Raw genomic sequence first — 53,472 nt, 5'->3', positions numbered from 1 at the left:
CATTTTCTAGAATTTTGTATAAATGGCGTAAAAACCTTGTTCTCTTCTTTGTCTTGCTTCCTTTACTCAGCATAATTATTTTGAGATTCATCAGTGTTGAAGTGTATAGTACCTTCTTTTTTTTTTTTTTCTTTTTTTTTTTTGCCAAGTAGTATTCCATTGTGTGGATACACCATAGTTCGTTTATCCATTTGTCAACTGATGGACATTTGGTTTATCTCCTGTACTTGGTGGTGGGGGGTTGGGGGGGGAGGAGGGGAGGGGGTAGTCAACAGAGTCAAGGTCACATCTGGGTAGAATGAATGAGCAGAGAGTTCTTATTTCTGCTGGTCCGAAGCACTTTGTTGGCAGTCCCCTGGTGGCACTGCCCTTCTTTCCTACAGTTGTTATTTCACCCTCGGTGTTCCTGTGCACCGTCCTAGCCCAGCCCTCGAGGACAGCATTCGCATCTTACGCAGCTTTATATCCCTTACGGCAAGGCACAGAGTGGATTCTCTTTAACATGGGGTTTGCGGCCCTTCACACTCTGCATCTCCTTGCTACCTTCTCATTCTTGTTTCCCCCAGTGTCCAGCTAAACAGGGAGATCTGCTTTTCATCCTCCCATGAGGCCTTGAACTTCCCCCTTTGCCCTGGAAGGCCTCTTTCTTTCCTGCCTGAGTCCTGGGCACCCTCCTGTTGGTCAACCCTCCACAGTCATCGCGGTGCTAGTTTAGGAAGAGGAGCCAGGTCAACGAAACCCCTGATACAGGCCCCATTAGATGTAAGAATTTAATATATGCTGAAAGAGGCATCACAGAGCAGGAGGAAGAGGATTGTAATTAAATGGCAGAGGGGCAATTGCTGAGCCCCTTGGGGAAAAATCACTTTAGATTATTATTTCTCAGGCTTCTCCAAATTAATTCCAGATTTATTTTTGAGGTAAGTTTTCTAAAAAATTCCATGAAAAATCTAAAAGAAGTTGAGAGGGAATATTTATTAAACCTTTGAGAGAGGGAAGACTATCTCCTTCAGCTTAGATTTGGATGGCACTCTCAAACAATAGTTTTCAAAATCTGTTAAACTTTTCTATGTCAAAAAAGTAACCCAAATTGAAATGTATTCTTTTAATTTTGAAAAATATTGTAGCAAATGCAGTTTGTAACAGCATAATCTATTTACTATATAAACTGTTCACATGGACCAATAAACATTCCATAGGAAAATGGGCAGAGCACAGGCATCCAAGTAAGGAAATGGAATTGGTTAACAAACATACAGACCAATGTTCATCCTTACTTGCTATACTCAAATATATGTATAATTTAAAAAAAGAATTTTGTAGGTTAAATTACTCAAGCTTAAAGGCAATTAGAATACTTAATGAATTACACTCTAGTTACCTACACATGATCATGACTTGTGTGTTTTTGGGTCTCTATGGGTGCCCTGTTCACGGCAGGAGCCCCTGGGGGTTAATAAAAGCTGTCATTTAAAAAGCTCTGCTATATGCCAGATGCTTTACACCAAGTATCCCAAACCCTTATGACAGCTCTGCAAGGTTATAGCATTGGTCCCATTTTACAGATGAGGAAAGTGAGACTAGAAGAGGCACTGCTAGGAAGCTTAGAGAGTCAGAATTTGAACTCTGGCCTAACTCTGCATCCTGTTCTCTTCCCACCAAAGCTCCCTAGAATTCTCTTAGGTGGCAAAGGCAGCCTCTGCTGTTGAAGTCGGAACCTGGCAGAATTGCCCCCTCCAATCCTGAAAAAAGATCAAATAAAGTTATAAGAAAACAGAATGACAGAGGTAAAAAACAGAATTTGAAATCAAAAGAAAAAGAGTGCTAGGGGAAAACCTAGCTACTGGGAGAGGCATATGGGCTGCAGCTCTCCTGAAGCCCCTCTCTGCCAGGTGAAAGTTCCCTTTCCCCCTCAGTTAACCCTGCCTGGGCCGGGTCCGGCTTCCACATGGCTCACGAACAAGGCATTTTATGGCTATGCATTTGAAGATCCAGGCTCTCTCCCTTTGTGGAGCAGGAGGACAGATCAACTATCCCCTGAGAACCCGTTGACCCTTCCCAATCTCACCCCTTGTGGATAGTCGATGTTATGTAATCCGAAGGATAAATTGATTTTTTTTTGAGAAGAAATAATTTCTGTTTATTGAGGTAAAATTCACTTAACAAAATTCACCATTTTAACTATTTTAATGTGTATAATTCAGTGACTTCCTGCACATTCTCAATGTTGTACAACCATCACTACCTAATTACAGAACATTTTCATCACCCCAAAAAGGAACCCCATACCCATCAAGCAGTCATGCCCCATTACCCCTTTCCGCAGCCCATGACAACTACTAATCCACTTTAAGTGACTATGGATTTGCCTATTCTGGACAGGTCACATAGATGGAATCCTACAATGTGTGGACTTTTGTAGCTGGTTTCGTTCACATAACATGATGCTTCTGAGGTACAAAGTTATAGCATGTATCAGTAAATCATTCCTATTTATGGCAGAATAATATCCCTTTGTATGTATATGCCATATTTTGTTTATCCATTCATTAGTTAATGGACATCTTGGTTATTTCCACTTTCTGGCTGTTATGGAAATTGCTGCTATAAATATTTGTGCACAGGAAGGAGAACCTAAGATGGCAGCTAGGAGATACAAGGCAAAAAAACACCTCCGTGAAAAATACTAGATAAAAGCTAGAAAGTGACTCAGAACACCAGTTCCAGTGATGCACCAGCTGGACAAGGTCTGCTGAATTCGCAGGGACTGAGCACTTGGTGAAACCGGGAGTCTGTGTTCTGAAATGAGTGAGTAAGCCTGCTGAATATCTGGCGGCCACACTGCGGTGTGGGAAAACCATGGGTTGGTGTTTGGAGGTGGACTAGTTATTTTTTTAAAAAAAAACCCAAAAGTGGCTGCAGAAATGGCAGCAAGAACCACACAGTGCGAACGCCTCAATATCTGGCGTGGAAGACAGCCTTTTGTGCACCTGCTGCTAATTGTCTTGGAGCGAGGAAGGCAGAGTTGAGCCAAAACGGGAAAAAAAACCACGCCCCTTGCAGCCATCTTCCCAGCGGGCCGGGAACGCTCCTGCCCGGCACTGGAGCCACAGCCCAGAGCCACGCCAAAAAACCCAGTGTGACAGGAAGTGCTTCTGGCAACACACGTACACGCCACAATATTGGGCGTGCACAATAGCCTTTCATGACCCACAGCTAATTGTCCTGGAGCTGAGAAGACAGAGCTGCATGAAAAGGGGGAAACTAACACCCCCCATTCAGCCATCCTGTCAGCAGGCTGGGAGTGCCCCTCACAGCCCAGCGGCCCAGAACTTCCCCTGAGGGACGGCACACACTTGTGATGTAGCACAACTTTCCCTCAGCAGAGGCCCTAGAAGGGCACAGCTTGGAAGAGGGACCCACCCAGAAATCCCAGGGACCATATGCCAATACCAAAGACTTGTGGGTCAGCAGCAGAGACTATCTATGGCGAGACTGAAATGAAGGTTTAGTCTCTTGCAACAGCCTTAAATCTCCAGGAACACCTGGGAGGTTTGATTGTTAAAGCTGCCCTCCCTCCCTAACTGCTCAGACACACGCCCCACATTCAGGGTGGACAGCACCAACAACACACCCAGACTTGGTGCACCAATTGGACCCCACAAGAATCAGACCCCCACACACCACAAAGACAAAGTTGGGGAGAACTGACTTGAGGGGAATAGGTGACTCGTGGACGCCATCTGATGGTTAGTTAGAGAAAGTGTATGACACCAACCTGGAGATCTGACAAATTAGAGATTCGTCCTTGAATCATCCTACATATCCTAAAAGAACCCTATCAAGTAAAGCAAATGCCAAGAGGCCAGAAACAACAGAAAATTTTAAAGCATATGAAAAAAACACACAATATGGATAACCCAAACCCAAACACCCAAATCAAAAGATCAGAGGAGACACAGTACTGGGAGCAATTATCAAAGAACTGAAGACAAACAACAAGAGCATGGCACAGGATATAAAGGACATGAAGAAGAGCATGGCACAGGATATAAAGGACATGAAGAGGACCCTAGAAGAGCATAAAGAAGACATTGCCAGAGTAAATAAAAAAATAGATGATCTTAGAGAAATAAAAGAAACTGTTGACCAAATTAAAAAGATTCTGGATACTCATAGTACAAGACTAGTGGAAGCTGAACAATGAATCAGTGACCTCGAGGACCACAGAATGGAAAAATGAAAGAACAAAAGAAAGAATGGGGAAAAAAATTTAAAAAAATCAAAATGGACCTCAGGGATATGATAGATAAAATAAAACATCCAAATATAAGACTCATTGGAATCTCAGAAGGGGAAGAGAAGGATAAATGTCTAGAAAGTGTATTCAAAGAAATTGTTGGGGAAAACTTCCCAAACCTTCTACACAATATAAATACACAAAGCATAAATGCCCAGCAAACTCCAGATAGAATAAATCCAAACAAGCCCACTCTGAGACATATTCTGATCAGACTATCAAATATTGAAGAGAAGGAGCAAGTTCTGAAAGCAGCAACAGAAAGCAATCCACCACATACAAAGGAAACAACATAAGACTAAGTAGGGACTACTCAGCAGCCACCATGGAGGCGAGAAGGCAGTGGCATGACATATTTAAAATTCTGAGAGAGAAAAATTTCCAACCAAGAATATTTTATCCAGCAAAGCTCTCCTTCAAATTTGAGGGAGAGCTTAACTTTTTCACAGACAAACAAATGCTGAGAGATTTTGCTGATTAAAGACCTGCCCTACTTCAGATACTAAAGGGAGCCCTATTAACAGAGAAACAAAGAAAGGAGAGAGAGATATGGAGAAAGGTTCAGTACTAAAGAGATTCAATATTGGTTCATTAAAGGACATTAAGAGAGAGAGGGGAAAAATATATCTGACAAACATAAACCAAAGGATAGGATGGCTGATTCAAGAAATGCCTTCACAGTAATAACATTGAATGTAAATGGATTAAACTCCCCAATTAAAACATATAGATTGGCAGAACAGATCAAAAAATATGAACCATCAATATGTTGCATATAGTAGAGTCATCTTAGACACAGGGACACAAAGAAATTGAAAGTGAAAGGACAGAAAAAATATTTCATGTAAGCTACAGCCAAAAGAAAGCAGGAGTAGCAATATTAATCTCAGATAAAATAGACTTTAAATGCAAGGATGTGATGAGAGACAAAGAAGGCATTACATACTAATAAAAGGGTCAATACAACAAGAAGAAATAACAATCATAAATGTTTATGCACCCAATCATGGTGCCACAAAACACAGGAGACAAACACTGGCAAAACTAAAGGATGTAATGGATGTTTCCACAATAATTGTGGGAGACTTCAACACATCACTCTCTCCTATAGATAGATCACCCAGACAGAAGACCAATAAGGAAATTGAAAACCTAAACAATCTGATAAATGAATTTGATTTAACAGACATATATAGACCATCACATCCCAAATCACCAGGATACACATTCTTCTCTAGTGATCATGAAACTTTCTCCAGAATAGACCATATGCTGGGACATAAAAAAAGCCTCAATAAATTTTAAAAAATTGAAATTATTCAAGGCACATTCTCTGACCACAATGGAATACAATTAGAAGTCAGTAACCATCAGAGACTTAGAAAATTCACAGACACCTGGATGTTAAACAACACACTCCTAAAATAAATGGTTTATAATGTAGAATGTAGGGGAATTAGTGATATAGAGAAATTAATGAAGGGGAAACAATAACCCAATAAGAACAGGTAAGCTATTGTGGGTAAATTTAACATTCTGGGAATGCCCAGGAATGACTATGGTTTGTTAATTCTGATGGGTATAGTAGGAACAAGTTCACAGAAATGTTGCTATATTAGGTTATTTTCTTGGGGTAGAGTAGGAACATGTTGGAAGTAAAGTAGTTATTTTAGGTTAGTTGTCTTTTTCTTACTTCCTTGTTATGGTTTGTTTGAAAATTTTTTTATTGTATATCTTTAAAAAAAATTTTTTTATATAGTTAATTAAAAAAAAAGTTAAGAGTTAATGACAATCAATGCAATATATGATACTGGAGTGACTAAGAATGGAGGAGAAAAGCTCAAAGGGGGCATAAGGAAAAATTGGAATATAGAATTTAAGTTTTATATCCATATTAATTTTCTTGAATTAACTGCAGTTAAGTTAATGACATAAGTGAATATCCTTGTTCGTAGGAAATGTACATGGAAGTGTTATGAGTTCAAGGAGTATGATACATGCAACCTGCTCTCAAATGTTCAGAAGATGATAAATGGGTAGATAGATAATTGATAGAAAGATAATAGATGTAGTTGAAAGAAGGGGGAAGGAGAGAGGGAGGGAAGGAGGAAGGAAGGGAAGAAGGAAGGAATGAAGGAAAGAGAAAGAAAGTACTGCAAAGGTAGCAAAATGTAAAATTGGTAGATACGGATATCTGGGGGTGGGGGAGTGTTGGAGTTCTCTGTATGGGGTTTGTATTGTATTTGCAACTGCCCTGTATGTTTGAAATTATTTCAAAATAAAAATTAAAAAAAATAAAATAAAAAAATATTTGTGCACAACTTTGTTTTCAATTCTCCTGGGTATGTATTTCAGATTGGAATTACTTAGTCATGGCGTATAATAATCTTTTTAATATGCTGCTGGATTGGGTTTGTTGGCATTTTGTTAAGGATTTTCGAATGTGTACTTGTTAGGGACACTGGTCTGTAGTTGTCCTTTCTGGTGCTGCTGTTGGTATTAGGTAAATATGGGCCTTACAGAGAGAGTTACCCTTCTCTATCTTTTAGCAGATTTTGAGAAAGCCTGATGTGTTTTTATGATAGATTCACCAGCAAAGCCATCGGGTCCTGGCTTTTTTGTTGTAGGAGGGATTTGATTTTCTGTTATAGACTATTCAAATTTTCTAGTTCTTCTTGGGTCAGTTTTAGCAGTTTGTTCCCAGGACTTTATCCATTTCATCTAGGTTATCTAATTTGATGGCAGACAATTGTTCATAGTACTCTCTAATATAAGAATATAAGGAATATACCTTTTTTATTCCTGTCAATGATGATAGTAATGTTCCTATTTTATTGCTGATTTTAGAAATTTGGGTGTTCCTTGGCTCTTGGTCAGCCTAGCTAAAAGTTTGCCAATTTTGTTGATCTTTTCAAAGAACCAATTTTTGGTTTCATTGATTCTGTTTTCCTACTTCACTTATCTCTACTCTGAACTTTGTTTCCTTCCTTCTGCTGGTTGGGTTTGCTCTTCTTTTTCTAGTTCATCAAGGTAGGAAGGTCAGGTTAAGAATAATTTAATTTAATATTATCTAGTATAAACATGTGATGGGAAGGGGGCAGTCAGCATTTGAGGAAACCTAATCAGGAATCCACACTTCAGGAATGATTAATTAGCCTCTGAAGAATGCTATTCAAGAAGATACACTCCAGAAGTACACATTTGAATATTGTGTTTCAAATCTAACAACAAAGGATTTGTTGACTAGCCTAAGGAATATTAAAATGATTTTCCATTGGTGGAATGCCGAGTTTAAATCTGTGGCTGACCAGAAAGATTTTATAAACTGACCCCACACAAACAAGTATGGGAATTTGGCAAGCTCAGCCCAAAGCCTTTGGAGCAGCACTTCAAGTCTACAAGATTGCTCAGCCCTGTGTTTCCCCCACTTCTCATGGCCGGTCTCCTGACCCAAGCAGAAAGCTGGCTAATCCTACCATCACAACATTGTTGCTTCTCCGTGGAGTGAACTTCTCAGGCTAGTTGGAAGGCTTGAAGAGAGGTGGGGCTTTTCCCAAACTTACAATAACAGACCATCGGATCATTTTAATGCCTACTTGTCAACAAACGTCAGCACATTTGGCAGAATTTGGTCTCAGCCTCACATTCATTGTAATATCCAACCTGGTAGCAAGGTGTTTGGGAAAATGATGCACAGACCCCACTGTCTCTAATGCAAGAGGCTACCAGTATTTGCAATCATAAGAAAAATAACAAGTAAAATACCCAACAATTGCTGTTGGACAAATGGACTTAGACCAGCGGACAATGTGGGCCTTTGAGCCTAAGAGCACGTTTCCATGATGTTATGAGAGCCTTTACCTACATGTCTGTGAAGCAAAGACAGAGATGCTAACCCCAGAGATGGGAAACCAAAAGGGATTCCACTTCCCCCTCAAATCCCTCTTTCTGCTCTGAGCAGATTGGCTACTCTAAATTAGTCTACTGACAGGTGGAGAGAATTGACCACAGTGAGGTGCCATCTAATTAGGAGCAATGATGGCCCAGCCAGCAGGGCCAGCTCGTTATTGCCCCAAGAATGGTGCTAGCAGGTAGGGCCATCAGCGATCTGAAGGGGTCCGGGTGAGGGGAGAATGGAGGGTGAACTTGAGGCCTTGTTGCAGAAGGGGTGGGAGAAGCTGTTCCTGTTGTCTTTATGTGGACAAAACTAACTGGTCCAAGTAAAAATTTTGCCAGCTTGCAGACAATGAGAACCAAGCCTCCAATCACAGTAAGGACATGAGCCAACATGGGCCATTTCCAATGTCACCTCTAACTTCATCTGATATTATGAAAATTGCTCCAATTGCATGCATACCCATTTGCATGTGAAATGACAACTGAGTGCTAGTTTAAGAGGCAATTTTTGTAAATGAGGCCCGGTGTTACTTAACCAGGGTGTTTGTCTTTTGTTGGGATTTTCTGTGACCCAGTGAGATGACAGCCCTCCTCAAGCATTGCCTTGTGGCCTGTCATAAATTACTTGTCCCTCAAATGCTTCCTGTGGCTTGCAGAGGAGCCTCTTGAAACAAATGGGCTTCAATCACCATTTTCAACAATTCTCCTGTCTCCAAGTAATAAAACATCTGGGAAGTTGGGCTAAATGGATAAAACAGTTCTCTGGAATAAGTATCTGGCATTCACACAACTCTGTATAATGCCTTTTTTTTTCTTTTAATGACCAGATGTGTTACAAAGAACAGAGGCATGTTTAGTTATGCTTTTTATTGCATTTAAAATGCAAGGTATATCTTCATAGTTCTCTGGAGAAATGCTATCCCATTGATTGGGAATTGTTGATGTGTTAGTTTACACACTTGAAAAGTAAGCGAACCACTTAGAAAATTGCAGATATAATTTAAACACTCGTTAAACTGAACACTTAAGGGAGCCAGCTTAAGAAAGACAATTCGGTCTATAAATTTTCCTTCTCTTCTGGTGAATTTGTTCCACAGAATCTTTGATCTTGCAGTCCTTTATGTTCTTATCTGTCTTCTGTAGTATTTATGGCTTTACGAAGAAATGATTTCATCAAACTTGTGATTCACTTCTTTCCAAATTCTCATTAAGAAAGCTTAGCTGGTAACCCACCTGTGTATTCTCAGTTTTTATAGTTCTTTGTAGGGTTCCAATAAGATGTATTTAACATGTGTGTGTATGGGGGAAGGGGAAAGGGAGATACTTACAACACTGCCCACTACTTCACAAATTTTGTTCCCCACTCCAATACAAACACCAAATATATGTTTTTAAAGAAAATTTGGGAACCAGAAAAGTGTAAAGAAGAAGAAAAAATGCATTTGTAATTCTACTATCCAGTTATTACAACTCTTTACATTTGCACTTTCCATTTTACAAAAAATCATGCTCCATCCATTGCTTTGTCACTTAGCTTTTATCCCTTCAAATACCATGACCATTTTTCCTCTTAAGATATATTCCTTTAACATATGAATCTTAATGGGTTTACCTTTTTTTATTGAACCAATTTCCTATTATGGGACATTTAAATTATTCTAAATGTTTCACTGTTATAGTCTATGATAAACCTATTAAAATAAAAATCTCAGATCTCTGATTCTTTCCTAGAAATAGAATTACTGGATCAAAGGGTATGAGCTTTAATTTTTAAGGCTTTATTCTAATACACGTTGTCCCAACTGTTCTTTGGATGCGTGTAATGATGTATGTCGTACACTCCTACTAAGCGAGTATGAGCATTACGTTCCCCGGCAGGCTGGTTCTTCTCATTAGTAACAGTTCCATAGTAAAGATATTAATCCTTTGCCGACCACGTAAGTTGCCTTTGATTAACTAGTGTGTTATTTGCCTTTTAACTTGGATGATGAGCTGGAAAAATTTATTTCCTTTGCCAAATTCTCTTCTCTCCCTCCCTCCCTGTTTAGAAATTTTAAACTGCTTTTCTGGCATACTTTTCCTTTATCATGTCTTCTTTTGCTTTTAATCTTTCCCAGTTTGAAAACAGATTCCGTATTTGGGCTTTTCTTATGTATGTTATTTTTTAGTTCTTTAATTGGTTTCATTTTTTATATTTAGCACTAATTTGCCCAAGAACTGATTTTGGCATATTGCATAAAGTAGGGAATCTAATTTATTCTTTGTCAAATAGTTAAGAGATTGTCCCAGACCATTTAGTCAATAATCCACTTTTAAATAAAGAAGTTGTGTTATTTCTCCATCTGGATCTTTCTTAAATGTTGTTCACTGTCACAGATAATTCACTGATATTTAAGTTTTTCCTTGGTCAAACTCATTTGCCTGAGAATAGGAATCACTGATTTTTATCTTGGATCTCAGCAACTGTTTGCAAACCCCACAGCTCTGCCTGACTTTGAAACCCTTGACTCCCAGCAGTTCTGTTTAGAAACAAATTCTGCTTGCCAATTATATTTCAACACAATATGTATCTCTGTGGTGTAAGTGTCTAAATTCTTAAGCCTAAAAATATCAAGCAGCACACAGGAACTGGTCTTTCTAGCTGCACAATTGACCGTGGGTCTGCAACAAGTGCCTGTGTGAGTCTCCAGGCCCGAGTTCACTCACTTGTAAACTGGCAAAGAAGAGATGTGCCTAGAAGATAGTGCTTCAATTTCTCAAAAAAAAAAAAAAAAGAAAGAAAGAAAGAAAAAAAAAGAAAAGAAAAAGTACTCTCTTTTTTTGGTTAAATTTTGCAGGTAGTGTTGAGAAGTTAAAACACTGGTGATGGTGAGGAAGGAAACCACTTAACTGGGAGTCAAAAATTCATCACTTCGCTATTTTGATCATTGTGTGGAGTTGGATAAATAGTTTAATTTCTGCGAGCTTCTGTTACCTCTGCAGTAAAGAGGGGTTAAAAATATCTGTTCTATGAACAAATCCTTCAGAAAACGTGAAATAGAACGCAGGTTCATACATTTCTGGAAAGATGCTCAACCTCTGTGGTAATCAGAGATACACACATTAATACAAATTTGAGCTCTGAGTCTTAATTTTTTTTTTAAATGAGCAAATTTTTTTAAAAAATGCTCCTAATTGCCGGTGAGGGTGTGGTCAAGTGGACACATTGGCACAACCATTTTGGGAAGCCATTTTGCAAATCAAAAGCCTTAAAACACTCATTCCTTTTGGACCAGTAGTTCCATATCTAATAATTTATCCTAAAAAATGATAATAATAAAAAAAGAATCACCTCAGTTACAGAAAGAGATTTATGCACAACGATGGTCATGAAAGAGAGATTGGTGAGAGGAAAACTTCACCATTAGGGAGAATGATTGACTAGAAAGACTTCATAACGACACAACTCACATGCTTTTTGCTTAAATGACACTGACAGGGTAACTGGAAACAAAATGGGCAAAGAAGTATTTCAATTATCGGAAATGAATAAGTAAATTATAGTGTGTAATCATGAAAAAATTACACATAGTAAGAATAATTTAATATTTTGAGAAAATATTCAGGTTATAATGTGGGTGAAAAAAAAGCAGAGGGTAAAATTGTCTGATCAGTGTCCTCGTGCCTATATAAACATAACATGCACAGAACAAAGGCTAAATGAAAGGATTAGAATCAAGGTGGTTTCCTTTGGGTAGGGAGATTTCTTTCCCTCTTCTACCTTTCTATATTTTCTGATTTCATGCAACAAACTTAATTTGATACTCAGCTAAAAGTAAACCTATTTTTAGAATATTTGTTCTTTTAACAAAAATGTGATTATGGAAGGATTATCTGCTCCTTTCATAACCATAGTGTTGTCATAAGGACACATGTGTTTTGTGAACTATGAAGCACTTCACACTTGTAAGGTGTTATTATGACTGCACAATGGACACACTGCTAAAGAATTCTGTTTAATCCAAATCTTGGAGTAAACGTACTCGGAAAGCTCATTGCATGAAAAAACCCCACAGTCTGTAAAATAACCTATTCATTCATAATGGGAATTATCTTCTTTCAATTTGTTTTGTAAGTTTGGATTTCTGGGTATTGGATTTCCTTCAACTCGGTTTCAAAACTATGTCATGCCATTCAGAACTAAAAGAGAAAAAACTTCTTGAAATAGAGGACGACATAAATCCTCAGCTGGTTTGTCTACTGCCTGCCCCTTTTCTTGTTTAAAATAAATTTGGAGATTGCTTTTCTTTTCTACCCTTAGGTGTCCTTGTTGATTTTTTCCCATTCTCCTTATCATTCAGAGGATACCTCTTGGTATCAGGTCAGGACTGGATTTCAAGATACGTTATGCTTCTAGGACGCTATGAGAATCCAAGGAATGTTTGTTACTAGTGCAACTGATCCTAAAGCTCTGGGCTTGTCATACTGGGAGCCAGAGAGAGGACTGCTCACTGCTGACCACTAACAGGTCCGGCTCCCTGGGGGCTCAGTTTGCTGTAGACTTTTTGCTCCCATTTCCCCTCTACCAGGGGTATGCCCAGCTGCCTTCTCAGTTCCCATATTCTTGCTTTTTTGAGTTTACCCTTTCTTCCAGTCAATGTCATGTCTTTATTGTCCTGGCAATAGTCACTTCTATGGCTTAGTTCCATCCTTCTCTGACCCCTGAAGGTCAGAGGTCTCTTTGATGGGATCCATGAGTTCTAAGACAATTTAAAAAAAGATTTCTGTGTGTTTTCTTCAGTGATAACCTAAAATACCACATTAGCAATTATAGGGGCAAAATCTTTTGCTGGCAATTATTTAAAATTAAAAGACGTTTTCTTGGAATAAGACTTTTGTACTGAAATTGCATTCAGCTGCTAGTAAGAGCAAACACAACCAAAGGTAGCTTCAGCAAACAAGTTCTAATTTTTCTCACCTCACACCAAACCTGGAGGGAGGCTGCTGGTGGCTTAATGCCACCAAGGCTGGCCTCCCTGAATTCTCTTTTCCCTCACAGCTATGGGTTGGTTGCTGTAGCCCCGAGCATCACGGTCTGTATTTGACACAGGAAAAAGAGGGAGAGAGGTGGCATCAAATGTATTCGTCCCTTTTAAGAAAAGCCAAGTATTTCCAGGAAATTCTTAAGAGGCTTCCTCTTATATTTCCTTGGTACAAACCAAGTCACACAGCTACCCCTAGGTAAAAGGGAGGCTGGAAATCAACTACTTGGCAAAAGGGGCCAGGATTGCCGTGACTGGCTTAGGCCAATCACCGTTCATTACTTAAGGCTGGGCACGTTGTCTGGAATAAAATCAGGTTGTGGTTATCAAGGAGGGATAGCTGTTAGGGAAAACACATGGGCCAAGTGGGGGTGAGGGCCTCTTGGAGCTTGTCTCCTTTCCCAAATGCCCCTCTTGTTTCCTTTTGCAGAGGTGTCCCCTCTCCCTTAGCTCCTTGCTCAGTAAGTGTGGCGATCTCCTCTTTGTCTTTGGGGTTCTAACCTACCACTCCATTCCATTGATTACATTGTTCATCACTTCCCCTCTCCCCTGCACCCTCAGAGTGGAAAAGAGCATTATTTCCAAGCTAAGAGCCTTCTTTAGCTTCAGATGCGTGATGCGAAGTTACAGATCTTTATCAAATTTTACAGTTTACATTTCATTTATCCTCATCAAAATTCAATTTCCTGGATTGGGGAAGAGCATTCTTGCTCAGCTGACAGTAAGACAATACTAGTTTTGCTAGAAGGGTGTTAAGTATTTAGGGCAAGATACACCTGCGCTGATTGAATAGCTAAAGGGAAAGAATTTAGCAAAATCTTTGGCTTTTCCCAGAGCAGGAACTAGCTGGGTTTGGCACCCAGCTCCGTGCTTATACCTCTTCTGTAGGATGCTCCATCCATTCTCTCTCCATGTTCTCATCTCCTAAGTGCTTTTCTATCCTTCACCCTTCCCTTTTCCTTCCTTCCTTCCTTCCTTCCTTCCTTCCTTCCTTCCTTCGTTCCTTCCCTTTTCCATGTTTCCTGTTGATGGGGATCTCATATCTCTCCTTATGATCCCTTTGAGTTCAGAATTGCCTGTAGCTCCCCCTTCATCATCTCTGTGATTTTCCCTGAGGCGCACAAGTTCCCTCGTCTCCTGCGGGCACCCCCTCCACCTGCTATGCACTGGGAATCAAGTGCTTTTCAATGTGTTCCAAGTTTAATGTGTCCTGGGCCCTGCTCATGGTCTGCTGGGCAGACAGAGAATCGGGGAGTGCACGTTCTCTTCTTGGCTTTGCTATGAGCATTGAGTGGTCTTAGGCAGGTGACTTCATCATGTTGAAAATTAATACCGCCCCGGGAAATCATTTTGAAATGATTTAAAATGTACCTGGGGATCTACAGATGAAAATATTACATAAATACCAAAGACTTGTTTTCCTCCTGTTTTACAAGTCCCTTTTCCTCAAAAGCTTTTAAATATGATATAAAGAAATATTTTTTAAAAATTAAGGTTAAATGAAAATAGGAAGCTGCATATTGTATTGAACTGAAACTCCTTAGAGCAGAAGCCCCAATCTTCTTGCTTTTTAAATCACTGTTGACATCAACGGTGTCTCTAGGAAAGTGCACAACGAGAGGCCAGCAGGGAAATTCCGCAGGCAGCAATTTGTTAGTGAGTGCCCCCATACAAACATATTGCTTCTGGGCCCATTTCCCTTCTCTCTAGAAATGCCCTAACAATGCTGGGATGCACACGGGCGAAAGCTCTCAGCACAGAGGCAGACGCAGCCTGCAGCTCACAGAGGTCAGAGATGCTGGCAAAGTGGGGCTCTGGGCCACACCCCGTACCTGGAACCTACAGGTATTTCCTGGGAGTCACAGACAGGCGAACTTTCTGGAAGCTGATGACCTGCCACCAACTAGGTCAGAGTCTGAACAACTGAGCTGGAGATTTTGGAGAACAAAGGCTTAAAGGATTCAAAAGAGACCAAGTAGCTTGAGTTGGAAACTGGACAGGAGAACCTGGATTTTACAGGACAAATGAGTGAGACAGGCTGGGGGTCCGGGGGTGGGCTGGAACAGAAGAATGCCATGGAAGTTGTGAGGTGCAGAGTCAATAATAAAAACAGCAAAAGGAGCATCTAAAACATGGACATTTATCAGAAAGCATGTGACTACACATAATTAGTGTCATTTCAAAAGGAAAATATGTTTTAAATTTAAGATTTATTAGTCCTCTGATAAGATGTTGATGGATACTTACTATCTATCCATTTGTTTAACAAACATGTACCATGCAAAGCTCTAAGGGTTGAGGATTTAGCAGAGAGCAAAATAGACAAAAGTCCTTCCTTTCATGGAGCTTAGTAGGAATTATGAATTAAAAATATACAATGTGAGGTAGTGATAAGCGCTCTGAAGAAAAGTAAAGCAGAAGGAGGGGATGGAGAATGAAGAGATTATTATCTTAGACTAGGATTCAGGGTCAGCCTTATTCATCAGGGGATATGTGAGATTTGAATAAAAACGGGAGCTGGTCATGTGGATATCTAAGGAAAGTGCTCTAGACAGGACAGTACATGCAACAGTCCTGAGGCTGGAGAGTGCTGAGTGGTTTTCAGGGAAGAACGGTGGCCACTGTGGCTGGAATGCAGATGAGGCCAGAGAAACAGGGCCCTGTGGGTAATGGAAAGGAGATGGGAGCCATTGGAGGATGTACCTTGTAAACTTACATGACAGGGACAACAAAAGTCCAGATACACACACACACACACACACACACACACACACACACACACACTCATACCCTCCCCATCCTCAGTCTGGGAGGTTCTGTGTCTACCAGCTGCCTCCTGGTCCTGCCCATGTCTTGCTGACCAGGGGTAACTCTGTGGAAGAAACTTTGAGGAGCTGAGAGGCTAAACTGATTCCTGTTAGAAAGAATACGGAGTGACTATGGAAAGAAATGAAATTCAGAAGGCACTTAGGGGTGTGAATGGCCAGTGAGGGGGCAGCGCATCGTGCAAGGGGACAGAGAAGGGGTAATGTGGGGAGTCTTTTGAGGAAGAGCAATTTTAGGGAGGAGTGGTAACTGAGATGAGGCATACTTCGGAAAAAAGACTTCAGGATGTTGGGCCATGTGTCATGCAATGTGGTTCCCCCTCAGCTGCTTCTCCAAAGCATTCATGGAGTTGGATTTGTGTTTCTTTTGGATGCAACATTCTCCTGTGTCCAGCCCCAAAGTGGCCTAGTTTTATTCAGATTTTATTTGTTCATAGAGTCCACAAAGTCATTGATGAACTAGCTTTTCCAATCAACTCTAAATATTTTCCTTTTCCTTGAATAATAAAACCCATCTATTTCACTTTAGAATGTGTATGCAATTGGCATCATGCACCAGATAATTTCAGTTTGAGTCTCACATTTGCTGTAGATAGCTATGTTATCTTAGGCAAGTCATTTGACTTTTCTAAGATGATTTTATCTGTAAAATGGAGATACTTTTTTAAAAATTAAAAAAATTTCTCCACAGAACTTGTGAGAATTTAATGATATCATGTATGTAAAAAAACAATGCAAAAATCAATGACCACTTTTTCTTTTAGTTATTAATTTAGGTAATAACAAGTGCTTACTGAATATATGCAGACAAAATGTAAGAAATAATTAAAATGAATGATTCTGTACAGTGTTAACTGGGAATAATTGTTGATAGTACGTGCATTTGACCAGAAGAGATAAAATGTGATCAGCGTGAAGTAAGTAAAAATAATTTTCCCTTATCAACAATCAAAATAAGTTATTCTAAACTATAACATATAGCCCATGTAATATAACAACTCTTAAAATTATAACTTAAAAATAAACACCAGAAAGCTATGCATATCCACTTAAAAAAAAACCTTCTCTTCTATACAAGTTCTGGAAAATAACACATAAAGCAGCAAGAATAATCACCAGTACAAAACTGATTTCCTGTGCAAAATGGAGTTGGCTCCCTTAAAAATAATAAGTGCTGATTTTTTTCATCACTTATAGTCATTTGCATTTAATAATAGAGTAGTATCTAATTGTGTGAATTAACATAAAGGCCCAACACAAAAGACTGATTGCAGACTAGTTCTGTCTTTGCTACACAACGTGGGAGCCGGGGCAGAGGCACTGGGGATACGAGATTCTCGGGGTGGGGGTGGGGGTGGTGGTGGTGGGGGAGGGTGGGGGTGAGGGGCTCCCTCCACCTGCTGCAGCACTAGCTGCCTCCCCAGGACGGGTTCTTCCTACAAGGAAGTTATTCATTATTAACAAATGCAGATTTTTATTAATTCTGAGAGGCCAGTATCAGTAGTCTAAAACTATATACAAAATTTAAACAACAAAAAACCTTTAAGGCTTTAAAGGTCAGTATCTCCATGTTTATCCAGATCTTAGTTAAAAGCTTGGCCCTCTTATCACAGTATTCTTTAGTGCCTGGCATAAACAATTATGTCATTTTATGTCCTTATCTTAACAGATACTGGTGCCCTTGCTGATAGGAGAGGCACCCAGAGGCAAAGAACCATTTGGTGTAGCTTTCCCAGGGCCCCACCGCATCTCCACGCCCACCCTGGGATAGGGAGCGTGGAAGACCCTCACACTCTCCGGGACATATTCCAGGGACACGTTGGCTCCTCACACTCAGTTCTGACCCCTAGCATGAGCTGGCCACACCTGGGTCCACAAACATGTGCCTGAGCCAAGGGAGCACAGGCAGCTCTTCCCCAGGGGCGAGCTGGGAAGACTCACTGTCTACACCCTGGAGCTTCCCGAGCTGGTGTGCAGGTGATATGCAGCTTCTGTATCTTTTGTTTCCCCAGAAAATGAGATGTTGGCACAGGGTGGCCTTGTCACTGCTTTAGAGCCCTTAGAATCCAACAGGCCCCTGCTAGCCTCTGAGGTCCTCGCAGGTGCAGCCTACTAACCTCTGTAACAAGACACAGAGGTGTTCAATAAGTGTTAATTGTTGGATTTCAGAGTAAGTGCTGTAAATCATACCTTCTTTTACTTTCTAGGTCAGCATAGGATATAATCCCACTGATTTTAAAGGAAGAAATTCAATCGTGCCAGATTTACAATTTCAGGAACTTCACTGGGGCTTTAAAGGTATCACTTTTAGCCAAAACAAACTGAAACAGAAGCAACAGCAACATAACAAAAACTACTGTGGAAGCTTCACTTAGTAAACCATATATATATGTGTATATATATATATATATATATATATATATATATATATATATGTGTATATATATATATATATATATATATATATATATACTCAAGCAAAGAGAGAGGACATATTTAATGTTTAAAATTGAGGTCCTGCAGGAATAGATCTGCAAAAGCCCTGAAGCCTTGGCCTGCAAGGCAGCTGGTAAACCTGAGAAGCAGTGTTTTGGTTTGCTAAAGCTGACAAAATGCAATATACCGAAAACGGGTTGGCTGATCCTTTTCTCCCAGGTCTCATGGCTGCCAGCTTCTAGCTTCCATGGCTTCCTCTCTGAGTTTCTGCGTGTTTCTCTCTTTTAGCTTCTGTCTCTCTTAGCTTCTGTGTGTCTTTTTCTCTGTACTTCTCTGGGGATATTTTTTTCTGTGCTTTAGCCTCTTATAAAGGACTCCAGTAAGAGGATTAAGACCCACCTTGAAAGAGGTGGGTCACATCTCGATTGAAATAACCTAATCAGAAGGTCCCAACTACAATAGGTCTACAACCACAAGAATGGATTTCTAAAAAACATAATCTTTTCTGGAGTACGTACAGCTTCAAACCGCCACAAGCAGGCAGCTGGCCACCTGAAGGGCAGGCCTTCCGTGGGCCCTTCTCGTGGCGAGGACTCCGGAATGGGCTGGGCTTGTGGTGAGGAGGGCACCAGCCAATGTTCCTGAGAGCTGAGTGGGACCTGGGCAGGTGGCAGAGCTGGGTTTCTTAAAAACCCTGCAAAATATATTTACAGCCTCCCCCTCCCCAGCCCCGAGGATCTGGGGGAAGGTGCGGATGTGTTGGACATCCTCACCTGGACTGGTGTTGATGTTGTCGCAAACATTGGGACTGGCGGTTTGATGTGCTGAGCCCTCGAGCATGGGACTTGCCCTTATGAATCTCATTACCACAAAGGAGAGTCTAAAGTTGTATGTAATGGTGCCTAAGAGTCTCCCCCTGAGTACCTCTTTGTTGCTCAGATGTGGCCCTCTCTCTCTCTAACTGAGCCATCTCTACAGGTGAACTCGCTGCCCTCCCCCCTACGTGGGACCCGACTCCCAGGGGTGTAAATCTCCCTGGCAACGCAGAGTATGACTCCCGGGGATGAATGTGGACCCGGCATCGTGGGACTGAGAGTATCTTCTTGACCAAAAGGGGGATGCAAAATGAGACGAAATAGTTTCAGTGGCTGAGAGATTCCAAATGGAGTCGAGAGGTCACTCTGGTGGACATTCTTATGCACTATATAGATAACACCTCTTAGGCTTTAATGTATTGGAATAGCTAGAAGTAAATACCTGAAACTACCAAACTCCAACCCAGCAGTCTGGACTCCTGAAGACAATTATATAATAATGTAGATTACAAGGGGTGACAGTGTGATTGTGAAGACCTTGTGGATCACACCCCCTTTATCTAGTGTATGGATGAGTAGAAAAATGGGGATAAAAACTAAAGGACAAATGAGGTGGGATGGGGGGATGATTTGGGTGTTCTTTTTTCACTTTTATTTTTTATTCTTGTTCTGGCTCTTTCTGATGTAAGGAAAATGTTCAGAGATAGATTGTGGTGATGAACGCATAACTATGTTATCATACTGTGGACAGTGGATTGTATACCATGGATGATTGCACGGTGTGTGAATGTATTTCAATAAAATTGAATTTAATTAAAAAAAAACAAAAACCCTGCAGGGGTCCTCACCCCGAGTGGGCAGTATCCACAGCAGCGGGGAGCAACCATGGAGACTTGAAGTCCATGGAAGCTCAACTTTTTCCAGAAAAGCTTGTATACAGATTAGTGGGGTACATTTCCTCTGCTGCTGTATCAAAGCATGACAAACTAACTGGCTGAAAACATCAGAAATGTGCTCTCTCACAGGTCAGGAGGCTACAAGTCCAAAATCAAGGTATTGGTGGGACTGTGCTCTGAAACCCGTAGAGGAGAATCCTTCCTTGCCTCTTACAGTTTGCTGGCTGTCCTTGGTATTCCATGGCTGATAGATGCTTCACTCCAATCTCTGCCTCCATCTTCCATGGCCTTCTTGTCCTTGTGTCTCCCTTCCTCTTATAAGGACACCAGTCTTATAGGATTAGAGCATACCCTACGTACTTCATCTTAACTTGGATATATCTTCAAAGACCCTATTTCCAAATAGGATTACATTCACGGGTACCAGGGGTTAGGGTTTCAACATATCATTTTGGGGGCACAATTCAACCCATAGTAGGTGATTTCATGGAAAAAGATGAATTTTTTAGTGAGAAGGCAGATCCAGAAGTACATTGGATGTGTGACTTTTGCACTGATGTAGAGCTAGAACATGACAAAATGACCTCAACTAATGAGTCCTTCAATGCCTCCTCTTTCTTTCAGTTGGAAAGCATTTGCTTCTCTCTTCACTGAGAATCTCCTGGCAATTTTCTGCCACGGGACAGTGATATGGAGTGGTGGCTCCTAACCTTTTCAGGTGTGGCCAGACAGGATATTTGAAGTATTAAATAATGCCTTCACCCCAACCCTTCTCTCTGTGATTTCCTTTTCCCTTTCTGCTGGCAGAATGAAGAGAACCAAGGAAGAGCCTCAAAAGCTTAGGATCAAGGGCAAGGGAAAAGTTTGAGAACACTTGACCTGTAAGTGTAGCACGTGCACATCACTCTTCCAAGATCACAAAAAGATTCCCCAGAGAGAGTGAGTTGAAGAGTGATGAGTGTACCCCTGTGGCTCTCTAAGGGACATTCTGGAAGTCTAATGAGGGCGTTTTTGATTGTCCCAGAGATTAAAGGAATACGACTGGCATCTAGTGGAAGAGAATTCAGGTATGCTAAATGTCTTGCAACATGGATTGGGACAATCCCAGAAAATAAAGTGTACCCCAAGATATGTCCCCCTAGGGATTTTTACATGCATGTCTGTGGAAATTTTGTTTATAGTTGACTGAAACTAAAACCTAACTCCACTTTACTTAGTCTTATAATAACTATTCTGACATCCCTGTCTACTAATTCTACATCTGTGTCATTTCTGGGTCAGTCTTAATTGATTAATTTTTCTCCTCATTATGGATCATATTTTCCTCCTTCTTTACATGCCCTGAAGATATAATGTTGAGTGAGATAAGCCAGGCACAAAAGGACAAATATTAGATGATTTCACTCATATGAAATAATTAGAATAAGCAAACTCATAGAGTCAGAATACAGTTTACCTAGAATATAGGAACTTAGAGTATAGGTTACCAGGGGATGTGGTAGAGGAAAGGAATAGAGAGTTAAGGCTTAAAATGTACAGGGTGTCTATTTGGGATGCTGGAAAAGATTCAGTAATGGATAGTGGTGATGGTAGTATAACATCATGAATATAATTAACAGCACTGAATTAAATATTTGATTTTGGTTAAAATGGGAAATTTTTAGGTTGTAAATATGTAAATAAAGACAAAAACAAAACAAAATATAGAACTGCACAACATAAACAGTGGACCCTAAGTTAAACCATGGACTCTAGTTAATATTACAATTATAACTTTCATCAATAACAAATGTTCCACACCAATGCAAGGTGTTAATAACAGGGTGGTATATGGGAACCCTGTATGTTATGCATGACTTTTCTGTAACCCACAATTTCTCTAATAAATAAAAAGGAAAACAAAACAAAGCAACAACAGCAACAACAAAACAGATTTGAGAAGACATCCAAGAAAAAGTAAATAAATAAAATGTTTTAAAAAATAGAGAAAAGATTGGATAACTGAGAGGGGCAAGGAAATTGCTATGACTCAGTACCCACCTCATGGAATTCAGAAGGGGTGGTGGTGCCGTAGGCAGACAGTGGGGAGGACCCGATGGGTCTCCATCCCAGACCTTTCGGCCCCTCAAAACACTTTGGAATTTGGACACAACACTGGAGAAAAGTGGGAGGTGAGAGAGGGAATCTAATACGTGGCTCAAATTGTTGCCACCAAACCAGCGGATTAGCAGCTTTTAGTAGAAATTAAGCTCTGCTACAGAAAAATAGCTGTATTTCTTGTAGGTCTAAATGTTGCCCTAAAATCCATAATTACTATGTAAGTATAAGAGCCCCTTTCGATGTAAAAAGTTTTACACAACCTCCCCTGACACGGTTGCTGTAATAATTTTAGTACCCACTGATTAGAAGGAGGAAATTCATGAAGGCCAAAAGCTACTCTGTCTGCAGGCGCCTCTTGCATGCTGCACAGGTGGATTCACTGCACAGTGGCCCACAGGTTCAGAACCAACAGTGTAATCAGAAGGACGCAGATTCTGAGTAAAAGAGCCTGGGGTCTGGAACCTGTCATTTACCAACTGTGGGCTCTTGGGCAAGTTAAAATGCCTCACAGGATTGTTGAGGGGATTGAACACACTCTGTAAAACATGGTGTGACTATAAATGGACATTAATTATTATTTATGGGTGATACACGTACATAGGAGCACCAATTTAATTTCTGGGTAGACTCCTTATGCTAGAGTTAAGTATTAGACTAAGCAAAAGAATTTAGGGTTAGAACTTTTCTGGTTATTCCTAGTTTGTCTAGCATAAGGGTAGTTTTGCAAAGAGATGGTGAATGTCTTCCCTACCAGAGCACAGGCCAGGAGGATATTTGTTAGCATGTTAGAATAATAACCCTCTTCTTAGTGTGAACCTTTCCATTCCGGGAGATATGCTCTGGCTGTCCATTACACGTGTCTTCTTCTTAGCTTGGCCTCCTTCTAGCACCAAGGAATACAGACCAATTAATCACCAAGAAGCAGAAACAAATGACCTCATCCTCTGGATGACTCACTCTTTGGGTGATTTAACACTTATCTTCAGAGGAAAAGCACAAGGATGCTAGCTAGCTCACATTTGGAATGGTCCATGCTTCAAGGGAGACCTACGTTGTTCGCAAAGTTTACTCACCATGTGCTTATGACTCTTTGTTGGGAGGTTGGGGGAGGGGGTCTTACTTCTTACTGATGCCTCTGAACATGGTCCTATTAATTGAGCATCCAATGAAACTCCAACTAAGCAAAATATTCTGGAAACGGGGTTTTTCAGACAGTGTAAGGCAAATCATTTGGGTCTACACCAAGTTGAAAACCTATTTCAAATGCATCATTAGATGTTCTTGGCTTAGCAAGTATAGAGCAATGAACATACTTTGGATATCTGCGATGTAGTGGAAAGAGCAATTCATTCATTTGTGAAATTATTCATTTATTCATCCCACAAATATTTATTGTGTTACTGCTGTGTGCTGGGCTAGGGGCTGGACACACCGTGGTGAAAAGACAGAGGTGAAAAGACTGAGGTTGTCTAATGGAGGCCAACAGAACCTGTGTTCCATTTGCAGTGCCACCAAATATGTGATCCTGGGCCAGGATCTCTCAGACTCTGTTTCCCGTCAGTAAAATGGGGCCCAATAATGCTAACATCTAGCTTGTCAGGGGTATTTGAGGATTACAAAGTATGAAAGTCATCCAGGAACTGAAGTTTTCAGTGAATGATCATGGGATCTGATGCCTAAGACACCTGCATTGCTTCATGAAACTCATGCCAAATGATCCAAGCTTTAGATTATTATGAGATGAAGCCATTGCTACAATGACTGTCATGTTAAAGATAACATCATTTTTATTTTTGTAGTTGAATTTTTAAAAATTCTTAAAATTAATCAAAGTAATAAATGCACATGGATGAACAAATGGTACAGGACGACGAGAAGAAAAGTGCTCTGCTGACCCCTCCGTCCCCATCTGCAGAAGCAGCCATGTGTGTGGTTTCTGTTTTCAGTTCTTCAGCTTTGCCCCACATCTATCGATATTGCCCTTATTCTGTTAATTCTTATTTTCAATGTGAGGCATAAATTACTGATTTGTTGCTTGGCAAGATATCATTTCCTTTAAAAAGAGATCTCTACCAGAGGCATTTTTTTATTGTGTTTAGGGCAGGAAAAAATGTTTTATTAATCATTTTGGTGAGTCAGCATCTAAGCAACTGAGATTTTACTGTGTTTGGATTCTTCAAGGAGTGAAAAGCAGCATAACAAGATCAGGGAGGTTCTGTGCCTGCTCACTGAAAACCATCTTTCCCATCTGTAAACCACTATCCAATACAGAGATTTCGAACTTTAGCACAATCTGGGTGTGCCAGTTTGGCTATATTACGGCCCCCAGAAAAGACATGTTCTTTAATGCAATCTTGTGGGGAGCAGATTTATTAGACTTTTGATTAGAGCGTGCCCTCCTGATTGACTGTTTCCATGGAGATTTGAGCCTCTCGATCTTGATTAGTTTATTGGAGTCCTTTAGAGAGAGCTCACACAGAGAGCAGAGAGATGAAAACACCATTTTGAAACACAACCTGGGAGCAAAGGACCAGCAGATGCCAGCCATGTGCCTTCCCAGCTGACAGAGGTGTTCAGATGCCATTGGCTGTTCTTCAGGGAAGGTATCATCTCGCAGATGTCTTAGTCTGGACATATCTATGACCTTAGGACTGTAACTTTGTAATCTAATGAATCCCCTTTAGAAAAGCCACTCCATTTCTGGTATTTTGCATAACAACAGCATTATCAAACCAGAACACTGGGTATATTGGATTTTTTAAAATAATGTCATAATTGCTAGATTCAGCCAAGAAATTAAATGCTTCCTTTATTTTCCATTGCATTTTTCTTTCCAGTTCCTTCCAGGGGGACACACAGACATTTGAACTGTAGATATCGAAGTGGGCAGAAGAGGTGACACTCAGCCTTTGGGGTTTGATCATAGCTGGGGAGATTGTGCTTCATTCCACAATTAAGAAGCTATGTCTGAACTAAATTTAAAAGAGCAATTTGATGAGGACATTCCTTTACTTGTAAATTGATGCACCAATCTCTAGTGGATACAGTATGCCAGAGTGAAAGAATGATCTAGTCAGACACAATCAATGCTGGTTAAAAGGGTAAAAGTGGATTAAAGAAAAAACACCCACAATTAGTCAATTGATTCCAGCTTCTCATTTGTCACACCTTTATCAGGCCTGTTAACATGAAGCAAAGTAAACCAAGCAATTCATTTCTTCAACTTCTCTTGTAAATTTACTGTGTATGTGCCAGGTAGCCAAAGCTGGCATCCTAGGGGACAGAAAAGCAGGGCCCCAGCTAATCAGGAAAGTCGAGAAGACAGTATAGTTCAGCAGTTAAGAACTCAGCTCTAGTGGGATAAATACCAGGGTTTGGGTTCTGCCTTCACTCAAGTGAGACCTTAGAACCTAATCCATGGGGTTGTTGTAGGGATAAAATGACATGGGCACAGAAAACACTTAGCACATAAGGCTAAATAAATGTTAGAGGTTCTAGTCCTCAGTAGTAGTAATAATTGCTCAGACCACACTGAGCGTATAGAAGACTCGGCTGTGCCCTCTGCTTGCCAGTCTCCATATAGCAGGAACGGTATTGCATTGCTGCAAACTGGCAAGACCTCACACTACACTTGGCATTACTCATTTGGACATATAACCTCTAGAGTACCAAGGTAAGAGTAGCTGCTCAAAAGAATCCACAGCAGTTTACACACCGTGTTCATTTTTGGGTCCCCACCACCACCACCACCACCAATTTGTTGGTTTTGAATTGTCAGAATCCCTGTAGTAACCGATTCTTAGTTGTAGCCATAAGAGGGCACTATTGCTTTACCTAAATCCTGTGCTGTGGTCTTTGCAGCCCAGCACTGCATCCTGAGCTACAGTATCTCACTCCCTGACTCTCTTTCGGGTGACAGTTTCATTTCTTACGGAAAAAACAACAAACCTTTGTTCTGTAAAAAGACGTGTGCAAAAATTATTGGACTTGAAAAATTTTTAATATATTTCTTAAACCATGGAAGATTTGGAATTTCAGAAATAGACAACTGAGGCTGACAAAATGCATTCTAATGAAATTGATCAAGATAATGCCTGGAAAACCACTGTCTGAAAAATTACAGTGTAACTTATTGTTCCCTCTCATTTTCAGCATCACAAGTGTCCCAGAAAAGGTGCAGAGGAAGTTGATGCAGTTTTCAGGAAACTTGAGATGTTTTCTCCCACTTGGGCAACAGTTAGCACCCCATGAAAACAGGGGTTTCTGATTAAGACCTGGGAGGCTGCAGTGCTAACTCTCACCCCTTACTTCTGCCTTTGAGGGCTGCTTTTCTTTTCTTGGTCGATGACATTATAAACCATTTTACCATTTCTAAATCTTGGTTTTTAGTAAGGCAACAATAGGCTTATTTGAAATCCTTGGGTGAAAAATGGCAATCGAAAGACCATCTCAAATCCCAGTAGGTCTGCCTTTTTGGGGTTCCCTTCTAGACTAGTCTAATAAGGGCAACAGAAATTGGGCTCCTTTGCTATGTTTCTATTGCCCTCCTCTTCCCCATTCCTTTCGAGGTTTCCCTATATATTCTTTCCATGGTTTCAGAATTGGAAGGAGACACATTCAAAATGCAAATGCAGGTATGCTGACAGCAAGCCACACTTCAACCCTGTATAAACACAGAAGGCTGGAAAAACCTAGGGGAACTGAGGTATGTCCCTGGCACCAAGTATTAATATAATTATTGTAAATAAATATTTGATGGATGAATGAATGAATGGCTGAATGAATGAATGAAACCACTTCTCAGATAATTGTGGGTATGAAATAGACATGGCTATTTGAATACACATAATTTTTTAAATGTTATTGTTTCCTCCAGATAGTTTTATATTGTCAAATATCCTCAGATAAAGAGATAGCAAGTCATCCAACTTTATTTGGGATTTTATAGTGAATGCTTTCTAAAATTAATCCTGAGGCGCAGGTAAATTTCTGAATGCTCGTGTATGTAAGAGCATATCCTTGCTTATGCTGTATATTCAAAATCACAAGGAGAAACAGTTTGGGGAAGTTTTCTTTGAGAAAACACACTCATTAGCATCTCTCTTCCCTTTTTCATTTTGATAATGTTAGCTCACAGCTTCCTGATTTCAGACTCCTGCCTGAGCTGCGCGTATGCAGTGAGTAGAGCCTGTGTTCTTAGAGTGCCGTAAAATCCTTTAATATTCATTCAAAGGTACAAACTCTTGGGCCACAAAGGTTCCTTCTTCTGGCCCCTTCTTCATGCCCAGACATGCTCAGAGACTTGGCATTGTGCCCTGGAAGCAGCGCATATAGGCCAAACAAAACCTTCATTTACACTGCTTCCAACAACAGTCAATTCTTTAATGTAATCACCTAGAACAAACTAAGAGTTTAGATTTGGGAGCACTCAAAAGATTACGGAAAATTGGGAAAATCTGTTTCAAGATTCCCCTGGGCTGTGAAAGGCCACTGCGGGTTACTGAGCATATACCTCGACTTACCAGGTCTGGGCTAGGGGACCTGCGCAACCCCTAGGGAGGGTAGTGGGTACGGGCGGTCAGTGTCCTCCACAGCCCCCCGGACCTAAGGAAGCGAGGTCGAAGGCAGGCCCCATTTCCTCACCCAAAATACCACCGGTGGGGGAGGCTTGCCGGAGGAAACCGCCCTTCCCCCAACCGCCCTTTCCCCCACTTCCTTATCTTGCCCGTACACTCCCCGTTGCCAATGCAACTCCCATCACCACCAGTGCGCATACATTGTTGCCAGACACCGTTGCCAGAGCAACTCCTGCACCTTTTAGAACAACCTCCGTGCCCTCTTAGAACCAATCCTAACCTCCGCACCCTCTCAGAACCAATCCTAGCCTTTATCCCCTCAGCATTGGCTTGTAACAACCCCCGCCCTCTATGCCAGCCCATATAACCTGTGCTCACCCCGGAATAAAAGTCCTTTTGTTCTACCCTTACTGGAGGAAGAGTGTCTTATCTTTCCCTTCTCGCCGCCCTCCACACCTTGCACGCCTCCCGCCGGGGACCTGGCCAAGTCCCCCGCCTCGCCCTCGCCTCCGGGAAAGAGCCCCCGCCGCCGGTACCCTCCAAGCAACGCCGATAGCTGAGGGTTCAGCAACCGGCCGCCCCCCCCCCCCTCAGACGAATCAACTGCGACCGCAACTGGCGCCCAACGTGGGGCCCCTGGAATTAAAAGTCCTCTCCACGCAGCGGTCCAGTAAAACCACCCGCTCGCCCGGACGCCTCTCCAGCTTCCCTTCTCCTCGCCTGCAAGGTAAGGGCCGCCTCTCCCTCGCCGCTCCCGGAGCCGCTCCTCCCTCGCCGCTCCGTGTCAGGGGCCGCCTCTCCCTTGCCGCTCCGGAGCCGCTCCTCCCTTCCCCAATTATCCCGGCTGCCTCTCGTCCTTTTCTTCTATGTCCCCCATTCCTCCTGACACTCTTCCTCCAGTAGCTCTCCCTCTTCCCCTCCATTACTTTGCTGTAGTCCTTTGTGTCTTTGTTTCTTTGTTTGGCACCCTGTACCTCTTTGCAACCGCCCCCCCAGACTACTCCAAGATGACGAACTTCCTCCTTCTTCTTCCATCGAGGGGAGGAAGTGCTCTAGTAATGACGTCAGCCCTAAGCCCTGCCAGAAACCGCATGCGCTTTACCCCGCCCTTTCACAGGGCGGAGCTAGTCCGCCATCTTGTGCCTTGGGCCCTGTCCTTTCGCGGGGCGGAGCTAGTCCACCATCTTGTGCCTTGGACCCCGCCCTTTCACAGGGCGGGGCTGGTCCGCCATCTTGTGTCTTGGCCACGCCTACCGCGCCGCCATCTTGCGACGCTTGGGGCCTCCCATTTCCGCCTTCCCCTTCGACAAGCTCCCCCTCGGAGCCGCTACCGGCAGCTGCCGCCGCTCCTCCCACCCTGCCGACTAACAACCCCTGGCTGCCTTCTACACCTCAAGGCAACCCTTGGGGCAACGCTCCCCCTACCCCCACTCCCGCGCCAAGCCCTCTGCAAGCGCGTCCTCCTTTCTCTCGTGCTTTTCGCTGCTTTCCTCTTAACCTTGCCCCCACCCCACAGAAACCGTATGACTGGTATCCCATTGACTCAGATACTATCAAGCAGCTTCGCAGGGCCGTCAAGGAGGACGGGTTAGGTAGCCCATACGCTTCCCAAATACTGCAGGATCTCGGCATGGACTATTGCATCCCCCAAGACTGGGCCTCGCTTGCCCGTTCCATTCTTAACCCCGGTCAGTTTGTTGACTGGCGTGCTCACTTCCAGGCGGAAGCAGCTAAGCAAAGTGAGCAAGACGCAGCCATTGGAGTCTATCATCCCCCCGAAGCCTATTTGGGCACTGGAGCATTTCTAAGTGCGTCTGCTTATATTAATGTCCCTGCTACCTTCTGGACTGTCCTCAGAGGCATCGCCTTACGCGCGTTTGCCAACTGCTCTGCCCGTCGACCTGACAAATTTACCAAGCTCCTCCAGGAGCCAAACGAACCTTTTGCCACCTTCGTTTCCAGGGTTGAAGAGGCCTGTGCTAGAAAAGTTACTGACCCCCAAGCCCAGCTAGCGCTCACCCGCGAACTCATTCTAGAAGGGACTAACCCCCCCTGTAAGCAAGCCATTCTCCCATTGCGGGAAAAAAGTCTAAACGACTGGGTTCTCGCTTGCAGCGCCTTTGACCCAGCTGCCGCGTCCCTAGCCCAGGCTGTCTCTGGCGCTGTCACTGCCGCCTTAGCCGCCACCACCGGTTGTTTTAAGTGCGGGCAGAGCGGTCATTTTGCCCGGGAGTGCCCCAATACAGAGGTCAAACGCCCGCCTCCCATGCAACGCAATGGGCGCCCCCCTCCCACTCCATGCCCGCGCTGCCAACGTGGTTATCACTGGGTGCGCGATTGCAAAAGCAGCCACAGAGACCTTAACGAGAAAGATTTAAAAAAATTCTGCTATCCCTGGTGCCCTGATGGCAGTCAACACCAGAGCACTGGGCAAGCTTTAAACTCCAAGCGGGGCAAGCCTCAGCCCCGCCCCTAAGAGGCAGCGTGCCGGCCGGTTCTAATAAAACTAATCACTTCACCGGCAGTAAAACGCTTCTCTGGACAGTCCCCATCATTCCAGAAAAACCTACTCGTAAGTTAAGAATAGAGGGGCAATGGTACACAGGCACGCTCAATTCAGGGGCAGAAGTCTCTTGCATGCCCGCTCAGTATGTCACCATGTGCATGGTTCTTGAAGGTCCCTCGGTAGTGGGAGCCACTGGTACCTCTACTTCTCTTCAGGCCATAAGACCCATTAAGTGGGAGGATGGAGAAGGCCACTCAGGTACCTTCCGCCCGTTATTTCTACACACCATAGACCAAATTTTATGAGGCCGTGACATCCTCGCCGCCTCTGGGGCAGTGCTTACCACGCAGCCCCCCCAATAATGAGCGCCACTGCTCGTTTAACACCTCCAGCACCCGTTCCTCTACAGTGGGATACTGAGAAACCTATATGGGTGGAGCAGTAGCCCCTTCCCACGCATAAATTGGTAGTACTCCAAGCCCTTGTACAAGAACAATTGGATGCTGGCCACATAGAACCTTCTACTAGTCCCAATAATTCGCCAGTATTTGTTATTCATAAAAAAACCACAGGGAAATTTAGGCTCCTCAATGATCTGCGGGAAATCAATAAGCATATTCTTCCCATGGGTTCCCCACAGCCTGGCCTCCCCCATCCGGTGGCCATCCCGGCCCATTATCATGTAGCCACCATTGACATCAAAGACTGTTTCTTTTCCATCCCGCTACATGAGCGAGATCGCCCGCGCTTTGCCTTTACAGTCCCCGTCCCAAACCACGCGGGCGCAACTAGCAGGTACCAATAGAAAGTCCTCCCTCAAGGGATGCATAACAGTCCGGCCATCTGCCAAATGTATGTTAATCACGCAGTGGCCCCCCTGCGAAAGCGGGCCATGCTCATCCATTACATGGATGACATCTTAGTGGCCTCTGAAGACGCCGAGGCTCTTCCTCTAATCCTAAAAGACCTTACTACTAATTTAGCTGACCTCGGCCTTACGATTCAACCCGATAAAGTTCAAATTGTGCCACCATTAGCCTTCTTAGGGTTTAGTATTGATAAAACCATTGCTCCGTCCGCTCCCCAGCTGGACATACCGGACCGGGTCACTATCACTGAGCTTCAACAGCTCTGCAGTCAGATCAATTGGCTCCGCTCTGCGTTGCCGATCACCACAGCACAGCTACAACCACTCTTTATGCTACTGAGTGTCCCCGAAGCCCCGCCGCTAGCAATCTCCCGGCGCATTAAGCTCACCCAGGAGGCAAAGGAAGCCATTGCCGCAATTAACAAGGCACTCGCTGCCTGCTGTCTCAACAGGTTCAGCACTAAAGAGGGCAATCTTATAGCACTCATCCTCCCTACGCCCGGCACACCTATGGGCTGCCTGTGGCAGGAAGGCCCTCTACTTTGGGCGCATCCCGCTAAAAGTCAACTTAGGAAGATTTGCCCTGCAGTGCGGCTCTGGATCAGCCTAGCTTCAGATCTAGTTACCTTGGCTGTTCATGTATTCGGAGAGCCGCCAGAAAAAATTGTTTGGCCCCTAGACACAGGCCAAACCCGCCTGCTTATACGTGACAACCCGGACATGCAAATCCTTTTAGAAGGATTTCAGGGGGAATTCAGCTGCCACTATCCCAGCCATCGGCTGTTACAGGGACTCACCAAGCTTCCCTTCCGCAGCCCCTTCCATCCTTTCCCCTCCTCTGCACCCATTCCGGGTGCCACTACCGTCTTTACTGACGCCTCCAAAACCCGTTTCGCCTTCCTCTCTTATTCGCAGGACCATCCAGAACCCCGCCTATTCAGTTATGTCAACCTTCATTCAGTCCAAGTGGGGGAAATTCTGGCAGTGTCATACGCACTAAACGCCCACTGCAACCACCCAGTGAACATTTTCACTGACAGCCTCTACACGTATCAGGTCTGCCGAGTCCTTGCATTTTCCACCTTTTTCCCCGGGAGACTCGGCCATTGATAAAGCACTTTCTGACCTCAGAAGCATCTTAGAGCATAGACAGGATCCTTGGTTCGTTAGCCACATTCGTAGTCACTCAGGCCTTCCGGGGCCCTTGGCTAATGGCAACAGTATAGTAGACCAAGCGGTCTCAGCTCAGACTACCCAAGCTATGCTAACTCACACAGCGGCCCCTCCAGGGGACGCTGTTAACCAGGCCAAGTTATTGCATTCCAGGTTTCACTTTTCGGCTACGTCGTTACATCATTTATGTGACCTTCCCCTAGACACCTGTAAACATCTTGTCCGCAATTGTACAACTTGTGCGCCCTTTGCGCCGCTTGGCCCCCTGCAACCTCAGGAAGTCAACCCACGAGGCCTAAAACCAAATTCTAGATAGCAAATGGATGTAACTCATGTTCCGTCCTTTGGGCACCTTAAGTATGTACATGTAATAATTGACACCTTTTCAGCCATGTGTTATGCGCTCCCCCTCGCCGGGGAAATGGCCAAACACTGTATCAAGGCCCTGAGACAAAGAATTCTCTTCATGGGAGTCCCCTGGGACCTAAAAACGAACAATGGGCCTGCCTATCGCGGTGCCTCCTTTCCGGCTTTTCTTCAGTTATATAACATCACCCATCATTTCAGCATCCCCTATAATCCACAGGGGCAAGCCATTGTGGAAGCAGTCCATCGCCACTTAAAAATACAAATTGAAAAAGAAAGGGCAATGCTCCCCCAGGCAACTCCAGGGGACCTTGTTATAACAGCCCTTATTCACCTTAATCTACTCACATTCAATAAGGAAGGGCTTTCGCCCCTACATAAACATTGGGGGCCCTCGTATAGGCCCACCCAGGCCCCGATGGTTTACTGGAAGGACCCGGAGAATAATACCTGGAAAGGTCCCTCCCCACTTCTCGCCCAGGGGCGCGGGTTTGCTTGTGTTTTCCCAGATGATGCAGCACAACCAATATGGATCCCAGGAAGGGCAATCCGGCCCGCCACCAGCAACCACGCGTCCAACGAGACGAGAACGCCGCCAGCTCCGCAGCGTGACGCACCAGATGACAACAGTACACCTGGGCCTAGACCCCAGTCCGAGTGAACCCTCTTTTTCCACAGCCCTCCAGCCGCACCTCAGCTCCAACCAGCCGCACCTCAGCTATATCGCAAACCCCACCACCCCAGCCTCCTCTACCCCCCTCTCGTTATTCCTCTCCCCTCCTCAGCCTCATTCAAGCAGCCTTCACCTCAGTAAACTCCTCCAACCCCAATCTTACCTCCTCCTGCTGGCTCTGCCTCTCCACCGCCTCCTCCCTGTACAAGCCCGTTGCCTCCAACCTCTCCTTTTCAGAAAACACAGAGGACAGCCCCTTGGAATGCAATTGGAATACCTCTGCCGTCCCCCTGACCTTTCATTCAGTCTCCTATACAGGAAAGTGCGTCCGCCCTCGCTCCAGTAACTCTCCCGACCTCACTGCCTGTGCTAGCTACTCATCTCCCAGCAGCTCGGCAAAATTTCTCATTCCTCATAACTCCTCCCAATGGCTCTGCTCCTCTACAAGACTTACCCCCTGTCTCAGCACGAATATCATCAGTGAATATAAAGAAACTTGCCTCCTAATTGTCCTTATCCCTAGGGTCTTATACCACAGCGAAGAAGACTTCTTCCTCCGTCTGGAAAGAACTGCAGCTCCTGCCCTTCTGCAAAAGCGAGAGCCCATCACCGCCCTCACAATTGCCTCCCTCCTAGGTCTTGCCGGCGCTGGCACCGGAATCGCTGCACTAGCCAGTCAAGGCTCCGCCCTAACTCACCTCAGGGCGGCTGTTGACGAGGACATTCGTCACCTACAAAACGCTATTTCCCATCTAAAAGATTCTGTCGATTCCCTCTCTGAGGTAATGCTCCAAAACCGCCGAGGTCTTGACCTTCTCCTCCTCAAAGAAGGAGGCCTCTGCGCTGCCCTAGGAGAAGAGTGCTGTGTATATGCCAATTCCACAGGTCTCGTCGAGGACAGCCTGAAAAGGGTCCGAGAGGGACTGGAAAAGCGTAAAAGAGATCGTGAAGCCACCAGTTATTGGTCCAGTTTTTTCACTCCCATCCTCCCATACATCCTTCCTTTTCTTGGCCCCCTATTAATAATTATTCTAGCTCTCATCTTAGAACCCTGCCTCATCCGCAAAATTGTCCAGCTTGTAAGAAAACAAACGGATGCCATTTTTTCCTCGTTCGTGCAAATCCAGTATCAGCGACTCGCCACCTCTGACGCCCCCCACTCCAAGATGACAGCCAACCCTCCGCAACCTCAACGCCACCGGTCAACCCGCCGACCGCGAGGCCCTTCTCAATCACCTGAACATCGCTCTCGCCTCGAGTTCCAGCTTCTCTGAGCCCCTGAACTTTAAACCCCTCACCTTCGCCCAGCCCGCTGCAGCGAAGCCATTGTCAAGCGCCCGGGCACCACACCAACACTGAGCTCCAGCCTCACCGAGCCACCGTCAACCCCTTTTTCCCTTCCCTGACCTCCCCCTTCCCTCACCCTTAGCGGACTTCTCCGGTAAGCCTCTTCCTTTAAATTAGAAAAGAAAGGGGAATTGCAGGTTACTGAGCATATACCTCGACTTACCAGGTCTGGGCTAGGGGACCTGCGCAACCCCTAGGGAGGGTAGTGGGTACGGGCGGTCAGTGTCCTCCACAGCCCCCCGGACCTAAGGAAGCGAGGTCGAAGGCAGGCCCCATTTCCTCACCCAAAATACCACCGGTGGGGGAGGCTTGCCGGAGGAAACCGCCCTTCCCCCAACCGCCCTTTCCCCCACTTCCTTATCTTGCCCGTACACTCCCCGTTGCCAATGCAACTCCCATCACCACCAGTGCGCATACATTGTTGCCAGACACCGTTGCCAGAGCAACTCCTGCACCTTTTAGAACAACCTCCGTGCCCTCTTAGAACCAATCCTAACCTCCGCACCCTCTCAGAACCAATCCTAGCCTTTATCCCCTCAGCATTGGCTTGTAACAACCCCCGCCCTCTATGCCAGCCCATATAACCTGTGCTCACCCCGGAATAAAAGTCCTTTTGTTCTACCCTTACTGGAGGAAGAGTGTCTTATCTTTCCCTTCTCGCCGCCCTCCACACCTTGCACGCCTCCCGCCGGGGACCTGGCCAAGTCCCCCGCCTTGCCCTCGCCTCCGGGAAAGAGCCCCCGCCGCCGGTACCCTCCAAGCAACGCCGATAGCCGAGGGTTCAGCAACCGGCCGCCCCCCCCCCCTCAGACGAATCAACTGCGACCGCAGGCCACATCCCGTAGGGGCCTGGTGTGATTCTGATAGATTGGAGTGAGCTTTTCCCAAATGCGTCCTACAAGATCTTCAGGGCAGGAAAAGTAATGGGAGACTATATTTGATGTATGCTCTGTTCGGGCTGGGCTGCCTTTTCCTGAATATAGCTAACTGCTTATTTTTTAAATGTGTGATTTCTTGAACACTTTTCCCTTGGCAGCAGCTTAGTTTTGTTTTGTTTTGTTTTTTAAGGTAATGGAGGGTGAAGAATTGTTTCACCATCATCGACTTAAGAGTGGTGGTCCCAATCCAAAACATGAAGGCCGTATCAGTTAGGGATGGGAGGAGGGAAAGGCAGACACCACGAATTTGAGCTTTTATTGCACGAGGTATCAGCTTACTAGGTGTGTAAGAAGAGCACAGAGCCCCAATAAACACTCCAAGAGAATATGGGGACTCATTTAAGACAAGCAAGCATCCCATAACTAGTGCTATTGAGCAGATGTGGAAATAGGAACTTGATAAGGATTCAAGTCCCTTTTACTTAGGAGAGCTACTCTGATCTATCTATGGGGTTGCAGGAATACTATCCTCCTTAAACAGCTTACTAATCCTAAAAGCAAACATTATACAGTACTTGCCACAAGCTAGGCACTGTTCTATGTGCCTTATATATATTAGCTTATTTGGTTCACAGAACAACCCTCTGAGACAATTACTGATATTAGATATTTCAGATTAGGAAATGAAGGCACCAAGAACATGTAAGCTTGTAAATATGGAAGAAGGGATTCAAGCCTGGTTCTAGAGTCTCCACCCTTAATCACTTAATAGCTAAAAATAAAATACTATAAGGACATAGAAAGAATGGAACGTAAATGCTAAGTGTCATTATTTCCAAGTGACGGGTTTACTTTTTGCTTTTCTGTACTTCCTGGATTTCTGCAATGCACTGCTTTTGCAATCAAAGAGAAACTAATAAATGCTGTTCAAAAATCCTGACCTTGAAAATCTGTGATCTTGGGGGAAGAATCTTGGGAATCATTGTCTTGAAGGGCCCTGGAGTAGAGATAACAAAAGCAACCTAAATTGCTTGATGTACTAATGACCAAACTTTATAGAATAATATCAGGGAAAATGACTTAATTGTGTCCCTCTACAATAGGCAATCAACTGTCTACCCCTTGAAATGTCACTTGAGACTATATCAGGTGATGGAGTCTCAAAGGAAGAATGAATTTCCCAGCTAAAACAACAGAGTTCAGTATTAACAGTGGAAATACTAACAGTGGAGCTTAGCACTTAAAAGATAAAGATACATTATTCACATCAAACTTTCCATTAAAAATCATAATACAGAAGTCAGTTGTGTTCAATACACATCAGCAAGGAACAACTGGAATTTGAAATTTAAAAAAAATCATACTATAATCCAATTTAATTATCAAAATGCACAGTAAGGTGGTAGCAGGTATCTTAGTTTTCAGGTTGCTGTGACAAAATTACCATGCGGTGAGTTGGTTTAACAACAGGATTCACTGGCTCAGGCTTTCAGAAGCTAGAAAGCTTGCTTCCTCCCTGGGTGAGTCGTGTTCTAGCTGGCTGCTCTGGATTCCTTGGCTTTCCTGCCACATAGCGATGTCCTCTCCTTTCTCTCCTGTGTTCTGTTGACCTCCGGTTTCCAGCTTCTCTCCGTGGCTTTCTCAGGGGGCTTTCTCTATATGGCCTCCAGTAAGAGGATTCAGACCCCTCCTGATTCAGTTGGCCGCACCTTAACCAAAAATAACATCTTCAAAAGGTCCTATTTAAGATGGGTACCCAGGCACAGGCAAAGATTAAGATTAAGAACAGTGTTTTTCTGGAGTACATAATTCAACCCACAACAGCATGTATCATGGATGTGTAGGAAGAGAATGCAATTTTAAAATATGACCAAACAATTGCATAAAATTTTAAGAATACTTTCAAAGTCTATTATGACAGATATTTAACATAAATACAAAATTTTAAAAACCTGATTGCAGAAGACTACAAACCAAAATTCAGAAAACTGAGCTTCAATTTTTGACCCCTTGTTCTTTTTTCACAGAGAGAATAACGACTTTTTCTTTTTTCTTGCCCTTCTTTAATAGACAATTTTCTTTTTTAAAAAATCTCTCTCTTTTTGAAAATAAGAGGACTGCTGTTTGGAACTTAGGTCTCTTCTTTCTTGGTGTGTAAGTAAGAGGATTAGGGCCTGATAGGTGAAGAGTTGAAGTGGGCCCTGTGCTGTACCTTTCGGGTCCTTTCTCGGAGTGGACTTACCTGCCAGGGGCTGGGGGAGCTGCCAGGAGAAGGGACTCAGCCATCAGCCCTCTTCAGAACCACCTCTGCAGAGGAGCACCTCCTTTCCGGGCAGCCCACAATTAGGGACAGGTTGATGCAGCCGTAAAAAGGCCTGACCTGCTCACCCAAAAACTGAGGACAACACTGCAGGATCCTCCCAGTTCTGGAATTCCCAATGGGGTTTGGTGGAGGCCTTGGCTGAAACTGCATCTGTTTTAGATTGCTAAATCTGCTGAAATGCAGATACCATAAAATGGGTGGCTTTTCCAGTAAGGATTTATTAGTTTACAAGCTTACAGTTTTGAGGCCATGGAAATGTCCAGATCTAGGCATCATCAAGATGATACCTTCTTCCCAAAGACAGGCTGCTGGCAATCTGAGACTCAGGCACATGGCAAGGCACATGGCAGGGTCTGCTGGTCTCTTCGTTCTCTCCCGGGTTTCTTTGCTTTCATCTCCTGGTTGCTCCATCTGTGTCTCTCATTCTCAGTTTCTGTGGCTTTCTCGCTCAGCTTCTGTGGCTTTTTCTCTGTCTTCTGTGTCCTTCTCTGAATTTCATTATCCTATAAAGGACTCCAGTAAGAGGATTAGGACCCATCTGGAGCATACCTCAACTGAAACAATCCAAAGGCCCCACCCACAACAGGTTTACACCCACAGGAATGGATTAGTTTTAAGAGCCTGATCTGGGGTCTATAAAGCCTCGAAACCATCACAGCCTCCCAGCTCAACTTCTCTCCCTGCACATCCTGTTTCCCTCCCTTACTGTCTCCAGATGTTGCTCCCAAGATGTAAGTAGGGCTGGGAGATGTAGTCCTGGCTGGACACCTACAGCCCAACGCTAACATGAAACTGTGGACATCAATGAATCTTTGGTGGACAGTCACCCCCTCTGCCACACTGACTATAGGGCACGGCCCTGAAGCCATCTCACAAATAACAAGAGAAAAGAAAGCTGTGCTTTTGTCCTCTCCCAGAACAAAGAGGGTGCTTTGGGAATACTGGCAAGGGAACGTGTCTGAAATTTGCGTGGGGCTTCAGTGGGCCACTGGAGGCAGGATGGCAGCTGCTTAGCCCCTGCCCCACTGTTCCGTCTAATCCCACCCCCACCCCACCCCCAGCTGTCCTATCCCTGGTACCACGATTGCACCATGTTAATTAAGTCATTCTCATTAATTCAGCCCAAGTGTAAACTAGGAAGGAATGAAGATAAATTAGGTTTGAAGGCAGCTAATACATTTCACCCCATGCTGCTTATTTTGCAGCCTAACAAAATAAGGTTGTTAAGGGAGACAACAAGGCCAAAGCCTTGGGCACAGCTTCTTAATAACCTTAAAAATGAGACCTTAGTGTAGGGACACAAGGCAGAGCTGAAGACCAGCTCCCAGAGGCCTCTGGGACTGGCCTAACATCTTGAGTAAGGGGGTGGCCACTGTGTAATGTGGATATCTGCAGCATTTCCTGAGTTGTTTCATACTCACGCATCCATCACCTCCATTGTTCAGCTTGATCATAGGTCTGTCTAGAGACTTCCTCCTGTACAGATAAAAGACTTGCTCGTGCTTCTTTCTGTGAGTGAGGAGATAAAAGTTATCTTTAGGATTGGGAGATGCTGTAGGAATTATACACTTTGAATTGCTATAGTTATAAATATGCTAACTTGCAGTTGGGAGATAAACATTAGAAACTGCCCACAGATCCAAAAACTTTTCATACATTTGTTCAAGAAAACCAGCGTACAAGTTGTAGGAGGTCATTGGCAGCACACACGTTTTCCAAAAATGCAAGTTTAGTTCCTGTGTCTTTCAGCAGGAGAAGGATTTCCAGTTTTTATAACCTATGTAAACTAGTTTCTCTGCCTCATGTTGCTTATCTCCTTGAGACAGATGAAGTAAATGTGTATGGTCACTGAATACATTTCAAGATTTTCCCGACTACAACTTTTTTTTTCTTTCCCTTGAGGCATAGAAAGGTGACAACATTAGGTAGAACAGACACTGGAAAATGGAATCAGTGGATGCTGACACAACGGCCAGAGGATTTCACTCCCCTTCCTTAGCCTGCCTGCTTAGCAAAGCTCTTTACAAGGGCAAGTAATCTTGCTGTCCCGCAGTTCAGGACATTCTGCAGTTTCCAGGTGGTAAACATGCAAGAGAAACAGATGATCTGTTCCTAGCTCTGTGGCTTCATGTAGCAAAATCAATCAAGCTATTTACATATTTTATTCCTAGGTAAGGTCATCTAGGTTGAATTCTAGGTAGATTTGGTAAGAGACTGAAGTAAAAAGAAGTACTTTTCCTTAATGAGAGTGTTACTCTCTTAACTTATATAGAAAATGTCCCCAAATAGAAGACATTAACATTCAGTCTTCAAAATCACCTTGCTTGCTTTTGACCTACAACCCAGACAAAGCATTCTAGGAAGTTGCATTGATCAGTTTTCCCCACGCTTTGCCACGGGCTACAGAAACATATTTTTAAAAGACGTGCAATAGACACACTTCCACCTTCTATCTTTTAAGCACCTATTTCTGGTGTATACAGTGTTTTCTATACGTTTGCTCTTTGCTGAATCTTCTTCAGAAACAGAGTTCTGCTCCCAGAGCTGTTCTCTTCACCTCCCCTCGCCTAGAATTGCCGCACGTGGTTCTTACCGTGAATTGACGGGGCCGTCTCGGGCTTTGAAAAGGAGTCTGGGGCCGAGGCTCTGTCTAAAAAATCAAAATATGAAACAGATCTTTAAAGCCTCGGGTGGCTAACAAGTTAATGCTAACAAAGGACTTCAGAGGGCACTGTTTTCCTTTGTTTGCAGGGAGTGAAATTCGCGCAAATACCAGGAGGGAATGCGGGTAGAGGAAAGAGGGATTAGAATAAAGGACCGACAGAGCCTCGGTTTCAGCCGTGTCTGGAGCCTGGCAGCGCCAGCTGGAGCCTCTTTAGCCAGTGTGAACCACTTCTGCGCCCAGTATTTTAAAGAAAGTTGGCGAGGGGGTGCGGTCGGGCTGTCAGAGAAAACGCAAACGCACAGTGCCTCTTGGGCTGCTGGATTGGGGCATTTAAGCGACTGCGTGTCCTCGAGCTAGGTAATTCACATCTTCCTGAGCTTCCGTTTTCTCATCTGTAAAATGAAGGGTTGAAAAAAAGGCTTTTAGCTCTCCGTGGAAAAACAAGCATTTATCGCAGAGATCAAAAACAGGATTCTTAAGTAGTTATGGCCGTGCGAGATTACTTTTCAAATCGCTTTCCTTCTTCCTGGCACGCTGGCGGTGCTTTAAACATATGTGTACTGCACTTTTTTTTTTTTTTTTTCCTTTGCTGAACAGTGCGATAAAATATGGGAAGGGCCCGGTCTAAGAGGGCGAGTCAGGCTTTATCGCCACCGAGAGGAATCGGCCTGGCCGCTCCTTTGAGGAGTTCGCTTTGAATCAAGCGGCCTAGGCGATTGGCTGGGAAGCACGTGGTGCGCGCCCGCTGGACTGTGCCGGGGTTGAGGCTCCCGGGCCGCGTGGGGCAGAACCCAGACCGGAGCGCTGCAGCCGCTGGAGTGGGGAGACAGGATGCATAGAAAACTCCCAGGGCACGAGTCTGGCCATCAGTCTGCGGGAAACGTTAAGTCCCCAACCTGCATTGTCCCCGGAGTGTCCAAGCGTGTGCCCCTTCCCTCTCCACTGTCCCCGCTCAGGTGTCCTAATCTGAGCGTGGGCAATGCACGCCCAGGGCGCAGGCGGCGGACACCCAGATCGGCCCCTGCTACTCTTTCCCGAGTATCTCGCCGGCTCTGACAGCGCCGGGCTGCGCTCGCCTGGGTTGGGAGCCTCAGCGCGGGGCTGTCCATTCACCGGCTGGGCCAGAGAGGCAAGACACTCAAACTTGTTTCATTCTCGGTCCCTGAGGCTTTGCAGCTGCAGAAGGCTGCGATACCGGGTCCGCTTTGTCTCCCTCCACTTCCAGGCAGTGTCCCACCCCATCCCCCGCTTCCTTTCTCGATTAACTCCCCCGACACGCTCTTCCCGGTCGCCTCTCCACCACCTCCTCCTCAGTGGGCCGCGCTAATGCGCGTCTTCCCCTCCCCCTATGTCACTTTCTTTGCTTCCGCGCCCCCTCCTGCTCCTCCCCTCCCCTCCCCGCTGCCGCTGCCGTGCCGCTTATAGCCCGGCGCACCGCGGCGGAACGCAGACTGCTCCAGCAGCCAAAGAGGAGGCGGCGCGGCGGTAGCGGCTCTACGGAGACCGAGCCGAGACGCCAGACGGCCGCCAGCGCGCACGGCGCTGTCTTGCTCCCTCCCCCGAACGCACAGCCCGCCTCCTTCCGCGGTGGCTGCAGCCGCAGGCTCCCTCTGCCCTCCGGAGACGGACTCTGGAGACGCTCTGCGGGTCGCGGGCATAGGGTCCGCGGCGCGGGGACCGTGAGACCGAGGCTAGCTGCCAGCGGTGGCCGGCACCTGGAGCCAGCGCTCCCGGCGCGGTCTTCTCCCCGGCCGGCGTCCCGTGCATGCTCCTCCCGCTCGGGCAGTCGCCTCCGCTCCCCGGGGCTGAGACGCCCGCTTCGCCGCCTGCCAGCTCGGTGACCCAGGCGACAACAAGCCGGCTGTGTGCAGAGGCCAGTCGCCACCGCAGTAAGTTTTCCCCCACTCTCCCGGACCTGTTGCAGACGCCGTGGGGTTGACGGGCTGCTTCGGCTGCGGGGGTGTGTTCCCGCGCCCCGGAGCTGCGAGCTCCGAGTTGGGGGAAGCTGTTCTCATGCAGAGAATTCGGTGCATGCCACTGGGCTCCCACGGGAAGCAGGAGTCGGGCGTCGCAGGAGGGGCCGGTGGGGCGCGGGTGGGGGGAGGAGGACGAGGAACGGAATCAGTACGATCATCTCCCCTTCTTCGCTGTGGGTGCTTGTCGCGCTGCCTGCAGCCTCCAGGGCCGAGCACACAGGCCCACATTGCATTGCTCCCTACCCGGCTGGCGGGTGGCCACGCGCGGACACGTCCCGTGTGGGCACATTCGCCGAGGCGAACGAAGTATCTAGAGAGTGGATGAAAACTGGTGTCTTCTTATGCGGGTGCTTGGCCATTAGGGTAATATTACTCATTTCAAAGGATAGTTATCGGTGGGCGGGATGGAGATGAAACATTGAACTTGTTCGACATGCAATTTTGTGTTGCCCTCACGGGCATGGGCAGCGGGTTAAAAAGAGAGTTGCAAGTGTTTAGAGAACAATATGGCAAGTCGCTTTTCTTGTTAACAAGTTCTTTATAATGGTGTTCCATGTCATCAATAATGCAAATGCCCGAGAAAAACTGCCTAGTTTCTCCTTTGAACTGAGATCAAGTTCAAAACCTAGAAAGATGTGACAGGACTCTAGGTATTGGAGCCAGAGGGCGTGTGTAGGGAGCCTAGAGTGAACTGAAGTTACTGTAACTAGTCGTCCTTTGATGTTCACGGTAATAGCAGCCCTTTTTCCGGTCTTCTTTGTAGATGCAGGTTAAGTATATGTGCGCATTTTCTTGGCCACATGGCATGCAAATATTTCTTTGGGGGCTTATACAATGCCGGAAGCATGATCCATTTTATATTGAAGGTGTGTTTAATTTTTAATTCAGAAAGCCAGTCCTTCCCTTGGGTTTTTAAGTTTACTGTTAATTTTAATCAAACATCACTGATTTTTGACTGTTGCATGCTTTTCCTTCCGGATGGTATCCGAGATGACAAGCCAGACTCTTTCATTCTCTGGCTTTATGTGCCAAATTGGAAAATACAGGAACACAAACACAGGATGCAGAAATGCGGATATTTCCTGTATCCTAAACGGTTTTCTTTAAGTGTAAGTCTGGTTGTGAATGTTGTTTTACACTGCCCAGTATCCAGTGTTCAGGGAAACAGTGTTCTGGGGCCCAGCATGATTCTAGCTCAACGTGCAAGCACTTTGGTGTTTGTGCACCTGGTAGCAGCGGAGCCTCATTCTTCAGTAAGAGCTGCATTTGCTCTGAGTCTGCTAGGAGGCAGCTTTTGAGGTCGCTTTGGATATATTAGCTTTTCCTAAAAAGCATTAGCTATTCATTTCTCATTTTTGCAAGTTTCTGTATTAGACATAAAAGTATCCAAACTTTTGAGGTTTAGGCTTAAAATCTTCCTCAAAGCATATTAAATGGAATGTACTAATTAAAATGACAACTGGAGTTGTATAGCTTTGGGGATGCTAATACATGTTTTAACACTTTGGCAGCCTGGTACACTCACACAGATTTGCAGTGGTCATTTTCTAGAGTACTGGGCATGGACAGTTGAGGCTTAGCTTGAGGTAGGGGCGAAGTTTGGCTTCTCATCATTTTTCATATCCCAAGTCACTGTGGAGACCCCACTACAGGCTGTGAAAAGCTTCTTAATGCCCGAGCCCTAGGGTTCTGTCCTAGTACTTTCTTTCACTAAGCCCCGTTTACTCATAACAAGAAGTTACATTCCAAAATAAAGGGAAACAAATTGCATCACCTAATGGTATGTGGCCTGTGTGTCAAGGGCATGCAAGGCACCTGCATGTGCTGTTTTCTGTGCTGTGCCACTGCCCACCAAGGGACATGCAGTTTAGTGTTCCAGCCCATAAATCTATGGTAAACCATATATTTGCATTTATTAATATGTCTGGGCTGCAAAGTAAAAAAAATATATCTGAATATTGGAGAAAACACTGAGGTCATCAGTTTCTGCTCTGTTGTGATCACTGGCTATTCCTGGGTTGGAATAGTTACTGTATCCACACTGTTTACTCACCCTGGAGTAAACATCTTCCTTAAGAACTTTGACAGGCAGGGCTTTATTTGGGCTGTGTATCTTGAGGGCTTTATTCTTTTGAAATTGCAGAAAGATAGTGTAAAAAAGGGTATGTAAGTCAATTCCTGAAGATAGATGATAGAGAAAGGTAAGGGCACCATGTCCTAAATCTTTAGCCATGGTATTTTTACTGAAGAAAGTTAAGAGATAACATTAGATCTGCTATAATTTCATTTTCGATATCAAGGAAAGCAATTTAGGCAGCAAATAAATTCCAGGATGGCCCTAATTTAACAGTGTTTTTACATGTGTGTATTTATTTTTATTTTAAGCAGTTTATTCACACACCATACAGTCCATCTAATGTGTATATTCATTGGCTTCCAACATAATCACAGTTTGCTTTCATCACCACAATCAATTTTAGAACCTTTTCACTGCTCCAAAAAGAAAAACCCCACACACCTTATACACCCCCCCCATTGACACTTAGTATTGGTGTGGAACCTTTGTTACAATTGATGGAAGAATACTATAATATTACTGTTAATTATAGTCCCCAATTTGCATTAGGTTTATCCCCCTCACCCCTGCATACCACTCTATTATTAAGACCTTTTATAGTGACAATGCATTTGTTCTAGTTCATGGAAGAACAGTCTTATATTTATATGTACCATTAACCACCTTCATCGTCCACAACAGGGTTCACTGTGTTATACAGTCCCATGTTTCATCCTCTAGCTTTCCTTCTAGTGACATGCACAATCCTCGACTTCACCCTTTCGAAAGCAGTGACACACCATGCATGCATTTTTAACTTTGAATAAAGCAGTGTGTGAGTTTTGAACTCCTTATATGCAGGTGCCAGCATTTTCAGGTACACAAGAACAGTCCTAGTGATGTACCATTTAAGCAAAAAGAGAGGGGGTGGACAGTTCCTTTGTTCTTGCAAGTGGTTTTCCAAGAATTGGCATAAAGCTGGTAGAACAGAAAAATGCTGCTCAAAATATTCTTGCCCTTACATGCCCAAATCCTCATTTGGGACGGTGTCCAGAGCAAGAAAGGTCAGTGGTGGTGTATCCTGCATCTATTCTGTGTTACTTACTAAAGCCTGCTGGCCAGTATATGATGATGTTTCTATTGGGGTGCTTTTAGAACCCTGTAGTGGTAGAGCTGGTCATTAGAGAAATGGCCTAAGCTTGTGATTTTAATCTTAAACATTTCCCACTTACTGTATATGTAAGGAGCCTGTATCTTACCAAAGGAATTCTCAATGGAGTTAATTAGTAGGTGTTTGTTCCGCACGGGTCATTAAAGCCTGTTCCCATCCTGGCGTTATGAGAGCAGGAGGCCTGGCATTTTTAAGTGATCTGCCATGAATCAGCTGGACTGGGACAGGCAGGTGTGAGAATGAGACCTGGCTTCTCTCACCTTCTGCTGACTTAGGTTCTCAGGGACTTCAGGATCCTGAAAGTTGGCGATCAGGTTTTCCAAGATGAACCTGCTTTTGAGCAGAGATTTTTTTTTTTTTTTTTTTTTAATCAGTGTCTAGTTCAGATAGCTCAACTGTAGGAAAGTTGAATGCCATTCCTTACAGGTAATTAATTGTCTCTGGCTTTGTACTGGAATTGCCATACACTATTCAGAACAGTAGGCAGTGGGGCTAACAGCAAAGGATTCTGTTTTGTCTTAAAAAGATTGTTGTTTTTGTTCTGTCATCCTGAACATCAGGAGCATCATGTTCAATGCTTTTGTTTTGTTTGTTTGTTGTAGGCGAAGAAACAAAATGTCAGTCAGCGTGCACGAGAACCGCAAGTCCAGGGCCAGCACTGGCTCCATCAACATCTATCTGTTTCATAAGTCTTCCTATGCCGACAGCGTCCTCACTCACCTGAACCTTTTACGCCAGCAGCGCCTCTTCACCGATGTCCTTCTCCATGCTGGGAATAAGACCTTCCCTTGCCACCGGGCAGTGCTGGCTGCATGCAGCCGCTACTTTGAAGCCATGTTCAGTGGTGGCCTGAAAGAGAGCCAGGACAGTGAAGTCAACTTTGACAACTCCATCCATCCCGAAGTCTTGGAGCTGCTCCTTGACTATGCTTACTCCTCCCGGGTCATCATCAATGAAGAAAATGCAGAATCGCTCCTGGAAGCTGGCGACATGCTGGAGTTTCAAGACATCCGGGATGCGTGCGCAGAGTTCCTGGAAAAAAACCTGCATCCCACCAACTGCCTGGGCATGCTGCTGCTGTCTGATGCACACCAGTGCACCAAGCTGTACGAACTCTCCTGGAGGATGTGTCTCAGCAACTTCCAAACCATCAGGAAGAATGAAGATTTCCTCCAGCTGCCCCAGGACATGGTGGTACAGCTCTTGTCCAGCGAAGAGTTGGAGACGGAAGATGAAAGGCTCGTGTATGAGTCTGCAATTAACTGGATCAGCTATGACCTGAAGAAGCGCTACTGCTACCTCCCAGAACTGTTGCAGACAGTGAGGCTGGCTCTCCTGCCAGCCATCTATCTCATGGAGAACGTGGCCATGGAGGAACTCATCACCAAACAGAGAAAGAGCAAGGAGATCGTGGAAGAGGCCATCAGGTGCAAATTGAAAATCCTGCAGAATGACGGCGTGGTAACCAGCCTGTGTGCCCGGCCTCGGAAAACCGGCCATGCCCTCTTCCTCCTGGGAGGACAGACTTTTATGTGTGACAAGCTGTACCTGGTAGACCAGAAGGCCAAAGAAATCATTCCCAAGGCTGACATCCCCAGCCCAAGAAAAGAGTTCAGTGCATGTGCAATAGGCTGCAAAGTGTACATTACTGGGGGGCGGGGGTCAGAAAATGGAGTCTCGAAAGATGTCTGGGTTTATGATACCCTGCATGAGGAGTGGTCCAAAGCTGCCCCCATGCTGGTGGCCAGATTTGGCCACGGCTCTGCCGAACTAAAACACTGCCTGTACGTGGTCGGGGGGCACACGGCCGCAACTGGCTGCCTCCCAGCCTCCCCCTCGGTTTCTTTAAAGCAAGTAGAACAGTATGATCCCACAACCAATAAATGGACCATGGTGGCCCCACTCCGAGAAGGTGTTAGCAATGCCGCAGTAGTGAGTGCCAAACTCAAGTTATTTGCTTTCGGGGGTACCAGTGTCAGCCATGACAAGCTCCCTAAGGTTCAGTGTTATGATCAATGTGAGAACAGGTGGACGGTCCCAGCCACCTGTCCCCAGCCCTGGCGTTACACAGCAGCAGCTGTGCTGGGTAACCAGATTTTTATTATGGGAGGAGACACAGAGTTCTCTGCCTGCTCTGCTTATAAATTCAACAGCGAGACCTACCAGTGGACCAAGGTGGGAGACGTGACGGCGAAGCGCATGAGCTGCCACGCTGTGGCCTCCGGAAACAAACTCTATGTGGTTGGAGGATATTTTGGCATTCAGCGCTGCAAAACTCTGGACTGCTACGATCCAACTTTAGATGTGTGGAGCAGCATAACCACAGTCCCGTATTCGCTGATTCCCACTGCATTTGTCAGCACCTGGAAACACCTGCCTTCTTAAATGTACATCCTAAAGAGAATGAGCTTGAGGTAAGAAGTCAGGTTAGCTGTAGGTGTAAGAACAGCTATAACAAATGTCATTGTATAGATTTCAGTACGTGGAATGAGATCTTGTTTCATGTTGCCCTTGCTACAGAAGTGCTACAAAAACTGTAGAAATAAAAGACCTTACATCCCCCGAACTTAAGTGCTTGTATTAGCCACAGCTGTCATCCCCCTCAACTTAAGCTAGTGGCTCTCAGTCCCCACTGAGCCTCAGACTATGCCAAATCGCTTTTCAAAAACTGCCCATCCCAGAGATTTGGTTTCATATGATCTGGGGTGGGTCCTGGGCATCAGTATTTTTAGAAAAGTTTTCTGGTTGATTTTAACCCCTGACCCATGTTAAAGGTAATATTTATTGAGCCTTACTGCATGCCTGGATCTGTGTGTTTTACATGGATCATCACATTTGATTCTTACAACAGCCTCGCGAGATATTACTTAATAGGCCCATTTTATGGATGAAAAACCTGATACACCCAGAGGTTAAGTTGCCCAAGATCAAAGAGCTTAGTTAAGTGATGGAGTTGGTCAAGATTTGAGTGCAGACAGTCTGTTTCCCACGCTAAATTCCTATGTAAATAAACTCTGGCTTCATATTGGTGTCATCCCAGGAGATGCTTTGTTAATATTCAAGTTTAGTTCCCTCAAGCCCTTTTTGGAATGAAGTTGGGTTTAAAATATCGAGTGCTTAAATTCATTCCTAGTTTGTTCACCCCCAAATCATTTTTAACTTGTTTAAAAAAAATGCCCCCCCCTTCAAAAAAAATAGCCCTTATAGAGGGCAATTTAGGTTTGTCTTGTAAAAGGTTGCATCCGTATTGTGTAAATTTGTCTGATGCAGAGATACACTGAGCCACCTAAATGGCCTAACTGCAGCCTTTCAGAGTTAATCAGTGAGGCTGAGCCTTGTCAGGGCTAACAGAAGTTGTGTTTCTGTGTCATGTATCTGAGCGCATAATAGTTGTGTTGTATACCTAAGAGTATATAATACCCGTGACTCAAATAGTTAATAGGCCTGCGGAGTTCAGTGTTCTCAGCCAAGCAGCTGCGTAAGGACAAGCCCCGCTGGTTTTGAGCATTCTTAGGATCTGCCCCAGGAATCACTCAGTGCATGTGTGAGTGTGCCACAGAGCACCCAAAACGTGCTGGTTTGTCTTGGTGATTCATGGTCTTATTACTAAAAGTAACAAAAGAAAAAAATTTCTGCTTTGGAGGAACCACAGTGAACACTAACTTGGTGCTTGGAAAATTTGGGCCCTGTTTTCCTCAATATATATCATACCTTTGAATGGGGACTTCAGAGGGGAAAAAAGGAAATCTTTAGGGATGGTCGCAGGCTAGACAAAGGGGATTTTTTTTTTTTTTTATCTCTTCCAGCTTATTATTTCACAAAGTCCTTAGTACTGTAATGTTCCCTTGAAATGAAACCTCTTTGAAAGGAGTAGAAACAGTCAGAAACTTGCTGGGGAGCATTTGGGCTAACAGCGTCACACACCAAACTGGTTTTGGCAGCCTTGCTGGTATCTCAGTAATCCTGAATAAACAAATGCACTGAAAATGGTAATTTTATTTGCGATACAAATGTATGATTCAACTCCAAGGCAGGTTTAAAGAACCTTCTAGGCAAAGGCATCAATTAACAGCACACTAAGTTGGGTATTAGTTCAGAACTGACTCTATCTATCTGCACAGGACAGCCATAAAAAATTGCGAGTGATGGTGGCAGATACATTAAAATGGCAACTGGTAGGCTGGCTGGTATCCTGGGAGCAAGGTAAGGAAACTGAGGCAGAAAGAGGAGATGGACTGCACATCCATTCTGGGTCCAGTTCTAAGCTGTGGGCTCAGGACCTTTCTGAACTTCAGATTGCTCCCCTGGCAAATAAGTGTTTTGAACAATACCTCCCCTAAGATCAGTTCCAATTTGGATTTGGGTGGAATTGGTAAATGAGGAAAGGGAAAGAGAGAGTTGAAAACACCTAGCCCAGTTCCTGGCGTATATTTAGTGTTCTTTGCTCCTTTTAGTTTAGACCTTCGCTTGCTCTGGGATTAGCAGTGAATTAGCTTTGTGTATGGCAGGGCAACGAGGTTTCTTTGACTATTATATACATATTTTATATACTTGCCATCTCTGTACCTCCTTTTTCAGCTCAAAAGTGAGTATGTAAGCAAATACTTGAATTGACTCTAACTGGGTATTTGAACCTAATCACACACATCCGGTCCCTGGGAAACAGAGCAAATAAAGTATTAGGTTATATGTGAAACAACATCCTCTCCACCCTACCAGTGAGAGGCAAGCACATAAAAACTAAATTTGACAGGGCCAGGTTCACTGCTTTTAAAAGGCGGTGTAAGCACCTGATCAAAGCCATTCTTTCAGTTTCCGCCAGGGAGAGGGCTGGTCTAAATTTCTTAAGTTTATTACACATAAGATAGTGTTAAAGCATTTAAGATGGATGGAGTGACTTGAAAGAGGTGCTGTGTAGGTGTTCATCCTGAACTGCAGACCTTCCAGAGACCGTTCCCTCCGCTCTCCAAATGTGTATGCCAACTGAATTAATACAGTGTCAACAAAAATTTCCCTGGGTCTAAAAGCTCATCCGCCAAGGAGATTTTAACTGCCTCCTGCTGCTCTGTCAGTGGGTGGGAGGGACAAAAGGGATTAGCCTCTGCTTACATGGTGTTATATGGCCCTAACCCGACGGTGCTTTGGGTTTTGATTTGCTTTGTTTCTTCCCTTAAAAAATTTTTTTTTTCCAGTTTGAGTATGCAACATCTTGAAATTTCATCTTATTACAAGATACATTCTTCTGGCCTAATGTTGATATATACATTACAAGGAGGTGGGGAGATGACACAGTAGTCTAAGGAATGTCTTCAAGGCTTGAATCACTGTTATGAAACAGCCAAAAGAAACAGCTAATGAAATGAATCAGGCTTCTGAACACACAAAAGCAAGAAGAATGCAGTGCAAGTAATGAGGGGTCCCCCCAGAATTCCCTTTGTCTGTACTTAAGGTATTAGCAACAGGGATACAGATTCCTAAACTATGGCTGGAAATGTGCTCCACAGACAGATAGGCTGAGTGTTTTAAAAGACCAAAGCCCTCTGGAAAATTTCCGTAAATAAAACCAAAAGTGAACAAATAGGAAGGGAGGGTAGTGTGAGGAAACACTGTGAAATGTGCATGCTTCGTGGTTATGGGACCCTTGAGCTTATATGCACGCCTGATGTTGGGAGATTCTGTAGATGACAGCCCTGGCATACCACAGCCCTTGTTTCCTTAGTGTGGGCTAATGGACTCGAGGATAAACTTCAGCCTGGGGCTGTTGAGGCCTGGTATGTTGTCATGTGAAAGGAAGCAAGACTGATTTCTGCCATAATGAATAACAGAGATGCATTTAAATAAGGGGATTAATATGTCTCCCTTCTATATGGTGAATAAATTTAATTTGTGTCCTTTTATGGCAAATGGGGCAAGGAGGGCTTGCATGGGACTCTCCCTCTTTTTGGCCCCTTAGTGCTCACTTCACAGTAACTCTGTTTAACCATGAAGAGGTATTAGTCCTTACGAATGTTGGAAGCACCTAGACATATATACAGGTTTGAATTTCAACACACGTATGTTTAGGAAAGAAGTGAATGAAAACTCTTCTTTGGACATCATTGTTGTCGGCCGGCCGTCTGCAGAGGCCGCACACGTGTGTGCATTCAAGGCAAGCACTTCAAATATCCTTGCACGGTTCCTACTGAGTGTGTAATTAAGGTGTTTAGAAGTACTATGGCCCAGTTATGTCCTGAGTTTGTATTTTTTGTTTGTTTTATTTTGAGGCTGCTAACAAAAATCTTAAAACTATGGCATCACACAAACGCTTCATGCTTTTTTTGTTTTCCTTTCTTTTCCTCCTATTTTAGCGTGCTCCATCACTTGACGAGGAAAAGCCAAATTTAATGAAGAGAAAGAAAAGCAAAAAGGAGAAGTTGCTACGAGACATGTATAAAATCCGCCGCACCTTGTAAATGCTCTAACTGGACATGAAGGAAGAGGGGTGGGGGAGGAGGGTGGGATTTTCAGTGCAAGCAGCACATGGTTTAAATATGAATGACTGAACCTGTGATCTAGTCCTTGTCTCGTAATTGTGGATTAATGTCAGCGTTAATCAGCCCCTCAAAGGGAGAGAAAAGCTGGACCTTTTCCCTAGCTGTACCCATATTCAGCATTTGATTTCCTTGAGCTCCACCATTTATGTGTAAAATTTGAAATGGTTGTCACCTCTCTGCGGACTGAGCTTGAAGTCTCCACACCAGCTGCTGTGTGGAGCAGCTTCAAATTCAAAGCTGGATTGGGCAGCTGGCTGGGCTGGCTGGAGAAGGAGCACCACATGGGACTCACCCTTAATATGCAAGGGGTTGTGCTCCCCAGGTAGTTTTCTGAACAACGGGGAAATTGTTGGTAGATGTTTGGTAGAGTTCCTTTCTATTTATAAGTGATTTTAAGCTTTTCCTTGGCTGTTAAGAAATTTGTTATAGGTTTAGCTATTTATTGTTTGATGCCTGCATGCTGAAACAATGCCGACAGTTGTCTTCACGTGTATGGACATGTATGAACAGTTGTATGTTTTGCACATTTTGTGACTGTTAAGGTGTGCTTCGTGCACAGAAATGAAAACTTTCAAGTTACAGTCTGAAGTATAACTGGAGGGTGGGTTGGGAAGGGGTGGATTTTTTTTTTTTTTTTTTAGATGTCACGACAAGGAAGGATTACAAAATGGAAACTTCAGTTACATCCTAAAGATAGAGATACCATGGAGGTCACTTTTCTTAGACTCAACAACTTTTAATGGGGATCCATGGGGTATGGTTATATCCGTGGCTGATGGGGTGAAGGGGGAGACTGTTTTCTGCCCTTCTCCCACCCCTGTAATTCACCTAATTCAGTCTCGGCTGCTGAAATTTGGAAAGGACCAAACCGCTTTACAGTTTGTTTGTTTTTTTCTTTGTGTAATATCCTGAAATCCTGGAAAATTCTTTGGAATAGTTCTGTATATATAGGGCACAGGCAAAGGCATTGTCCAAAGTTTATTTATTTATTTATTACCCTATGAGACTGCTTTGCCACAACCATAATTCGTGAGAAAAACTGAAATATAACATGTAAATTAATTCCCTGAC

At 44.3% G+C, this 53,472-nt stretch overlaps 1 protein-coding gene and 1 long non-coding RNA gene across 3 annotated transcripts; one reads left to right on the top strand and one right to left on the bottom strand.

Moving 5' to 3' along the window:
* Positions 1 to 35,649: 35,649 nt before the first annotated feature.
* LOC119508230 lies at positions 35,650 to 41,885 on the bottom strand. Of its 2 annotated transcripts, XR_005211433.1 has the most exons (4): positions 40,594 to 41,885; positions 39,422 to 39,509; positions 37,920 to 38,503; positions 35,650 to 37,386 (listed from the first exon to the last, which is right to left on the bottom strand). It is a non-coding gene; the product is annotated as an uncharacterized LOC119508230 (long non-coding RNA). The 2 variants fall into 2 exon arrangements; XR_005211432.1 differs by having other exon boundaries at positions 35,650 to 38,503.
* Positions 41,886 to 42,109: 224 nt separating this feature from the next.
* ENC1 (ectodermal-neural cortex 1) lies at positions 42,110 to 53,009 on the top strand. The gene is made up of 3 exons (XM_037801806.1): positions 42,110 to 42,554; positions 46,471 to 48,282; positions 52,216 to 53,009. The coding sequence occupies exon 2, from the start codon at positions 46,484 to 46,486 to the stop codon at positions 48,251 to 48,253; it is 1,770 nt and encodes a 589-aa protein (XP_037657734.1). The 5' UTR covers positions 42,110 to 42,554; positions 46,471 to 46,483; the 3' UTR covers positions 48,254 to 48,282; positions 52,216 to 53,009.
* Positions 53,010 to 53,472: the final 463 nt, after the last annotated feature.

This window comes from Choloepus didactylus, chromosome 13 (genome assembly GCF_015220235.1).
Source record: "Choloepus didactylus isolate mChoDid1 chromosome 13, mChoDid1.pri, whole genome shotgun sequence".
NCBI classification, from domain to species: Eukaryota; Metazoa; Chordata; class Mammalia; order Pilosa; family Megalonychidae; genus Choloepus; species Choloepus didactylus.
Note: the sequence above shows the minus strand (reverse complement) of the source record. Positions and strands in the feature narration are given on the sequence as shown.

What these genes read in the sequence shown, in the direction of transcription:
- ENC1 (XM_037801806.1), top strand. Translation starts at nt 46,484, where the DNA reads ATGTCAGTCAGCGTGCACGAGAACCGCAAGTCCAGGGCCAGCACTGGC.